Source organism: Callithrix jacchus, chromosome 1, assembly GCF_049354715.1.
Source record: "Callithrix jacchus isolate 240 chromosome 1, calJac240_pri, whole genome shotgun sequence".
Classification (NCBI taxonomy): Eukaryota; Metazoa; Chordata; class Mammalia; order Primates; family Cebidae; genus Callithrix; species Callithrix jacchus.
In genome coordinates, this window is record NC_133502.1 from 212,146,244 (window position 1) to 212,200,732 (window position 54,489).

The following is a 54,489-nucleotide window of genomic DNA, read 5'->3' on the forward strand; positions in this document are numbered from 1 at the left end:
AACTTCAGAGGCTGCTCCTTGGAGGCCCTGACAAGACGCAGGAGGGAAGGGAGATTTCCCATGGTCCTGCCTTCATTGGGTGGCTTTTATTTATTTATTTTTCTTTTTGAGACAGTCTTGCACTGCCGCCCGGGCTGGAGTGCAATGGTGTGATCTCAGCTCGCTGCAACCTCTGCCTCCTGCGTTCATGTGATTCTGCTGCCTCAGCCTCCCGAGTAGCTGGGATTACCGGTGCACACTACCACACCCAGCTGATTTTTTGTATTTTTAGTAGAGATGGGGTTTCACTATGTTGGCCAGATTGGTCTCGAACTCCTTCCCTCATGATCCATCCACCTTGGCTTCCCAAAGTACTGGGTTTACAGACATGAGCCACCACACCTGGCCACGGGTATCTCTTATTTTCAGTGCAGGGGACTGGTGAGGAACATGGTGGTGAGCAGCCTGCGAGGATGCGGGGCTTTCATCATGCACAGTACCTGCTGTTTGGTTTGGCCAGCGTGGCCCGTGAGCCCGTAGGGCTGGGCAGAGGCTGCCCCCAACAGGCTCATGGGTGGAGGGAACCATCTCACCCCCGCCCCTTCTCTCTTCTATTCGCAGCATCAGTGGGACGGGAGGGTGGTCTGCCCGGGGATGTGAGCTCCTGTCCAGAAACTGGATGCATGTCACATGCCAGTGCAGCCACACAGCCAGCTTCACGGTGCTCATGGACATCTCCAGGCATGAGGTGGGCATCCTCCTGTGGCCGTTGTGCCCACCAGGCCTACCCCCGAGTCTGCCCCCTCCTCAAACGAAATCTTCCACTGCAAGTGTTTTGAACAAAGCACATCAACCAGTTAAAAACCATTCTGGGACTGGCCAGAGTCCATGAGGATTTCCATAACAAAGCCCCATGACAGGGGTTTTCAGAGCCCTGCTTATGCTTTATACCCTGGGATGACAGACCCAAAGCTCTCAGAGGAGCTCCCCAATCTGCCCCTCGCTTCAGAGCGGGTATGCTGGAAGGTGCCGCTGTCCAGTCACTTTAATTGCAAGGGAGGTGACAGCTGCCGGGCACAGTGGGTGTGCTCCCTCGGGGCCACACGCAGGGCCACAGGACAAAAGGCTGGGCGGCTAATGTTTAGCCTCTGGCATTTTAAGCGGCCTGGGAATGTGAGCCGGCTATTGTGGGCCTGCAGATGAATTGGGGAGTGGCCTGGGTGCTGTCCTGGCCTCCCATTACCCAGACAGGAAGGAGGTGGGAGCCAGCCTGGGCACGGCCTGTGGGGGACTCGGTGTCTAGGAAGCAGAACCAGAGGCCTAGGTGGCCTCCCCTTGCCCCTCCCCAGGGCCATGCTGTGGCTCAGGCGCCCAGACCACCATCCTTCCCGAGGGCTTTCTGATGTGAAGTGGCCCTGGTTTCTGTCACATTCTTGGAAGGGTGAGTCAGTCCTGAGGCAGGGCTGGAGGGGGGCTGTGGCTTTCTGTGCACTGTGCATGAGAAGCTGCCCTGCCTGTGCCCCCGTCTCACAGGCAGAAGGCACTCCCCAGCAGGACCCAGCCTGGAGAGGGGGTCAGTGGTTAGTGGACTTGGTTCATATAAGGGTGGGGTTGGAGTTCTCATGGCCAGGATGCCAGGTGAGATGCAGACCAAGAAAGCTGAAATTGAGGCAGAAGAAAGGAGGCTGGAGTGGGAGTCTGAGGCTCCCGTGGCCCGGGTGCCCCAAAGCCAAAGTCTCTGAACAGTCCCCAAGCCAGTGGAGGGAGCCTGGGGTGTTACTGCAGAGCCCAGGGACACCCAGGGCCCAGAGCGTTGAAGGAGCCACAGGAATGGCAGTTCCAGGCCCAGGCCCATGAGCACTCGGCCTCCCCGGCCCAGCCTGATCTTGGCTTCCTGGCTCAGTCCCATATGGTAAACAACCCCTTCCAGAAGATACCAGAGAACCAGAGCTTGTGAATGCAGAAATGCCCCAGGGGCCTGGGGCCTGGACAGGTGTCCTTGTTTGTAAAAGCACAGAAAACACAGCAACGTGAGCACATGCTGCCGGGCTGCACACTTCAAAGCGCCCAAGAGGGCACGTTTTATGCCTTGTGTATTTTAGCACAATTTTTCTTTTCTTTTTTTTTTCTTGAGATGGAGTTTTACTCTTGTCGCTAAGGCTGGAGTGCAGTGGCACAACCTCAGGTCACTGCAACCTCCATCTCCTGGATTCAAGTGATTCTCCTGCCTCAGCCTCCAAAGTAGCTGGGATTACAGGCTCCCACCACCATACCCGGCTAATTGTTGTAGTTTTGAAGAGATGAGTTTCACCATGTTGGCCAGGCAGGTCCCAAACTCCTGACCTCAGGTGATCCACTTGCCTAGGCCTCTGAAAGTGCTGGGATTACAGGTGTGAGCCACCATGCCCAGCCTTTTTTTATAAAGACACGTTCAATGCCCGTAAGAAATGCATAATAAGGTTGGGTGTGGTGGCTCGAAGCTGTAATCCCAGCACTTTGGGAGGCTGAGGCAGGCAGATCACTTGAGCTCACAAGTTTAAGACCAGCCTGGGAATCATAGTAAAACCCTGGCTCAACCAAAAATACAGAATCTAGCTGGGCATGGTGATGCGTGCCTATAGTCCCAGCTACTTGGCAGGCTAAGGTAGGAGGATGGCTTGAGCCCAGGAGGCAGAGGCTGCAAAGAGCTGAGATCATGCCTCTGCACTCCAGCCTGGGCAACAGAGCAAGACCCTGTCTAAAAAAAATAAAAATAAAAATAAAAAAGTATAGTAAGAGATCTGGAAATTTGAAATTTGAAAAGTTCATATGTCTCAGCTGTGATAGAGACATGTGGAGCGGGCATAGGACATCTGTGTGCTGGTGGTAATGATAGAACACATCATAGTAAGGGTGAAGCAGGAACAACAGGATGGGTGAGGAGGGTACAGATGCCCGTTGCCATGGCAATTGAAGCATCAAGCCTGCCAGTCCACATAACTGAAACCTGAAGCTCCACCCATGCTCAGCGAGTTGTTTAGCTTTTCTTCATTTTATGTGAGGGAGTTTTGCTCTTTTTTTTTTTTAATTTTTTATTGGATTATAGGTTTTGGGGTACATGAGCAGAGCATGCAAGACAGTTGCGTAGGTACACACATGGCAGTGTGCTTTGCTTTTCTTCTCCCCTTCACCCACATTTGGCATTTCTCCCCAGGCTATCCCTCCCCACCTCCCCCTCCCACTGGCCCTCCCCTTTTCCCCCCAATAGACCCCACTGTTTAGTACTCCCCTTTCTGTGTCCATGTGTTCTCATTTTTCATCATCCACCTATGAGTGAGAATATGCGGTGTTTCATTTTCTGTTCTTGTGTCAGTTTGCTGAGGATGATGTTTTCGGAGTTTTGCTCTTGTTGCCCAGGCTGGAGCGCAGTGGAGTGATCTCAACTCACTGCAACTTCCCCCTCCCAGGTTCAAGCCATTCTCCTGCCTCAGCCTCCCTAGTAGCTGGGATTACAGGCATGCACCACCATGCCTGGTTAATTTCTGTATTTTTAATAGAGACGTGGTTTCACCATGTTGGCCAGGATGACCTCAAACTCCTGACCTCAGGTGATCCACCTGCCCTCTCAAAGTGCTGGGATTACATGTGTGAGCCACCATGCCTGGCTGGGGCCCTTTTCTGAAATTATGTATGGGGAGAGCTGACCCACATTGGATCTTTAGCTGCTGAATTCACAGTGACTTTGGGTGCATTTAACCCTTTACCTCAGTCACCATTCACACTGTCAGTAGTTGTACAATGAATGAGCACCTACTGTGTGCCTGGGGCTGGGAACATAGCGGGGAATGGAACGAGCAGTCTGGGTCCCCACCTTCCTGGAGCTGGTGATCCCACAGCTAGGCATCCCTGAGGGGTGTTCCCCAGCTTGGGTGACAGCAGAGGCTGCCCTGGAAAGTGGCTGAGATGGCTGAGATGGAAAGCTGGAGAGAGGTCCTCCAGGCAGCAGGCTAGGGAGGTGCAGAGACCAGAGCACACCCAGGGGGTGGCAGCATCCAGTGAGGAGAGCTGAGAACCCTGGCTGGCACAGTCCGGCTGCTGGTGTGGAGCCCAGTGAGGCACCGGTGGCCATGGCTGGGAAATCTATTCTGTGTCCCTGTACTGAGGGTTCTAGTCCTGACAGCCCTGTGACTTCACCCTGCCAATGAGCTCAAGATAGGACCTTGGGCTCACACCTGTGATCCCAGCACTTTGGGAGTCCAAGGTGGGTGGATCACAAGGTCAGGAGATCAAGATCATCCTGTCTCTACTAAAATACAAAAAAATTAGCCTGGCATGTTGGCATGTACCTGTAGTCCCAGCTACTGAGGAGGCTGAAGCAGGGGAATTGCTTGAACCCGGGCAGCAGAGGTTGCAGTGAGCTGAGACCACGCCACTGCACTTCAGCTTGGTGACAGAGCAAGACTGTCTCACAAAAAAAAAGATAGGACCTTGTTCATGACATAGAGCTTAGAAGGTAAAGTGGGGTTGGAGTCAGCCCGCGTGTGGAGCTTACAAGAGGCATAAAGGTTGAGAATGATGAGAAGGGAGATGACAGATAAATACCAGCCGGAGTGAGCCTGGGGCTCTATACTATGAGCAGACTAACTCGGCTTGAGGAGGAACGGTGATATTTAGAGACAGTGCTGCTATAAAAAGGTCCATTCACTGGGAAAATATAAACTTACCATTATTTTTTTTTTTTTTTTGAGACGGAGTTTCGCTCTTGTTACCCAGGCTGGAGTGCAATGGCGCGATCTCGGCTCACTGCAACCTCCACCTCCTGGGTTCAGGCAATTCTTATGCCTCAGCCTCCTGAGTAGCTGGGATTACAGGCACGGGCCACCACGCCCAGCTAATTTTGTATTTTTAGTAGAGATGGGGTTTTGCCATGTCAGTCGGGGTTGTCTCAATCTCCCAACCTAAGGTGATCCCCGCCTTGGCCTCCCAAAGTGCTGGAATTACGGGTGTGAGCCACCTCGCCTGGCCAAAAAATAGCATCTCGTGCTGTCTGCTTGAGGAGATGGAAGTTAACTGAAAGGTGCTCCCACCAAGGCCATTCTCCCTCCAACAGGGTGTCTCACTCAGTGGAGACAATGAGCAGATAGCACCTAAATCCCACTGACAAATTAGGTGATAACAAATATTTGCTTTGAGCTTGTCACACTACACTCTTCTAAACATGGTTTGAAAGGAAAGGCAGTGAGAAAGCCTTGGAATTTTATCATTTATAACAAGAAAGGGAGAGAATATTTTTTTCTTTCAAAAATATCTCTGTGGGTGGCAGTTATTCATTCATTCATTCATTTATTTATTTAAGTTTCACTTGTCACCCAGGCTGGAGTGCAATGTTCACTGCCACCTCCCCCTCCCAGGCTCAAGCAATTCTCTTGCCTCAGCCTCCTGAGTAGCTGGAATTATAGGCATCTGCCATGCCTGGCTAATTTACATTTCTAGCAGAGAAGGGGTTTAACCATGTTGGCCACCAGGCCGGTCATAAACTTTTGATCTCAGATTATTCACCTGCCTCAGCTTCCCAAAGTGCTGGGATTACAGGCCTGAGCCACTGTGCCCCGTCAGATTTTTAAACTATTCTGTGTCAATGGTGCAGATGAACTACCCTTGTGCCCAGGAGAAAGCAGAAGGGCATTCGAACCTCAGGCCACCAAAGCCGACCCCTGAAACGTGAGCCATAGTGAGAAATAAGCACAGAGGCAAAGCCCCTTGCCCAGTGTGACAGGAAGTGGTGGAGCTGGAACCTGACCTAGAAGTGTGTGGTGTATAACAAGTGTGGACCGACTCTGTAGCCTGAAACTCCAATGTTATTGAAGGGAAAGAGAAGCACACAAAGCTCTCCAGTGCCCGGTCTCAGCAGCTCTCCCGTCATTTCCTCCTCCCTGCCCAGGGGCTGAAAGGGCACCTGCTCAGAGGCTGCACAGGTTTGTCGGAGGCCTGAACGGTGTCCTGTGTAGCAGCACGAGGTTTCCCTAGCAACCCTACCAGCCAAATGCACACATTCCAGAGAATGCCACAGCCTTCTCCAAGGAAAGCCTCTTCCCTGCAACCAATCACAGGGGCATCTGCCTTCACTGCCCTCCTACTCCCCACACCTAGCAAGTGGCTGGTTTATGCTCAGGCTTCATTGAAAGGATGAACAAAACCTTTGTCAGTCCTATGAAGAGCTTCCAATCCCCACTGGGCATCCGCAGCACCGGGCTGCACCTCCATAGAGCAGGTGTGTTCTTCAGAGTAGGAAAGATCCTGCATGTTAGGGCCTGGGCCCATTTTGTGCCTCTATCCCTAACGAAGCTCAGCGTGCTGCACTTAGTAGGTGCTCAGAACTGAAATGAACCAGGGTTTCTTTTTTATCCCAGATGGAGTTTTGCTCACATTGCTCAGGCTGGAGTTTAATGGCACAATCTTGGCTCACTGCAATTCTCCTGCCTCAGCCTCCCAGTACCTGGGATGACAGGCACCTGCCACCACCACATCCAGATTTTTTTTTAGACAGAGTCTGGCTCTGTTGCCAGGCTGGAGTACAGTGGCATGATCTTGGTTCACTGCAACCTCCAACTCGCTGGTTAGACTGATTCTCCTGCCTCAGCCTCCTGAGTAGCTGGGATTACAGGCACACACCACACCCAGCTAATTTTTGTATTAATAGAGACAGGGTTTCACCATGTGGGCCAGGATGGTCTCAAACTCTTGACCTCAGGTGATCCACCTTTCTAGGCCTCCCAAGGTGCTGGGATTATAGGCGTGAGCCACCATGCCAGCCTTAAACCAAGGTTTCTAAGATACTCTTAGCCTCCTCAGATCTGGCCCGGCCCACCTTTCCACCTTTCCTTTTCTGCGCAACTGCCCACAGCTAGCCCAGCCTACGCAACAGCCAGTCTGGCTCCCTCACAATGCAGAGCTGGCACTGGCCACAGGAGCGAGGCCCAGTCCCATCCGGGGCCCCCCTGCCACAGACAAATGCTACAGACACAGCTGGTAGCACATGGCACTGTTTACTGTGGTGTTCGGTGGAAAACATCTGTAGACCAGCTTACTGCAGTGGTGACCGCTGCCACACATGCTCAGAAATTTTTATTATATAAAACGGGGGAGGGCGGGAGTTCCACCCGCTCCTTTGTGACAGCAACTGGGACCTGAATTCAGAGCTTTGTAGACATATGCAGTTTTCATATTGCTTCATGATTTGAGAGTTTGTTTCCTTTTTTAAAAAAAATGCCTTCTTGCCGTAAGGCTCAATGCAGCATACAGAAAACGGTTAGGAATACAGGTAAATTCGGCAACCAGTGTAGACCCGTGAGGACAAGCTACTCTCTTCTAAAGAAAGGCAGTGAGAAAGCCTCAGGATTTTATTAAAAGAAAACCTTTTTTTCTGCTTTCAAGAATATCTGTGCAGGTGGCAGATTTTTAACCATGCTGAATCAACTGTGCAGGTAAACTACCCTCGGGCCTGAAGAAAGATGGGATGCGGGTAAGAGGCACGTTCACAGCAGTCCCAAGGTCAAGGGAGGTGTGCGGCAGGGTCTGGGAAGAAGAGGCTGCAGTGTCCGCATGTCCATCTGAGGCTGCAGGAGAGGAGGCTTATTTGGAGGTTTGGCCTCATCTCCATCTGCTTTGCCATCCACCTCGTCTGAGCATTCGTTGGGGCAAACGGCAGGTCCCCACGCCTGGGGGCAGAGGCAGAGGCAGAGTCAGTGGGGCCTGGCCAGGGAGGCCACAGCACAGCACACAAATCCCACAGCAAATTCGAGAGGGAAATCAGGCGCCTGGCTGCTCCTGATTTCCCTCTCGAATTTGGATTTGGGAGCCACAGCTCAGCTAAACAGGTCCGCTCTCAAAACAATCTTCCCACAGAATATTTAGTGGTCAGACATCTTCATACACAACAGCAGCACACAGAGTTCAGGCGAACAGAAACAGTTACAACAGGAAACGCAGAAAAGTGTAAAATGCCACCTTTTGATCCAACTCGTAAAACAGGTGACACCACAGTGGGTACACAGGTGAACCACAGCCGGTGCACAGACAGGGACCTACTACCACACGGCAGAAAATTCACATCCAAAACTGACTACTGGTGCTTAAAAAAAGGCCCCATGAAGGCTAGGCATGGTGGTGCATGCTTGTAATCCCAGCACTTTGGGAGGCCGAGGCTGTGAGATCATGAGGTCAGGAGTTTGAGAGCACCCTGGCCAACAGAGTGAACTGCCATCTCTACTAAAAATACGAAAATTAGTCAGGCATGGGGACACGCACCTATAATCCCAGCTACTCCGGAGGCTGAGGCAGGAGAATCGCCTGAACCCAAGAGGCAGAGGTTGTGGTGACACAAGATCGTGCCACTGCACGCCAGCCTGCGCAAAACAGCAAGACTCTGACTCAAATGTGTTTTTAACCTACAGTTATTCTTGCTACATGATATGACATATCAGAGCTGTTTTTATGTGTTCATTATTCTTCAATTATTGGTGAGGTGAAAATTTCCAAGTACGTATCCCACACTCTAGGCTGCTTCTCGGAACCATCACGCCGGAGCCCAGAAGGCTGGAGCGTCAGGACGCGGCTGATGCTGGAGTCTGCACTGGGTGAGGCCTTCTGAACTCCCCCATGCCTGGGCCTGCACTTGCCTGTTTGCTTCTGTGTTTCATGTACTCAGCCATGCACCGTTCTGCAAGTTTGCTGTTGGACTATTGTTTCCACTCACCTCTGAGCCTGTGTCTCCATTAGTGAGATGAGGCTGGAAGCACCCAGGACCTTCCCAAGAGGCGCCACCCTGCCAGGCTCCCGCCCCAGAGCCCTCGCATGTAGCTGGCTCAGCTGGGGACTGCCCGCCCTTACCCGCCACTTCCACAGCTGCTCGATGACTTCATCCCAGTTCTTGTTGGCCGAGTCGATGCGCGCCTCCAGGTCAATCTCCAGCTTCTTCCTGGCTGCCACTGCCATGGAGTGCCTCTTCCTCTCATCCTCCAGCTCTGCCTCCATCTCCCGCACCTGGAGGAAGAAACACCGACAGCTTGGGAAGCTGGACCCACTCAGAGACCCTGCTCTGGCTCTGAACCCAGGTGCCTCTGCAGGATCTGCGGGGCCTCCGGAAGCCAGTGGGCATTACTGACTCAAAAAACTCTAAGAAGGTGAGTCGCTGACCCGAGGGACAGGGGACCGGACAGGAGGGACAGGGGAGGGGAGGTGTGGTCCAGGGCCCTAACACAATCCAGGTGGAAGGAGGAAATGGAAGCCTGGGTGAAGCCAGGGCAACCCTGGCCACCGTGGGGTAGCAGGAGCCCACGCACACCTGTCTGACCAGCTGCTGCTGCTTCTCCTCACTCTGCTCGTCCCGGCCCTGCAGGTCCCGCTCGAACTGGATCTTCATGGCCTGCAGGTTGACCTCCAGCTGCAGATTGGCGTTTTCAGTGTCCTGCAGCTCATCCTCCAGCTCCTCCAGCTGGGTCTTCAACTCCTCCACCTGCTGCTCCAGAAGCCGCCTGGACTTCAGCTCATGGATCTGAGCCCCAGAGAGCCCAAGTCAGGAGCAAAGAGACTGGCAGGGACCTGGGTCTGCTAGACCCGGAACGTGTGTATGCGTTGACCCTCTGTGATGACCCCGCTCGGGCCCCTCCCAAGGCCCAGCTGCCAGGCCCGGTACTCACACTCTTGCCCTTGGAGCTCATGTCCATCTCCAAGCGGAACTGCTTGTTGAGCCGCTCCGGCTCTACTTTCTGCTCCATGGCTTCCTTCAGGGCCCGGGCCAGTGACAGCGCCTTGGTCTCCTTCTCTCGGGCCTCGGCCTCGGCCCGGTCACGCTCCTCTGCATACTTGGCAGAGATGGTCTTCTCCTCTGCCAGGAGCTGGGAAAGAGAGGGGCACCATGAGGCTCAGCTCCACAGGCTCCGAGCTACAGCCCCCAGCAGGGCAGAGCAGCTGGGCCCAAGCTAATTTTTGTATCCTTAGTAGAGATGGGGTTTCACCATGTTGGCCAGGCTGCTCTTGAACTCTTGACCTGGTGATCCGCCCACCTCGGCTTCCCAAAGTTCTGGGCTTATAGGCATATAATCCCATGCCCAGTCAAGAGTGCATTCTTTGGAGTATACAGGCCCCACAGTCTGCAGAAACTCAACCCCACTACCAGAGCACAACAACCAGAGACAACACAAGAACGACAGTGTGTGTGTGCATTCGATGCAGCTTTCTCCCCAAAACGCAGTGGGCTGGACCTGGCCGCCAGTTCCATGCTCGATGTCTATCCCGCCCCGGTGTTCACATCTCCCTCAGCTTCCCGCAGATCTTTTAGAATAAGGAAGCAATATGGATGCACAAATAAATGGTTTAAATGACAGGAAAACCAGTTCATTATAGAAAATCTGAAAAAAAACGTGAAAACCCAGAAAGGAAAAGTTCCTCCTCAACCCACTGCATGAAGACACCCTCTTCCGCTGGCCTTCTCCCCAAGCCCCTCAACAAGCCAGAGACTAGGGGTCCTCTAAGTGCTGGCCCCGCACGACCCCTCCCGGGCAAGGTCTCGGGGGAGCCCAAGGTTTCTCTGATGAGGCCCTCGCCTTGGGCTGAGTGCCGGAAGGAGAGAAAATGCAAAGGATGGGGTGGATGGCTACACACCTGGTCAAACTTCTGCTTCCCCAGGTCCACAAGCAGCTCATCCCGCTCCTGCTGGGCCTGGCGCTTGGCACGCTCCGTGGCTGCCAGTTCCTGCCACAGAGATCCAGAATGTGACCTGAAGGCAGCCACAGCCCCACAAGACCATCCTTCCCAGCCCTGGGCACCCTCCTCTCAAGCCCTTCCCCAGCCCCACCTCCCCAGAAAGCTCTTCCTCCAGGATTCCTCTAGCTCACAGGGCTGGTGCCCCCCTAAAGTCACAGCTTAAAACCATTGTATGTTTATAAAACTCAACTACATTTAAGTGCTAGGAATCAAGCCAGGTGCCAGGGTGTGTTGATGACTAACAAGTGTCCTGGCCTAAGCAGGGCAGACCACTTGGACAGAGCTGCTCACTGCTGCCCCGGCCCCGTTCTGGGTAGCCAGAGCCCAGAGTCAGCTCTGGAGCCTGCAGGCAGGAGACGGCTACACCCTGGACACAGTCACACCCGGCAAGTCACACTGCAGGGCACCCTCTAGACCCAGGAAACACTTCAGGACTGGCTCAGGTGCGACATGGACAGGGCAGCCATGGGGATGCTGAGACCCTCCCTCCCCAGAACACGGTCACGGCAGGAGGTGGTGGCGGCCACGAAGCCTCATCTGATGTGAGGCATTTCACTCACACAATCTCATCATACCAGGGAGGCCCACTATGTAATGGAACCCTGGAGGGAATCCTTTTGTAATGTGAGAGCTGTCCCCAGCCAATTCCTGGAGCTGAGTCGGACCCTAGCCCTGCCCTCTGCTGAAAGCCCTGTGCTGCCACCTGCTGGCTGCAGGGCAGCAGTGCCACTCTCCACTGCCACGCCACCCACCTCGTGCAAGTGGATCATCTCGGCCTCCACCCCCTTCAGGTTCCTCTCATTCTCTATGGCCTGGGCCAGGATCTCCTCTCGAGGCGCGGGTGTCATCCAGCTCACGCATGCAGTGTTTAACCTGGGCCTGGGGCAGGCACAGAGGCTTGGCACCCCACCGAGGGCCTTGGCCCTCAGCCCTCCACCCCCACCCTCGAGCGTCATCTCACACACAGGGATGGCTGTGCTCTGCTTGATATTTAACCACCCATGGTGACAGGGAGAAAAAGCAACTGAGGACAAAAATCTGCATCCCACTTCATAACTCACACTTTGACAGTGTTGGTCACTGTGGACGCAAGCCCAGGCTGAGCTTCATTCTCCACTTCTGTCCCCTCTGTGGGCCGGAGACCAGTGCCCACGGTGCCACCCCTAATGCGCACCCGCCGCTTTAAACCAGTGCCCAGCCTGGCAGGTGTCCCCACCACAGGCAGGAAACACCTTTCCTTTTGTTACCCACCTCCTATTTGTTTTAATGCTAAAGATTTTTGTCAAATACTCTTTTTTTCCATTTGCAGATAACTCCAAAAACAGATTCCCCAAGCCAAAGTGCACGACTGGGTGTTTGCAGCCAGTTTACAGCAGCAGAACATGCCAACAGCAGAGTATCTGTGCCCCACAACCTTGCCCACAGTTAGCTTTTACAGATTTTTTTTTGCCCAGGCACAGCAGCTCACGCCTGTAATCCCAGCACTATGGGAGGCTGAGGCTGTCAGATCACGAGGTCAGGAGTTTGAGACCACCCTGGCCAACACAGTGAACCGCCATCTCTACTAAAAATACGAAAATTAGCCAGGCATGGGAACACGCACCTATAATCCCAGCTACTCGGGAAGCTGAGGCAGGAGAATCGCCTGAACCCAAGAGGCAGAGGTTCTGGTGACACAAGATTGTGCCACTGCATTCCAGCCTGGGCAAAAGAGCAAGACACTGACTCAAATGTATTTTAAACCTATGGTTTTTCTTGCTACATGATATGACATATCAGAGCTGCTTTTAATGTGTTCATTATTCTTCAATTATTGGTGAGGTGAAAATTTCCAAGTATGTATCCCACACTCTAGGCTGCTTCTCGGAACCATCACGCCAGAGGCCAGAAGGCTGGAGCGTCAGGACGTGGCTGATGCTGGAGTCTGCACTGGGTGAGGCCTTCTGAACTCCCCCATGCCTGGGCCTGCACTTGCCTGTTTGCTTCTGTGTTTCATGTACTCAGCCATGCACCGTTCTGCAAGTTTGCTGTTGGACTATTGTTTCCACTCACTTCTGAGCCTGTGTCTCCATTAGTAAGATGGGGCTGGAGGCACCCAGGATCTTCCCAAGAGGCGGCACCCTGCCAGGTTCCCGCCCCAGAGCCCTCACATGTAGCTGGCTCAGCTGGGCACCACCCACCCTTACCCGCCACTTCCGCAGCGGCTTGATGGCTTCATCGGTTCTTGTTGGCCGAGTCGATGCGCGCCTCCAGGTCAATCTCCAGCTTCTTCCAGGCGGCCACTGCCATGGAGTGCCTCTTCCTCTCATCCTCCAGCTCTGCCTCCATCTCCCACACCTGGAGGAAGGAACACTGACAGCTTGGGAAGCTGGACCCACTCAGAGACCCTGCTCTGGCTCTGAACCCAGGTGCCTCTGCAGGATCTGCGGGGCCTCCGGAAGCCAGTGGGCATTACTGACTCGAAGAACTCTAAGAAGGTGAGTCACTGACCCGAAGGACAGGGGACCGGACAGGAGGGACATGGGAGGGGAGGTGTGGTCCAGGGCCCTAACACAATCCAGGTGGAAGGAGGAAATGGAAGCCTGGGTGAAGCCAGGGCAACCCTGGCCACCGTGGGGTAGCAGGAGCCCACACACACCTGTCTGACCAGCTGCTGCTGCTTCTCCTCACTCTGCTCATCCCGGCCCTGCAGGTCCCGCTCGAACTGGATCTTCATGGCCTGCAGGTTGACCTCCAGCTGCAGATTGGCGTTTTCAGTGTCCTGCAGCTCATCCTCCAGCTCCTCCAGCTGGGTCTTCAACTCCTCCACCTGCTGCTCCAGAAGCCGCCTGGACTTCAGCTCATGGACCTGAGCCCCAGAAAGCCCAAGTCAGGAGCAAAGAGACTGGCAGGGACCTGGGTCTGCTAGACCCGGAACGTGTGTATGCGTTGACCCTCTGTGATGACCCCGCTCGGGCCCCTCCCAAGGCCTGGCTGCCAGGCCCGGCACTCACGCTCTTGCCCTTGGAGCTCATGAGGTCCATCTCCACGCGGAACTGCTTGAGCCGCTCCGGCTCCACTTTCTGCTCCATGGCTTCCTTCAGGGCCCGGGCCAGCGACAGCACCTTGGTCTCCTTCTCTCGGGCCTCGGCCTCGGCCCGGTCACGCTCCTCTGCATACTTGGCAGAGATGGTCTTCTCCTCTGCCAGGAGCTGGGAAAGAGAGGGGCACCATGAGGCTCAGCCCCACAGGCTCCGAGCTACAGCCCCCAGCAGGGCAGAGCAGCTGGGCCCAAGCTAATTTTTGTATTCTTAGTAGAGATGGGGTTTCACCATGTTGGCCAGGCTGCTCTCGAACTCTTGACCTGGTGATCCGCCCACCTCGGCTTCCCAAAGTTCTGGGCTTATAGGCATATAATCCCATGCCCAGTCAAGAGTGCATTCTTTGGAGTATACAGGCCCCACAGTCTCTGCAGAAACTCAACCCCACTACCACAGCGCAACCAGAGACGACACAAGAACGACAGTGTGTGTGCGTTTGATGCAGTTTTCTCCCCAAAACGCAGCGGGCTGGACCCGGCCGCCGCAGTTCCATGCTCAATGTCTATGCCGCCCCAGTGTTCACATCTCCCTCAGCTTCCCGCAGATCTTTTGGAATGAGGAAGCAATATGGATGCACAAATAAATGGCTTAAATGACAGGAAAACCAGTTCATTATAGAAAATCTGAAAAAAACATGAAAACCCAGAAAGGAAAAGTTCCTCCTCAACCCACTGCATGAAGACACCCTCTTCCGCTGGCCTTCTCCCCAAGTGCTGGTCCTCTAAGTGCTGGCCCCGCACGACCCCTCCCGGGCAAGGTCTCGAGGGAGGCCAGGGTTTCTCTGATGAGGCCCTCGCCTTGGGCTGAGTGCCGGAAGGAGAGAAAATGCAAAGGATGGGGTGGATGGCTACACACCTGGTCAAACTTCTTCTGGTTCTTCTGTAGGTGGCACACTATCTGGCGCTGGTGGTCCAGGTCCACGAGCAGGTCGTCCCGCTCCTGCTGGGCCTGGTGCTTGGCACGCTCCGTGGCTGCCAGTTCCTGCCACAGAGATCCAGAATGTGACCTGAAGGCAGCCACAGCCCCACAAGACCATCCTTCCCAGCCCTGGGCACCCTCCTCTCAAGCCCTTCCCCAGCCCCACCTCCCCAGAAAGCTCTTCCTCCAGGATTCCTCTAGCTCACAGGGCTGGTGCCCCCCTAAAGTCATAGTTGAAAAGCATTGTATGTTCATAAAACTGAACTACATTTAAGTGCTAGGAATCAAGCCAGGTGCCAGGGTGTGTTGATGACTAACAAGTGTCCTGGCCTAAGCAGGGCAGACCACGTGGACAGAGCCGCTCACTGCTGCCCTGCTGCTCAGGGTAGCCAGAGTCTGGAGTCAGCTCCGGAGCCTGCAGGCAGGAGACGACTACACCCTGGACGCAGTCACACCCGGCAAGTCACACTGCAGGGCACCCTCTAGACCCAGGAAACACTTCAGGACTGGCTCAGGTGCGACATGGACAGGGCAGCTATGGGGATGCTGAGACCCTCCATCGGTCACGGCAGGTGGTGGCAGCCACGGAGCCTCATCTGATGTGAGGCATTTCACTCACACAATCTCATCATACCAGGGAGGCCCACTATGTAATGGAACCCTGGAGGGAATCCTTTTGTAACAGGAGAGCTGAGTCAGACCCTAGCCCTCTGCTGAAAGCCCTGTGCTGCGACCTGCTAGCTGCAGGGCAGCAGTGCCACTCTCCACTGCCATCCCACCCACCTCGTGCAAGTGGATCATTTCAGCCTCCACACTCTTCAGGTTCCTCTCATTCTCTTTGGCCTGGGCCAGGATCTCCTCGCGAGAGGCACGGGTGTCGTCCAGCTCACGCATGCAGTGTTTAACCTGGGCCTGGGGCAGGGACAGAGGCTTGGCACCCCACCCAGGTCCTTGGCCCTCGGCCCTCCACCCCCACCCTCGAGCGTCATCTCGCACACAGGGATGGCTGTACTCTGCTCGATATTTAACCAACCATGGTGACAGGGAGAAAAAGCAACTGAGGACAAAAATCTGTGTCCCACTTCATAACTCACACTTTGACAGTGTTGGTCACTGTGGACGCAAGCCCAGGCTGAGCTTCATTCTCCACTTCTGTCCCCTCTGTGGGCCGGAGACCAGTGCCCACGGTGCCACCCCTAATGCGCACCCGCCGCTTTAAACCAGTGCCCAGCCTGGCAGGTGTCCCCACCACAGGCAGGAAACACCTTTCCTTTTGTTACCCACCTCCCATTTGTTTTAATGCTAAAGATTTTTGTCAAATACTCTTTTTTTCCATTTGCAGATAACTCCAAAAACAGATTCCCCAAGCCAAAGTGCACGACTGGGTGTTTGCAGCCAGTCCACAGCAGCAGAACATGCCAACAGCAGGGTATCTGTGCCCCACAACGTTGCCCACAGTTAGCTTTTACAGATTTTTTTTTGCCCAGGCACAGCAGCTCACGCCTGTAATCCCAGCACTATGGGAGGCTGAGGCTGTCAGATCACGAGGTCAGGAGTTTGAGACCACCCTGGCCAACACAGTGAACCGCCATCTCTACTAAAAATACGAAAATTAGCCAGGTATGGGAACACACACCTATAATCCCAGCTACTCGGGAGGCTGAGGCAGGAGAATCGCCTGAACCCAAGAGGCAGAGGTTCTGGTGACACAAGATTGTGCCACTGCACTCCAGCCTGGGCAAAAGAGCAAGACACTGACTCAAATGTATTTTAAACCTAGGGTTATTCTTGCTACATGATATGACATATCAGAGCTGTTTTTAATGTGTTCATTATTCTTCAATTATTGGTGAGGTGAAAATTTCCAAGTATGTATCCCACACTCTAGGCTGCTTCTCGGAACCATCACACCGGAGCCCAGAAGGCTGGAGCGTCAGGACGCGGCTGATGCTGGAGTCTGCACTGGGTGAGACCTTCTGAACTCCCCCATGCCTAGGCCTGCACTTGCCTGTTTGCTTCTGTGTTTCATGTACTCAGCCATGCACCGTTCTGCAAGTTTGCTGTTGGACTATTGTTTCCACTCACCTCTGAGCCTGTCTCCATTAGTGAGATGGGGCTGGAAGCACCCAGAACCTCCCCAGTGCCCTCGCATGTAGCTGGCACAGCTGGGGACTGCCCGCCCTTACCCGCCACTTCCGCATCTGCTCGACGGCTTCATCCTGGTTCTTGTTGGCCGAGTCGATGCGCGCCTCCAGGTCAATCTCCAGCTTCTTCCAGGCGGCCACTGCCATGGAGTGACTCTTCCTCTCATCCTCCAGCTCTGCCTTTATGTCCCACACCTGGAGGAAGGAACACTGACAGCTTGGGAAGCTGGACCCACTCAGAGACCCTGCTCTGGCTCTGAACCCAGGTGTCTCTGCAGGATCTGCGGGGCCTCCGGAAGCCAGTGGGCATTACTGACTCGAAGAACTCTAAGAAGGTGAGTCGCTGACCCAATGGTCAGGGGACTGGACAGGAGGGACAGGGGACGGGAGGCGAGGTCCAGGGCCCTAACACAATCCAGGTAGAAGGAGGAAATGGAAGCCTGGGTGAAGCCAGGGCAACCCTGGCCACCGTGGGGTAGCAGGAGCCCACACACACCTGTGTGACCAGCTGCTGCACCTTCTCCTCACTCTGCTCGTCCCGGCCCTGCAGGTCCTGCTCGAACTGGATCTTCATGGCCTGCAGGTTGACCTCCAGCTGCAGATTGGCATTTTCAGTGTCCTGCAGCTCATCCTCCATCTCCTCCAGGGCGATCTTCATCTCCTCCACCTGCTGCTCCAGAGCCCACTTGGACTTCAGCTCATAAACCTGAGCCCCAGAGAGCCCAAGTCAGGAGCAAAGGGACTGGCAGGGACCTGGGTCTGCTAGACCCGAAAGGTGTGTATGCATTGACCCTCTGTGATGACCCCGCTCGGGCCCCTTCCAAGACCTGGCTGCCAGGCCCAGCACTCACGCTCTTGCCCTTGGAGCTCAGGAAGTGCTCTATTTCAATGCGGATCTGCTTGTTGAGCTGCTCCAGCTCCGTCTTCTTCTCCATGGCTTCCTCCAGGGCCCGGGCCAGCGACAGCACCTTGGTCTCCTTCTCTCGGGCCTCGGCCTCGGCCCGGTCACGCTCCTCTGCATACTTGGCAGAGATGGTCTTCTGCTCTGCCAGGAGCTGGGAAAGAGAGGGGCATCATGAGGCTCAGCCCCACAGGCTCCGAGCTACAGCCCCCAGCAGGGCAGAGCAGCTGGGCCCAAGCTAATTTTTGTATTCTTAGTAGAGATGGGTTTCACCATGTTGGCCAGGCTGCTCTCGAACTCTTGACCTGGTGATCCGCCCACCTTGGCTTCCCAAAGTTCTGAGCTTATAGGCATATAAGAATGCCCAGTCAAGAGTGCATTCTTTAGGGTATACAGGCCCCACAGTCTCTGCAGAAACCCAACCCCACTACCACAGCGCAACAACCAGAGACAATACAAGAACGACAGTGTGTGTGTGCGTTTGATGCAGCTTTCTCCCCAAAACGCAGCGGGCTGGACCCGGCCGCCACAGTTCCATGCTCGATGTCTATCCCGCCCTGGTGTTCACATCTCCCTCACCTTCCCTCAGATCTTTTGGAATAAGGAAGCAATATGGATGCACAAATAAATGGTTTAGATGATGGGAAAACCAATTCATTATAGAAAATCTGAAAAAACGTGAAAACCCAGAAAGGAAAAGTTCCTCCTCAACCCACTGCATGAAGAGACCCTCTTCCGCTGGCCTTCTCCCCAAGCCCCTCAACAAGCCAGAGACTAGGGGTCCTGTAAGTGCTGGCCCCGCATGACCCCTCTCGGGCAAGGTCTTGAGGGAGCCCAGGGTTTCTCTGATGAGGTCCTCGCCTTGGGCTGAGTGCCAGAAGGAGAGAAAATGCAAAAGATGGGGTGGATGGCTACACACCTGGTCAAACTTCTTCTGCTTCTCCTCCAGGTGGCACACCATGTGACGCTGGTTGTCCAGGTCCACAAGCAGGTCGTCCAGCTCCTGCTGCAGACATGTCTTGGTATTCTCCAGCTTGTCCTTGTGCCCCTGGCTCAGGCCCTTCAGGTCCTTCCGGAGCTGCCTCTTCACCTCCTCTGAGGTTTCCAGGCACCCCACACTGTCCTCAATCTTCGTCATGTCGGCCACCTGGGCAGGAGCAAGGAATAAGCAGATGCCTGAGATGGCACCTGCTCAGGTGACACACCTGTCCCTGGGACAGCTGGGAGCCTGCCTGCCACACTGTGAAAGGGGCACCAGGGATCCGCCCAGTTATGAAACTGCCTCCCCCAGTCACTTCCCTCTCCATGGGGGCAAGACAAATGGAGTTTCTGCAGAAAGGCATCCATCTAGTGTGTGAAGCTGCGGGGAGGCTGACTCCTAGGCCCGCTGAGGGGATTCCAAGCCCTCATCCACACCAAGCCTCTCGCTCTGGGGGACCACCCCCAGAGAGCAAGGCCAGTGCCCTGTGGGGGTGTACACGGGGTCCCCATAACTCAGCCCTTGCATCTGCAGATAAACCTGCAACCACATGCGCTCGAAGGCAACTCCTACCCTGACTTTGGAATGAACTCCCAGCCCATCTGGAGGTGGATCAGGCCTTCTGGCCTGCCACGTGGAGGCCTAAAATAGGATCTACGACAGGGACCCTGACATTAGTCTATGGACCCCTTGACATTCTATAGAGAGGACTAGGGACTCCTTCTCATGACAATGTTTTAACAGGCATGAAATAAACATAAGGAATCACCCAGGCAACCAGTATAGAGAAATGCAGTTGCCATCACTCAGGAAGCCACGTGACCCCAGGTAGCACATCAGATAGCAAACTCAGTGCAGGCCTGGCAATCACGAGGCCAAGGAGCTGAGCCATGACCCTAACAGGGTAACTGGCCATTTCTCCAGGTGACAAGGGCACAGGGACTGCCAGCACCATGGCTTGTGGCTATGTTCATAATGGAAGCAGTGCTACATTGTAGCTAGACTGGTGAACATAAAGTATAAAATAGCAGTGAAAATAGTGGTGTCCCCCATCTAGGTCCACAGACCCCTGGATTCCTCTCTTATGGCCTCAGGCTAAGAGCACTGATGTGGGACAGCAGGGGGGAGGGGGGCTTCCCTGGAAAAGAGCAATAGGCTGGCTCAGCAGCAGTCTGTCCTGCAGTGCCCAGGCCAGCAGCTCTCCAGCCTGTAGCATCTGGCCAGTTCCCTGGGCCTCCAAACCTGGGCATGGAGGGTGGCAATCTGCTTCTCAAGGTTGTGCGTGGCCTCCTTCTCCTTCTCCAGCTGTTCCCAGAAGGAATTCTTCTCATCCTCCACCTGCTTGAGGTTGGTGCTCAGGCCCAGCTTCTGCCGGTTCTCCTCCTGCAGCAGCTCCTAATCCCAGGATGAGATAAATGCGGGTGCTCAGGAGAGTAGTTTCTGAACCCCAGGGACCCCACACCCTGGAGAAGAGGGAGGAGCCGGTTCTGCTGATTCACGGGATGACCACATAAGGACCTGGTGGGAGTTGGGAGAACACAGAGACCGCGCCCCCAGGGTGAAAAGGAGCATGGGCAATCTGATGGGCTCTAGAGCTAATAGGCAGAGGGGCCTTCCAGGAGGAGTCCACCTTCCGGGAACCTGGTTTTTCATGGGATATTGAGCAAGTCCATGTTGGCTGCTAAATACAAAATTATTTTTCAGGAAGAAAATGTTGCTACTGAGAAATAGGCTCACTACTAACTTGTCAGTGATGTCACCTTTGGACTGACATCATCAATCAGGCCTCAGTTGGTCATAAGCTCCAGTGACTGGTAGCTGGAGTCTATGACAGCTGAGGCCTGATTCACAATGGCAGTCAAAAATGATACTCACTTGACATTCTAGAAGCCCCAGAAAAAGATATTTCTCTTCAAGACAAAGAAATGCATCTTACTATCTCAGGTGACGTCTCCTCCTCCGGGTCTTGAACGGGAGCTAGGAGGACACAGAGAGACAGTCAGTGCACTGGTGCTGTGGGACGTGGACTGAAGCTGCAGTGTATGGAGCTGGGCTGCTGACAAGCATGGACTGAGCTGCTGCTGGACCACTCTCCTTGGTGTTGAAGGAAGGCAAAGGAAAGGGGCAGAAAGAAACCAAAGAGCCTTGGGCTTTCTAGCTACAGCAACCTCATCACTGTGAAATAGTCTGAGAACCGGTTAATACAGAAAGACACTGCAAGGCTCAGCGAGAGCATCTCATCAGACCTGCTGCCCACGTGAAGGTCTAGGTGAATCCCAACATTTTATGAAACGTTACAGGATTATTTAACTTCTGTGGATCTGCATATCCTGATACTACAATTATCTATCCTGTTGTATTTTTAAAATTATAGTAAAGCACACATATTTATTATTTTAGTTATTAACTGTGCATTTTAATGATATATTCAGTGAGTAACATTCATGATGCTGTGTCAATAATGAGAAAAATCTAAATTCATAATCTAGCTTCCACCTTCCGCAATGAAAGAAAAACAGCAGTGTAATGTCAAATAGAGGAAAAATACATAATGATTGCAGAAATTAAAGGAATAAAAAACAGGAAATCAGAGAAAATCAACAAAACCAAAAACCAGTTATTTGAAAAGATCAAAAACATTGATGAACTTCTACCTTGTCTAACCACAATGGAAAAGAAGGAAGTCACGATGTACCAATAATATCAGTTGAAGACGAGTGGAATCAAAAATAATAATAAAGGAATATTGTGAACACATCTGTGCTCACACTTGGATACATTATATGAAATGAGCTAATTTTCTGGATCTGTTTCAGAAGGTTAAAAGTCTTCTCAAGATAAATGAATCATCTAAATAGGCCTATATTTATTTTAGAAATTGAATCAATAATTAGTATCTTCTCAAAAAACAAAACAAAACACTACCTTCAGATGAATTCACCGGTAAATTCTACCAAAATTCTCACAAAGAAAGGTAGTCTTACCATACAAGTAACCATAATTTTAGCATTGCCTTAGTTACATTGTAAAAATTATGTTTCCAAACAAGACACAAGAAGGTTTATACCTGCTGTGTTCATAATTGCCCAAACTGAAAGCAAACGTCTAAATATTCGAGATGTCCTTTACTATCAAAAGTGAACCAAGCCTGGGCAACATGGTGAAATCCTGTCTCTAACATTAAAAAAAAAATAGCTTAATATTTGTATTTTGCATTACAGCCAACTGCTTGGGAGGCTGAGGTAGAAGGATCAGCTGAACATGGGGAGGTCAAGATTGCAATGAGCTGTGATTGCACCAACGCACTCCAGGGTGACAAAATGAGACTTTCTCACAAAAATAAAGTAACAAAAAGAACCAAACTCTAAGTTGTCAACGTAACTTTCCTTGTGTAGTTGCATCACCCGTTGATTAAATGCATTTCAATGGGCACAAATGAAATAAATGAAGAACCTGACACAGCATTTACTGAGTTTCTCTCATATGGGACACTGGATGAGTAAACTGAAATTATTTGCTTCAATCAACTTCATGATATAATTTCCACACTACCTTCATTTTCACTGCGGCAAATTTTCTTGCGCCTCCTCTTTGCTACCCAGCTCCTGGCGCGGCCAGCCAAACCTGCAAGGCAGAAATGCATCATAATAAAGACAGTGCTTGACACCTTGCTGGCAGAGGACCACAGAGAAATTAGTAAAAACGTTCTCAGTTTAAACTTTTGATCCTAGTTTTCACCGAGTGCTTTTCAATGCTACCTGAATTAGATCTGGGTTCTAGGGAGATTTGTTTGTGCAGGCAGATACCTTTATTCAGATGAGACAATATAGAAAAGCAGAAGTTCCAAGTTACCAAAAAAATAGGCTGGGTTCAAATCCTACTTAGAATCTGCACATACCTGGAAGAGGGATATGAACCCATCTGTGCCTCTCTTCCCTATTCTCAGATGTGGAAACATTATTAGATCTAGGCTATAGACCTACTAATCTCTATAGTGTCTAAAAGGATGAAATGCAGATAAAGACTTAAAAAGACTCATGTTTTTGTAAATGCCCTAAAATGTTCAATCAATGTCGGGAAGAATAATCCAGACACTTGGTAGTGGTTGACTACAGAGAGGGAGCTTGCATGTCTGCGCAGGATTAGGATGGAAAGTGACTTCACAGTTTCCATGGCCACATGATTTCCAGCTCATGACAGAGATCTGTGATTTCCCTGATCCCCAAAGGACAGGCAGGGAAGGGGCTACAACCCCTATTTTCAAATTCAGTGAATTCAAATTCAGACATTTTGAGTGACTTGCCCAGTCACCACAGTGAGGAGAGATAGGTCTGAGGTAATCATGTGGTTGGTTCCCCGGGGAGAGAGATCCCGGAACACCTGAGTCCTCTAGATCATGCCCTGGACCCTGGACCGAGAGCTCTTTTCACAAGCTCTGTGAAATCCTGCTGCCCCAGTGTTTCTGTGGGATGGTTGAGGCTATGGAGATGTGGCAGGTGGCTTATCGCATTTACTGACCTACTCTATTATCCCTATGTTGTCACTTTTAGTAGTTTTATGACCCATAAGGCAAATATTTTAAGTCTCTCCGTTATGATGCACAGTCTGAGATTTTACCTGAATCCACTCTTTCCACCCATCAGGTGATTCTCATCTGGGCTGGAGCTGGCCTGCCGTAAAAGAGGACACACGGCATACCACGGAGCGGCTGTGTGCCCCACTCCTGCGCACACTCTTGCCTTGTTTCTGCTTTCCCAGCTCTGACAATCCTAATTCTAGCTTCCAAACCAATCCTGTACGTCCCTCTCTGTTCTCAGACTTGCCTCAACTGTTGGATATTTTAATCACTGTTGTGACCATGACTGAACGGTGACATTTCATATGCCATAGTATATGTTTATCTTTTTACATATTTCTTAATAGCATTTAACTTATTGTTTCAGACTTTTAGGAACATTTCCGGGGTAGGTGTGCTGGCCCATGGCTGTAATCCTGACAGTTTTGGAGGTTAAGGCAGAAGAACTGCTTGAGGTCAGACGTTTGAGACCAACCTGGGCAACACAGTGAGACCTCGTCTCTACAAAAAAATCTACAAATTACCAGATGTGGCGGTGAGCCCTTGTATCCCTAGCTACATGGAAGGCTGTGGTGGGAAGATCGTTTGAGCCTAGAAGATTGAGGCTGCAGTGAGCTATAATCACGCCACTGCCTGGGTGACAAAGCAAGACCCTGTCTTTTCACAATAAAAAGCATTACTGTGTCACAAGTAACCCCATTTTATTTCTCATTATCTAATATTGCTGTTTTCATCCTGAGGCTTAATTGCTTTAGTAAGCTAAGAAAAAAAAGTTGTGTTTTGTTTTTTTTTTTATAAAGGCTACTATTTAAAGCAGGTCATATGCCCGCCTTTTTGTAAATTCTAGTTTTATATGCCATAAATCTAGAATTTACACTCTTGATGTACTGAGTCTTCTTCTTAGAACCAGCCTCCTCATATGTAACACAGTATAATTCCCATTTTACACCTGACTCGAAATATTGAGAGGATAGAATAAAATGAAAGAGCAGTCTGTATACCACGTAATGCACAATGAATCACAAAGTGAAGTTTTCTCTAACTCAAAGGCGAAAAGTGCAGTTAGCGTCCTCTGCAGATCCCATAGCAAAATGAAATCTTGAGAAAATATGCACTTTGGCTGCCCAGTGAAGTTAGAAGGAAACTGTCACAGGTCATCATCAAGACTTCCCCAACATTGGCTTTTATTTTTAAATAATGAAATACACATGATTTTGCCTGCTTTCTTTCATGTATATTACTGCATGTTCTCTTTGCTTTTCTGCGTACCCTATCTTGGGAATCACTCCATAGCAATAAAAAGACATCTTACTCTTTTTTACAGCTCCATACTTCTCCTTTATGTAGAAGTACCAGCTTATTTTTTTTTTCTTAGAAAGAAACATTTAATAAGGACTGATAAACAGAAGCCATATCTGTGTCTTGAGTGGTGGCAAGACAAGATGGTGGATCCCTGTGCCATTACCCCTCACAGTGGAGTGTGTATACCATAGGGAAGGGATGGTTCAGAAGGAAGGTGTGGGACAATTGAAGGTCTTTTTACATTAAAATCTTTTTACCTATAGGCAGGGTTTAGAGTAAGTACCTGCTCTACACAGTGGCTCACAATGCCCCACCCCACAGCCCCACCCAGGTGCTCACAATGCCCTGCCCCACAGCCCCACCCAGTTGCTCACAATGCCGATCCCTGCTTCTTCCCCTCTGTGTGACTGCATTATTCATCCTGGGCTGCCTGAGCTTTCCAGTCCTGAGAAAAGTGTGTGTGTGGAGGGGAGGGTGGGTGTTATTAAAAGTCACCCTGAGCACTGAACTCAGTAAACCCTGGTTACTAATGTCAGTTCCATTAGCATCTCTGGTTTTCTGAGTCTGGTAGCTTCCATTTGCTCAACGAACGTAGTGATACGCAAATGTTTGACTGATTTTGTACCTAAATGCTCCTCTCCTGTCTTACAAGTGTTAGTTTTTGTCTTCAATTTGACCATAGCAAAAACATGAAATGTTTCCTCTCCCCTCCCCTTTTCCATCCTGTAGGAAGGGGAGCCATGAAAACAAACTCTTTTCCACAGGCAGGGTCTGGCCTTCTAACTCCAAGTCTTTACCTTCCAAATTCAAGTCTAAAGTCATTTCATCTCTTTTGGAACCTGTAACCATGAGCTAGCTCTACCTGTCTTTCAGAACAAGGAGGTAAACTAAGCCCGTGAAGTTACTGGAGTAGGGCTGAAGAGACGTTCATGTCAAAGTGGGAATGTTGAAGTAATCAGAGCTCCACGGCTACACTTTTGGGTAAAACCACAACAAAAACAGCTTTTTTACAGCTCGGGCAGTAACATTTCATACCTTTTGCAGTCATTTTAAGCATGTCCCTCAATTTTTCCTTTGGTTTTCAAATTACAATTGGAAGACAAAGCTGCTTCTGTCAAGGTGACTTCAAATCATCTATTAAGAACACCATATAATCTCTTCCATGGCAAACTCTATTTCAAATTCAACAAGTCTCCAAATATTTGAGTCTGAATTATCCCAATTATTAGCTTCTCTATCAAATAGGAGAAAAGAAATCATTGGGCCTTTAACTGGCTCCTTCACTGAGATGCCATAGTAGCTGGACAGCCAAGGCTAGAGAATGGGATGGAGACTCCAAAACTGGAGTATCTGAATTTTCACCAGGGAAAGGGAGAGACTAGACCAAAAAGGCCTCAAGCAAGAAGGCTCAACAACAAAGACAAGAGGCAGGACTAGCCTTTGTCCCCCATGCCCAGCCCCGGGAAAGCTGGCTATAGGCAGGAGGGAGCTGGAAGCTGAGGATGTCTCTGGGGTGACGGGATGGGAAGGAGGTGGGGACGTGGTGGCCAGAGATGTGCCAGAGAGCAAATGGCACCCATGGCTTCTTTACCTTTGCGCCTCTTTGATTTTCCGGGCCGCGCATCCTGGACCTCCACCACTCCAGGATGTAACACGGCAGGCTCTGGAGTGGTAGATGCCACAGACTGGCCACGAGGCTCACAGCAGGCACAACTGGGGCCAGCGCTGGGGCATAGACAATTCCCCATTGGTGATCCACAAGGGGACTGTAACAACAAAGCAACACAAAATAAAATAAAATAAAAAAACAAACAAAAAAAACGAAGAAAACAAAACAAAGCAACACGCAAAAAAAAAAAAAAAAGCAACAGACAAAATAAAATAAAACAAAGGAAAAAACAAAGCAACAGAGCAAGCGCCAAGGGAACAAACACTTCCGTGAGAGCAGTCGGAGCTCCTCCTCCTCCCACTACCAGCTTCCGACTGAAGGCTGCTGGTCCTGGCTGATGCCTGTCCCCCACAAAGCCTCCTATGTCACCTGATTGCCAGGAAACAACAAAGTCAGGCCAGTGACTCACAATGCCACTTCTCACAACCCCATCCAATGGCTCACAATGCCCATTCCTGCTGCTGGCCACCTGTGGCCACCCTGCCCCTCTTGGTGACTGCATTATTCATCCTGAGCTGCCTGAGATAATCCATTTTTCACTATAGGCCTCAAAAAATTCAGCAATGTCCCTTCATAGATTCTATATAGAGAGTGTGTCTAACCTGTGAATAAAAACAAAGGTTTCATTCTGCGTGAGAAATCCACAAACACAAAGCATTTTCACAGAATCCTTTGGGGCCCACCTCTCACCTTCAGCGTCCCCTTCTTAGTTATCTGGGCTTCTGTGTTGTATGATCTGTCAGGTTCTAGGCCTTGTAAGGGTGAGTTCCATGTCTCCACTCACTTACATGTGCCCAGGAAGGTTGGCTCTTGGGAGGCTCTTCATGGTGACTGAGGCCATGGATCCTTCACACTGTTCCTTGAATCCACTTGACACGAAATACTCATCCTGAAATGATGCTTTGAAAGCAATGCTTCCAGTCAATTGTGGGTCCACTGTATTATGGATCCCGAGTACCCAATACACGGCATATAAGAAATGAATGAAAAATGAGTGCATGGACTCAAGTGTGCCCACAAGGTGAGAGAAAAGGATCCTGCTTACTAGGTGTGCTATGAAGGCATCTGGGACCATTGGCTTTGCTATTTCATAGCAGGCCTGGGGCTTTGAAGGCTGGTATTTCCTCATTCTAAACCTCAGAGTCCAATGAATTACCACCAAGTGGACAAAGGTCCGCGGGCCAGAGCTCTTGGTGTGAACAACATACCTTTTCTGGGTGTGATTCATGGACGGGGACTATACAAAACTAAAAACCATGTTTATGTGCTGACTACCTGCAAGGCGTGGTGAGAAAACACTCTGTATACATGATCTTATTCAATGCTTGTTACAAATCCCTGAAGTGGATTTTTACAAAACTAAAAACCATGTTTATGTGCTGACTACCTGCAAGGCGTGGTGAGAAAACACTCTGTATACACGATCTTATTCAATGCTTGTTACAAATCCCTGAAGTGGATTTTTAGACAAACTTTCTATTCTAGAGCTTTTTGGAACAAGAGGCTAGTGTAGTGAGCTTCCACCTACTCAGCAGCAGATTCAGGTATTTATCTGACGGTCGATCGAGTTACATGTATACTCCTACATGCTTCTCCTCTTCCTCTCGTGATTTTATAAAAAATCCCATACATCATAGAATTTCCTCCCTGACCGTCTTGGTGGATGTCTGTAAAAGATACGATTCTTTTTTTTTTTTTTGCCAATCAGTTTGAACTTATGAGGTTGCTCAGGTTAACCTTGAACTGATGACCTCCCCTTCGAGAGCGCCATGACCTCCGGCGGGAGCCACTTTGGACCCCAAAAGATACGATTCTTGTTTGTTCTTTCAACACGAGGTCTCCGTCACCCAGGCTGGAGTTCAGTGGCATGATCTTGGTTCACTGTGGCCTCTCCTGCCTCAACTTCCTGAGTAGCTGCAACTACAGACTCACACCATGCCCAGCTCATCTTTTTATTGTATTTTAGTAGAGACAGGGTCTTGCTATGTTGCCTGGGCTGGTCTACAATTCCTGGATTCAAAGGATCTTCCCGCCTTGACCTCCCACACTACTGAGATTATAGGTGTGAACCGCCATGCCTGGAGACAAGAACTCATTAAAAAATATAATCCCAATACCATCATCAACCAACCATCTCACACCATTGCTCTTTATCACTGTCAACTCTCCTTCTAGCTCCAAATTTTCAGTCGTTTCATGTATTTATTGTTTGAATCAGGATCCAAATAAAGTCTCTCTTTGGGATTGTGTGATTCACCTCTTGGGGTTTTTTTTGATCCTGACAGCTTCCCACTTTCATCTCTGTGCTGTCCCTTGCAGTCCATTTATTGAATAAATCAGGCCATTTCCCCACACTTTGAATTATGCTAAGTGTATTCTCATTATGCTGTTTCTCATACTGTGAATTTTGCTAATTGTATCTTGTGATGTTGGTTAACTTGCTCTTCACTTTGTTCTAGTTTTGATAAATTAGTAGTTTAATCTCAAGACTTGGTGAGATTCAGGCTGGACTTGATTCAGGGCAAAAAGGCTGTGCTAGTTTCTTCTGGGAGGAGGTGTGTACTCTCTGGAGATTTTTTTTTTTTTTAATTGGTGGTGTTAATGGCCATTGATCAGTTACGGATTGAACAATGAAGGCATTGTTGTATCATTCCTTCTTTGTTTATGAGCTGCCACACTTTGAAGAGATACTGCTACCCTAAGAAAAGCCGTGCATGAAGAAAGAGACACTGCTACCCCAAGCAGAGCCTTGCATTAAGAAAAAAATGAAGTAAATATAAAAAAGAGATGCTGCTTCTTATGAACTGTTACTCACTTGTACAACTTATATAGAAAACACCAGTTCATGGCTTCATTTCTTCTGTTGACCATTTTTCAAAATCATGGGCTATTTCATTTATATCCTTCAATGGTCACCACTTCTATTAATTAATTTACTTAAGGAGGGTCTAGCTTTGTTGCCCAGGTTGGTATGCAGACAAGCAGTCATGCCACTATAGCCTCAAATTTCTCAGCTCAGGTGACCCTCCCATCTCAGCTTCCTGAGTAGCTGAGACCAAAGGCACAGGCCCTCAAACCTGAGTAATTTAAAAAATCTTTTGTTGAGACAAAGTCCCCCTGTGTTGCACAGGCTGGTCTTGAACTCCTGGATGAAATGATCCTTGTAACTCAGCCTCCTAGAGTGTTGAAATTACAGGCATGAGGAGCTGTGCCAGCCCACTTTTATTTTTTCAAAAGGATCATTATGAATGCAGATATTCAAACGTATTTGATATATCTCAATTCACTGCAACTATTATCCTTACTAATGTACAAAATGTCCTATCTTTGGTTAGAAGGAGGCCCTTCAGATGGGCCCTTTACACATGTTGAAATCATCCTAATAATCTTTATAGATTCTTTGCTATCCAGAGTGATAATATGTTCCAGGCTCCTTACACATTTCTGGCCTAGACCTGGAATCAGCATTTTGTCCAGGAAGCCTTGTTTCCTTTCATTGGGCAATGGTATTTTGAGACTACAGTCTTGGTGCTAGGGGTAAATAGTATAATTTTAGAACTTAAAAAACTGCCTGGCTCGTGTCTGTAATCCTAGCACTTTGGGAGGCCGAGATGGGTGGATCACCTGAGGTCACGACTTTCAGACCAGCCTAAACAACATAATGAAACCCCATCTGTACTAAAAATACAAAAAATTAGCCAGGCATCATAGCGGGAGCCTGGAATCCCAGCTACTTGGGAGGCTGAGGCAGGAAAATCACTTGAACCTGAGAGGTGGAGGTTGTGGTGAGCTGAGATTGCGTCATTGCACTCCAGCCTAGGTAAAAACAGCAAAACTGTCTCAAAAAAAAAAAAATTAAATTAAAAATAATTTAAAAATTAACAGCTTTATAGAGGTGTAATTTATAAACTAAAATCTACCCATTTTAAGTGTACAATGATTGTGCGTGTGTGAGAGAGAGAGAGAGAGAGAAAGAGAGACAGGGTTATCACTCTGATACCAAGGCTGGAATGCAGTGGTGCCATCATGGCTCACGGCAGCCTCAACCTCTTGGGATCAGGTGATGCTCCTGCCTCAGCTTCCTGAGTACCTGAGACTACAGGCTTGTACCACTACACCTGTTAAAGCATTGAAATTATTCACAGAGATGTTTCCCAGGCTGTTCTTGAGCTCCTGGGTCCAAGTAATCTTCTTGCTGTGGCCTCCCAAAGTGTTGGGATTACAGGTGTGAGCCACTGCGGTTAGTCCAATTCAATGATTTTTAGTATATTTAGTATATTTACAGAATTATGTAACAATCACCAAAATCTAGCTTAAGGACATTTCATCATCCCAGAAAGAAACTCGTGCTTATCAGAGTCACTTTTCGGTCTCATTCCCAGCCCTAGTCAACCAGTAAGCTGCTTTCCATCCCTGTATTAGGCTGTTCTGGACCTTTCATATAAACGAAATCATGCGACGTGTGTTCTTTTGCATCTGGCTTCTTTCCCGAAGCCTTGCATTGCTGAGGTTGATCACTGTGGTAGCATGCCTCAGAACTCATTTTTGATTGCTGAATAGTATTCCTTTGTACTCCCCACATTTGAATTCCTTCGTCAGTTGATGGGCATTTGGCTTGTCTCCACTTTTTGGTTCTTGTGAGTGGTGTTGTGAACATTCACCCACAAGTCTTTGCGTGAACATACATTTTCATTGTTCCTGGTTAGATACCTAGAAGTAAAGTTACTGACTTTAAGGAAATTTGACTTTATTTTATTTTATTATTATTTTTGTCCTGAGCCCCTTGCAGTTCTGCTAGAGAAGGCAATTTTATTTTTAACATTTTGAGAAACTGTCATACTATCTTCCAAAAAAGTGGCTGTACCATCTTACATTCCCACTGGCAGTATATGAGGGCTCTGGTCTCCACGTCCTCTCCAGCACTTGGTGTCACGCGTCTGCTTGGTTGTAGTTATTCTAGTGGGTGGAAAGAGACATCGCATTTTGGATTAATTTGCATTTTCCTAGAGACTGACGATGTTGAATGCTTTATACTATGCTCATTGGACATTAAAATATTATCTTTGGAGAAATGTTTCTTCATGTTCTTTTCCCATTTTTAACTTGGATTGTCTTTTAATACTGAGTTGTAAGAGTTCTTCTGGATATATTGGTTATTAATTAGACATATGATTTATAAATCTTTTCTCCCATTCTGCGGCTGTCTTCCCCTTTCTTGATTGTATCTTTTGCTGTGCCAAAGGTTTAAATTCAGCTGATGCTCAATTTTTTATTTTCTTGCTTTTTCCCTTTCCTCCTTTTCCAGGTCTCACTAGGTGGCCCTGACTGATCTTCAACTGTGCTGTTGATGTTGTTTCTAAGACATCAGTGCCTTACACAAGATCACAAGAATTTACTCTTACGTTTTCTAAGAGTTTCATTGTTTTCAGTTTTACATTTAGATCTGTGATCCCTTTTCAGTTAATTTTTGTATATGGTGTTAGGCAGGGACCCAAATTAATTTATTTGTACATGAATATCCAGTTGCCTCACCACCATTTGTTGAGAAGTCTATTCATGGTTGGAAACAGTGGTGGGAGGCCAAGGCTGGAGTATTGCTTGAGTCCAGGAGTTTAAGGCTACCATCTGCCTAATTCTCCCCAGAATTTCTCCAACATCTGCCTAATTCTTCCCCCACACCCAGCCTGGGGTAACCACCATTCTACTCTCTGCTTCTATGAGTTCAACATTTTTTTTTCCTTTTTCTTTTCCTTTCTTTCTTTCCATTTGCTTTAATGAATCAGTTCCCAAGCAAGTTCAACTTTTTAAGGATCCACACATGAATAACATCATGCAGGGTTTGTCTTTCGGTGCTCTGCTTATTTCACTTACCATCATGTCGTCCAGTTTTATCCATGTCATCGCAAATGCAACAATTTTTAGGCAGATGTTGGAGAAATTATGGGGAGAATTAGGCAGATGGTAGCCTTAAACTCCTGGACTCAAGCAATACTCCAGCCTTGGCCTCCCAAAGTGCTGGGATGACAGTCATGAACCAGTTTCCAACCACAAATAGACTTTTCAACAAACGGTGGTGAGGCAACTGGATATTCATGTACAAATAAATTAATTTGGGTCTCTGCCTAACACCATACACAAAAATTAACTGAAAAGGGATCACAGACCTAAATGTAAAACTGAAAACAATGAAACTCTTAGAAAACGTAAGAGTAAATTCTTGCGATCTTGTGTCAGGCACTGATGTCTTAGAAACAACATCAAAAGCACAGTTGAAGATCAGTCAGGGCCACCTAGTGAGACCTGGAAAAGGAGGAAAGGGAAAAAGCAAGAAAATAAAAAATTGAGCATCAGCTGAATTTAAACCTTTGGCACAGCAAAAGATACAATCAAGAAAGGGGAAGACAGCCGCAGAATGGGAGAAAAGATTTATAAATCTTATGTCTAATAACCGATATATCCAGAAGAACTCTTACAACTCAATATTAAAAGACATCCAACTTAAAAATGGGAAAAGAACATGAAGAAACATTTCTCCAAAGATAATATTTTAATGTCCAATAAGCACATTATAAAGCGTTCAACATCGTCAGTCACTAGGAAAATGCAAATTAATCCAAAACACAATGTCTCTTTCCACCCACTAGAATAACTACAACCAAGCAGACGCGTAACACCAAGTGCTGGAGAGGACGTGGAGACCAGAGCCCTCATACACTGCCAGTGGGAATGTAAGATGGTACAGCCACTTTTTTGGAAGATAGTATGACAGTTTCTCAAAATGTTAAAAATAAAATTGCCTTCTCTAGCAGAACTGCAAGGGGCTCAGGACAAAAATAATAATAAAATAAAATAAAGTCAAATTTCCTTAAAGTCAGTAACTTTACTTCTAGGTATCTAACCAGGAACAATGAAAATGTATGTTCACGCAAAGACTTGTGGGTGAATGTTCACAACACCACTCACAAGAACCAAAAAGTGGAGACAAGCCAAATGCCCATCAACTGACGAAGGAATTCAAATGTGGGGAGTACAAAGGAATACTATTCAGCAATCAAAAATGAGTTCTGAGGCATGCTACCACAGTGATCAACCTCAGCAACGCAAGGCTTCGGGAAAGAAGCCAGATGCAAAAGAACACATGTCGCATGATTTCGTTTATATGAAAGGTCCAGAACAGCCTAATACAGGGATGAAAAGCAGCTTACTGGTTGACTAGGGCTGGGAATGAGACCGAAAAGTGACTCTGATAAGCACGAGTTTCTTTCTGGGATGATGAAATGTCCTTAAGCTAGATTTTGGTGATTGTTACATAATTGTGTAAATATACTAAATATACTAAAAATCATTGAATTGGACTAACTGCAGTGGCTCACACCTATAATCCCAACACTTTGGGAGGCCACAGCAAGAAGATCACTTCAGCCCAGGAGTTCAAGAACAGCCTGGGAAACATAAAGAGACTCCTTCTCCACAAATAATTTAAATACTGAAAGTGAAAGGATGGAAAATATATTCCCCACAAATAGTAACCAAGAGAGAGCTTGGGTTGTTATACTAATATCAGACAAAATAAACTTTATGTCAAAAAAATTGCAAAAGATAAGGATATTAAATTAATAGAAGGGCCAATTCACCAAGAAAACATGATAATCATAAACATATGTCATAAACTTCCCAGCCCTAAAATGCATCAAGGAAATTGGCAAAATTTAAAAAAGAAACACAGTTCTACAAAGAGTTGGAGACCTTAATATTCCACTTTTTTTTTTTTGAGACAGTCTCACTCTGTTGCCCAGGCTGGAGTGTAATGGTGTGATCTTGGCTCACTGCAACCTCTGCCTCCCAGGTTCAAGTGATTCTCCTGCCTCAGCCTCCCAAGTAGCTGGGATTACAGGTGCCTGCCACCATGCCTGGCTGTTTTTTTTATTTTTACTAGAGATAGGGTTTCGCCTTGTTGGCCAGGCTGGTCTCGACCTCCCGACCTCAGGTGATCTGCCCACCTTGGCCTCCCAAAGTGCTAGGATTACAGGCATGAGCCAACACACCCAGCCCTCTTATGCCACTTTTAACAATGAGTAGAAAACTAGACTGACGATCATTAAGAAAATAAATGAAACAACACCATCAACCGATTGGACCTAGCAGACATACACAGGACACTGCACCCAATAGCAGAAGAACACACATTTTTCTCAAGTGCACATGGAACATTCTCAAAAATGGACAATATATTAGCCCAGAAGAGAAGGATTAATCAACTTTAAAGACAGAAAGTATACAAAGCATCATATCTAGTCACATTAAATTAACAGGAGAACTTTTAAAAAAATCACAAATGTTTCCATTGTTTGAAAAATTAGATTAGATGTGGTAACTCACACCTGTACTCCCAGCACTTTGGGAAGCCAAGGTGGGTGGATCACCTGAGGTCGAGAGTCCGGGACCAGTCTGGCCAACCTGGTGAAACCCTGTTTGTAATAAAAATATAAAAATTAGCTGGGCATGCTGGCGGGCACCTGTAATCACAGCTACTTGGGAGGCTAAAGCATGAAAGTCACTTGAACCTGGAAGTCAGAGGGAGGCTGCAGTGAGCAGAGATTGCACCACTGCCATCCAGCCTGGGTGACAGAGTGAGACCCTGTCTCAATAGAAAAAAAGAAAAGAAAAACTAAACAACATACTCTTAACTAGCCAATGTATCAAAAAAGAAATCACAAGGGAAGTCAGAAATTATCTTGAGATAAAAGAAATAAAAAACATAACATACCAAAAACTTACAGATTCGAGCAAACGCAATGCTAAGAAGGTAATTACACACATACCGTTTTAGCCCATTCAGGCTGCTGTAACTAAATGTCATAAACTGGGTGAGTTATAAATAGACATTATTAGAGTTCTGGAGGCTGGGAATTTCACATCAACTCACCAAAAAAATTTGGTGTCTGGTGAGGGTTCATCGATAGATGTCTTGTTGTTGCCTCGGCTGGGAGCAGTGGCTCACGCCTGTATTCCCAGCACCTTGGGAGGCTGAGGTGGGTGAATCACCTGAGATCAGGAGTTGGAGACCAGCCTGACCAATATGGTGAAAACCTGTCTCTACTAAAAATAGAAAAATTAGCTGGGCATGGTGGCAGGCACCTGTAGTCCCAACTACTCGGGAGGCTGAGACGGGAGAACTGCTTGAACTCAGAAGGCAGAGGTTGCAGTGAGCAAAGATCGTGCCACTGCACTCCAGCCTGGACAAGAGTGAGCCTTCATGTCAAAATTAAAATAAATAGAAATTTAGCTGTCTTGTGGTCTCATATGGAGAATGAAACAAGGAAACTACTGAAGTCTCTAAAGGGCACTAACATCACTAATCAAGGAAATGCAAATGAAAACCGCAGTGAGATACAACCTTACTCCTGCAAGAACTGCCACCATTAAAAAGCTGAAAACCAACTCAGCTTGAATGTGAAGAGGGAACACTTTTACACGACTGGTGGGAATGTAAATTAGCACAACCAGTATGGAAAACAGCATGAGAGTCCTTAAAGAAGTAAAAGCAGAACTACCATTTCATCCAGCAATCCCACTACTGGGTATCTACCCAAAGGAAAAGAAGTAGTCACATGAAAAAAGACACAAAGACACGTGCAAATGCATGTTTACAGCACAATCTGCAACTGCAAAGATATGGAACCAACCTAAGTGCCCATTGACTGCTGAGTGCATACAGGAACTGTGGTGCACACACACCATGGGCTACTCCTCAGACATCAAAAGGGATGAAATCATGACTTTTGCGGCAACTTGGAGGGAGCTGGAGGCCATTCTTCTAAGTGAAGTAACTCAAAAATGGAAAACCAAAAGATCGTATGTTCTGTCACTTTACTTGATGCCACTAAATTGTGTGTTATCTTTTACATAAATAAGGAGAAAAAACAAGTCTCAATGGAGGCATACCAATGTTTCATGGGCACACAGATATGGTATACTCAGAGAAACAACACAAAGCAATATATTGATGTTTTTAATCAGCTAGCTAGCTTGTAATTTATGTTAGAACATCCATTTAATTTGTTCTCTTTTAGCTGCTGCAATGCTTTCTTAAAAGCATTAGATTTGCTCTACTATCATATGCTGGGACATGAACCCAGGTAAAGATAGAAGGCTGAGGCCTCATTCAGCATGGGCCTATATTACTTTTCTGGGTGTTAAGATCATAAAAACACCATCAAAATGATAAGTTAAAGTGCACTGACTGAATTTTTTAAATAATGAGACACAAAAAAGTTACATTTCCGCTGAAACAAATGTTTTATAATTGCTGTAATCTTTCTGAGAGACACAGTCATGCTATGTTGCCCAGGCTGAAGTGAGAGAGTGGCGACTCACCGGCACCATGTTTCACACTACAGCCTTGAATTCCTGGGCTCAAGGAATCTTCCTGCCTCAACTTCTGGAGTATTTGGGACTACGGTTGTGCACCACTGCACCTGGCTTTTGGGATTTTCCCATATTTGAAAAACAGCCAAACCCTAGACAAATCTCTTAGTAAGTCAAGTATTACTATTTTTTTTTTCTTACCAATTCTATCACTGATACACCTTTTACTTTTATATCCCTATGTCCTATTTGTCTGTAGTATTCTATGTGTCTCAATCTAGTTAATGATCTTATATCACTCTTATATGTCCTTCCAAAATTTGGGGGAGGGGGAGAATTTTTTTTAACTATTTTATAACTCTTATATAGTTTAAGTAACATTTGTTTACTGAACTATTATTATTTTTTTTTTGAGATGGGGTCTCACTCTGTACCCCAGGCTGGAGTGCAATGGCACAATCTCGGCTCATTGCAACCTCCGCCTCCTGGGTTAAAGCTATCCTCCAGCCTCAGCTCTTGAATAGCTGGGATTACAGGTGTGTGCCACCACGCCCGGCTCATATTTGAATTTTTAGTAGAAATGGGGTTTCACCATGTTGACCAGGCTGGTCTCAAACTCCTAACTTCAGGTGATTTGCCTACCTCGGCCTCCCAAAGTGCTGGGATTATAGGTGTGAGTCACTGTGCCCAGCCTACTGAATTTTTGATACTGGAACTTATTTGTGCATGAGAGCCCTCTTTTGATAAATGTCTTTGTTATTTCTATCACTTCACTAACATTTACCCCAATTGAGATAGATGATCAACTGATGAACCACCCGACTAGTACTGTGTGCACAATATTGTTAATCAAAGTAAATGTAGGTACTCTTTTACCAAATTAAGGTGTAAAGCTACAGAAAAAGAAAAAAAGAAAACAAAACTTACCCTGACCCTTTCCATCCATTAGTGACATAAACACAGAAAGATCACCAAATGGACCAAATGAAGGAGCCAGACAATCAGACCAAAATGATATAAACACATTTTTCAGAAACACACCAAAGGCACCCAGGTTGAGAAACCTGGGTATTCACGTGCAGAGGACTGAAGTGAGACCCTTACGTTGCACAAGAACACAAACATCAACACAAAACCAACTCAGCACCTAAGTTTAATCCTGAAACTTAACAAGCTCTCAGGAAAATACATAGGGTGAGTGTCTATTTTGGGAAAACTTGAATCTGTGTACACCAGCTGCAGAAAGGAAAAATTAGGAAGAATATACCCATAAATAATACAACATTTTCGCCATCTAGCTCGCTTTACTTCCCAACGGGAAACAAACATCCCTGCTAACAAAAGCAAATTTAAACAGGTTAGACAAAGGACAACTTTAAAATTTATAAACAAGGAGAAAACGGTGAACCCAAAGAAAAGGCACCCTACAGATTGGGATAAAATTATAGAAAATCATGTATCCAAAAAGAACTGTTTTCTAACATATGCAAGAAACTAAAGGCACTGAGTGAGCATAATGATAAAATAACGAAAACCTCTATTTACCCAAACAACCTGCCACTGGCATAAAGACAGAAAGGCTACCCAACGGACAGAATGAGGGAGTCCCACATGCCACCCAAGTGAATGTACACTGAACACATTTTTAAACACAACACAAATAGACACAATGGGAAAAGAATAAATGATTTTGAGCAAACTGGATAACCACATGAAAAACACTGAAATAGGACAAAAATCGATGTAAATTACATGAAAGGCCTAAACTCAATCTTGAAACCATTTCCTTCCCTCAGGAAACAACAGGTAAGCACATAGTTTAGAGGACTAATCTATGCACACAAGTTGCAAAACGTGAAATATAAAAAGAAAAAGAGAATTAGAAGGAAAAAAACATAGACAATGCCATGGATTGGCGATCTTTTTCACTGTTTTTAACTGCAAACGGAAGGCACCACTAATATGTAAACAGGTGGAACTACGGAAAACATCAGATCTCATGCTGTGAAAAGAAAACAATGAACAGAAGAGAAGGTGCCTCACAGACTGAAAGAAAACTATGGAAAATCCTGTCTTTCAAAGGGGTCGTTATAAAATCTGTGAAAGACACTAACACTACCATGTGGGGGGAAACAAAAACAAACACCCAAGCTAAGTCTGGGCAAAGGACCTGAACAGACGTGTCTGCGAAGCAGATGGGAAACTGACTCACAGGTAAAAGAAAAGTCTCTCAAAAGCGCTAATCCTCACAAGAATGTCAAGGAAACCTGCACTGAGATGCCGCTTCCATCCACATCGAATGAATGTTACCTAAAACAGAAATAAAACTTTTAAAAGGAAACAACAGTACAGACTTTCAGAAGGGGAAACTCTTCTCATACACTCATTCTCATATTGGTGGGAATGTCAGTGTCTACACACACTATGAAAAACAGCTGGAAGTGCCTCCAACGAAGTAAATGCCCATTTCATCCAGCCATTATTCCATTCCTACGTGGAAGAGATACCTGCCTTACCCTCCGTACTGCAGTACTCACGATAGCCAAGATAGGAAATACACCTACCTGTTCTTCCATTGTGAAGGGATGAAGAAACTGCAATATACATCCAGAGCAGAATATTCTTTAATCGTAGAAATGGGTGAAATCTCGTCACTTGCGGCCACGTGGAAAAACCTGAGGAACATTATGTTAAATGAAATAAGCCAGGCAGAGAAAGGCATATACTGCATGATCTCATGCACGTGGAATCTGAAACAACTTGACCTCACAGAAGCACAAAGTTCAATAGTGGTTACCAGAGGCTGTGGGGAAGGGGCGCCTAGGCAGGGATTGGTCCTGGGTACAAAGTTACACTTAGAAAACAGATCAGTCTTGCCCTTCTCTTCTATAGCAGGGTGAACCAGGTTAATATTGTAGTGAATTTTCCAAAGAGCTGGAAAGGATTATGAGTATCATCTCCACAGACAAATAATACCTAGAGGACTTCACAGATGCTAAATATTGTGATTCGATCAATATGCTAGGTGCACCCATATCAAAATGGCCCCTGTATCTTATAGTTATATACATATGCTCTAGCGTAATCGCTTTATAAAAAAAAAAAAGAATACCAATGACACTAAAATTTACATGGAACCATGAAACACCCTGAATTTCAAAGCAACCCTGAAAACACAAAGTACATGGAATGCATCACTGTCCTCCATTTGAAATTATATTGAGAAGCCAGTTATCTAAACACTAGATGACTGGCACTAATCAAGAAACCCAACAGACAGAATGAGGGAGCTCGATCACAAACCCAAATTCCTAGGTGGTGTACACATTTTGTAAAAGAACACCGACAGACACAATGAAGAGCAGGGAATCTGTTTAGTAAATGGATTTGAAAACTGGATATCCCTACGTAAGTAGAATAGGACCCCAACTGTGTAAAAAGACCAAGGATTAACTCAAAATGAATTAGAGACTGATCAACAAAAGTCAAAAGCATCAAACTCTTCCAATGAGAAGACACATGGTGTGGGTATGTTTAGGTCAATGTGGATCTGTGCTCACAGTGTGCCAAAACAAAATAAAAAATACAGGGGGAAAATCTCATAGATGATGGGATAGTTTGGTCATGATTCTGTTTTTCCTCATCAGTCACCTACATCAAAGGACAACAAGAAAACAGACACACGTGGGACTACATCATACGTTAGAGTTTGTGCCCATCCGCCAGGCGTGGCGGCTCAAGCCTGTAATCCCAACACTTTGGGAGGCTGAGGCGGGTGGATCACAAGCTCAAGAGATCGAGACCATCCTGGTCAACATGGTGAAACCCCGTCTCTACTGAAAATACAAAAAATTAGCTGGGCATGGTGGCGCGTGCCTGTAATCCCAGCTACTCGGGAGGCTGAGGCAGGAGAATTGCCTGAACCCAGGAGGCGGAGGTTGCAGTGAGCCAAGATTGCACCATAGCACTCCAGCCTGGGTAACAAGAGCGAAACTCCTCTCAAAAAAAAAAAAAAAAATTATCCTGAAGTTTACAAGAAAGGTTTCGGCAAACCTACATATGATGAAAGGTTGTCTTCAAAATGTCTAAGCAACAAACGCTACTTACTAGCAAAAACACAAAAGAGAAACTAATAACTAAGCAAACTGGGACCAAATAACCTAAACAGACATTTCTGCAAAGAAGACGTAACGTTGAAAACAAGTTTTAAAAACTTAGATAATATCGCAAATCACGAGAAAGATGTAAATCAAAGCAACACACATGATCTCACTATAATTCATACGGGTGTTATCAAAGCAATCAAATACATTAAAAGAGATGCAAATGCTGCTGTCAATTTCCACAGAGGAGCTCATTTGGTCAGAATGTTAATTAGCATTCATACTACAGACACCAGTGGGAGCTTCCTCCAAAAGTTTAACCTACAACTACCACTTCATCTAACAAGTCTACTACTAAGTATACTTTCAGGACGAAAGAAATCAGTCCATACAAGAGGCATCTGCCATCCTATGTGGACTGCAGCACTATTCACAATTGCCAAGACAAAGAATAGACTTACCTGCGCATCCACACATGAAGGGATACCTGGTGTATGTGCACAAATAGAATCGTCTTCAGCTAGAAAACCGGAATGAAATGTCATCATTTGGAGCCACACTGTTGAACTTGGAGGACATCGTGTATGACCTAAGACAGGCAGAAAAAGAACAACTAATGTAGAATCCAAAATAAAAGGCTTTATTGCATAGGTCTACAAAGCACAATAGTAGTTACTAAAGGTTGGAGGGAAGAAGGGGCACGGGCAGAGGTCAGAAATAGGCACAAAGTTACCCTTAGATGAGAGGAATGAATCGCTCCTCACTGGTCCACAGCCAAGTGACCAGAGGTTAACACAACATCACACCCTTTTCACAAAATGTGGGAGATTCCAAATGTTTCTACCACAAACAAATTCACAACTATTTCTGATAAGAGAGGCTCTAAATATCCTGATTTGATCATTCCTCTGTGTCTGCATTAATCAAAATGCCCCACTCTAACTTCCCCCATTGTATACCTTTACTATATGACCAACCTTTTAAAAACTATGTAAATATGCAATGCTAAAATTCATGTGGCCCATAAAACACACTGAATTTCCAAAGCAATCCTGAGAAATCCAAACTACCTCGGTTGTGTCACACTTCTTGATATTAAATTTCATTGAAAAGCTAGGGACCCCATTCCACACAGAGCAGTGGAACAGATTACAGGACCCAGACTGAAACCCTCACCTCTAACACCATCTGATCTTCAACAAAATTCACAAAAATCAGCTTTGGAGAAAGGACTCCCTCCTTTCAATAGATGGCGCTGGCATAAATGACTAGCCAGCTGCAGAAGAAAAACAGTGGGCCCCGCGTCTCACGGTGTACAGACACAAACTCAAGATGAATGAAAGATGTAAATGCAAGACCTCAAACTATGAAAAGCCTGCAAGAGAACCTAGAAACACCCTTCCTGACAGAGGATTTGGCACAGTGTGGATGTGTCTCAGTCTCCAAAGGCAAGTGTAACTAAAACAATTATTGCCCAGTGGCACCAAATACACAAAGAGCTGCTGCACAGAAGAAATGACCAACAGAGTGAACAGACGGCCCGCACAATGGGAGAAAATGTTCCCACGTGTGCATCTGATGAAGGCTAATATCCCGGATCCACCTTAAAGATGTTAAGCAAATAAACCAGGAAAACAAAAACTCAATGAAGAAAGGGCAAGGGGCATGAAAACACGCACCTCAAAAGAAGGCTTACTGCAACCAACAGACATGACAACACTTCTCTGCCTCAGTCAGCATCAGAAAGAGGCAAAGCAAAAGGCCCACGAGATAGTATTTCACACTGGCCAGAATGACGATTAGGACACAGTCCCCAAGAACGAATGCAGGCGAGGCAGAGGACAGGGACGCTGCTCTGCTGCTGGTGCAAATGCAAACCAGTTCAGACACCATGGAAAGCAACGTGGGGATTTCTCAAATGACTTTCTCCACATCACTAATACTCACAAAAATGTCCATGGAAACCATGCTAAGATTCCGTCTCCTTCCACTCGCTATGAATACTACCAAAAACAAAACACAAATTTTGGAAGGCGCCAGCCAGTGTAGACTTACAGAAAGGTAACCTCTTCAACACTATTGGTGGAGACCTGAACTAGTATACACACACTGAGAAACAGCAAGAGGTTCCTGAAAAACTTCACAGTACAACTACCATGTCAGCTGGCAGCCCCACCACTGGTTCCACATTTAAAGCAGTTGAAATCCCTGGGCTGAAGAGAGCTATCTGCCTTCCATGGGTACTGAAGCACTTGTAACTGTGGCCAAAGTACAGAACCAACCTACCCGTCCACCCGCAGCTGCAGGGATGAAGAAACTGCTGTTCACATACACCATGGAGTATGTTCCAGCCATTAAGCTCTGGGAATCCTGCCATCTGCAGCCACATGAAGAAACCTGGAGAACATCAGGTCCAACGAATGAGCCTGGTAGAGAAAGTCCCATTCCACACGATCCCAGGCATGCAGACTGAAAACATCTTCACCTCCTAGAAGCAGAAAGTTCAATAGGGGTTACTAGAGGTTGCTGGGAAAATGGAGAGGGTCTGGGAAGGAATCGGTAATGGGTAAAAACTTTCCTCAGATGACAGCAATCAATGCTGGTCTTCTATTCCACAGCAGGGTGACTGGCCTTAACACAAATGTATATGTCTCAAAGTAGCTAGAAGAAAATATTCTGAATGTTGCTACCACACAAAAATATCATAACTATACCAGGTGAAGAGATGCTAAATAACCCAATTTGATCATTACTCAGAATACACATGTATCAAAATCTTCCCTGTACCCTCTCATTATATACATTTATATATGGGAAATGGTGTTTTAAGATATATAAAGAAAACAATGCCAAAATTTATATGGAAATGTGAAACACCCTGAATTTCCACAGTTACCCTGAGAAACACAAACCATGTGGCATGTATCACATTCCCTGAGTTCTAATTAAATGAAAATCCCTAGTTAACCAACCCATATGCTACTGGTAAACACAGAGAAACACAGACCAGTGAGCAAAATGAGGGCGTTTAATAATAAATGGAAATTTATATAGAGTGAATACGTTTTTCAAAACACTATCAAACTGACACAATGGGGAAGGTTTTCAAAACTAGGTATCCATATGCAAAAGAATAATACAGGACTCTCATGGTATGAAATACACAATAATCAACTGAAAAGGATTAAAGATTATACACAAAACTTGCAACCATAAAGCTCCTATAAAGACAACCTCGGTGTGCGGATATTTATTGCAACTTGGATATATGCTTACGATTTGCAAAAACAAAAATACAAGGAAAAGAAAATCGTGGACAATGAACTGCTTTGGTAGTGATTGAGTTTTTTCTTCATTAGTAACCAACAGCACAGCTAACCAAGAAATCATACACATGTGGGGCCACGTCACACTGAGGAGTTTGTGTCTAACAAACAATGAACAAAATGAAAAAGCATACTAAAAACCGTAAGAAACGTTTGGGCAAACATTCAGTTGGATAAGGCGTTATTTTTGAAAAGGTACAAGCCGGTAACACTACCGGCTGGCAAAAAAAAAAATATATATATATATATATATCAGAAAAATAACCAAACCAAATAACCTGAAGAGATATTTGTGCAGACAAGAAACTGATGCAACATTTGCAAAAATGTGGTTACCGTTATTATACGTGAGAAAAATGAAGATCAAAGCCACACTCAGATCTTATCTCACTCCAACCAGAATGAACATTACAGACAGATTAAAATATTTAAAAAGACAACTTCTAGTATGAATTTCCACAAAGGGAACTGTTTGTGGAAACGTATATTAGTATTAATGCTATAAAAAACAGTTGGGGGTCCTGCAAAGAATAGAAAGGAAAAATAGCATACCAGCTAGCATTCCCACTACTGGGTATACACTCAACCAACCTGTCCATCCACAGATAAAGGGATCAAGACACTCTCATATGCATACACTAGGGAATATTCTTCGGCCACCAAAACGATGAAACAGTGTCATATGGAGCAACCCAGATGAACCTGGAAAACATTATGTTAAACATAATGAGCTGGGCCAAGAAAGGCAAACACTGAATCTTAAGATGTCTGTCTTAAAGAGGTAGAAAGCGCAGTATTGGCTACCAGGGTCTGTCTGGGAGATAGAGGGGGAGTAGGGATTGGTAGCAAAGTTATCTTAACCTTAAAGGAATCAAACTGAGTGTTCTCCTCAGCCTGGTGACCGGAGTTAACAATATTGTATTTTTCAAAAGAACAAGAAAGGAGAATTGTATGTGTTCTCTCCACACAAAAATAATACCTTATGAGGGAACAGAGATCCTAAGTACCCTGATTTGATCATTACCCAATCTATATGTGTGAAAATGTACCCCTAATTATGCACCTTTATGTTGCAAAAAAAAGTTAACAGACATAAATACACATTGCTAAAAATCACAGGGAACCACAAAAGCAATTCATATCTAAAGGAATCCTGAGAAATTCAATCAAAGTGAGGACCCACAATCCTGGATATTAAATCACACTGCCAAGCCGCAGTTGTGCAGCACATATATGGTACCTGGATAAAATCAATACCTAGAATTAGCCGGGCACGGTGGCTCAAGCCTGTAATCCCCACACTTTGGGAGGCTGAGGCAGGTGGATCACGAGGTCAAGAGATCGAGACCATCCTGGTCAGCATGGTGAAACCCCATCTTTACTAAAAATACAAAAAATTAGCTGGGCATGATAATGTGCCTGTAATCCCAGCTACTCAGGAGGCTGAGGCAGGAGAATTGCCTGAACCCAGGAGGCGGAGGTTGTGGTGAGCGGAGATCACACCATTGCACTCCAGCCTGGGTAACAAGAGTGAAACCCTGTCTCTCAAAAAAAAACAAACAAACCTAGAATTGTGGATAAAAATGGGGAGGACAAAACAAGATCAACGCAAATATGGACACAGTCAACTCCCTTTAATAAAGACCACCGCAGTGTGGAAGGCAGAGTCTGCTCAATGAATACCTTTGAGAAAAATGCTCTCTGAATGCAGAAGAGAGAAACAGGACCCTGACTTTACATGATATATGAAAATCAACGCCCCCCCCCCGCAAAAAACAAACCAAAAAAACCCCAAAGACCAGAACAAAAGACCATATAGCACAAAATGTTTTAACTAAAACACAGGTTGAGCATATATTCTGGGTCACGTGACTCTGCTCACCTTTGCAAAGAGAGGAAAGAAACAAACACCCTGGTAGGAAAACCTCCTTGACAATTAAATGATTTGTCACTGAGAAGTATTTTCTTATATGGGTGACCAGAATTACATGCACAAAGCGCAAAAATAAACATGGACTACATCAACCTGAAAAGTTTCTGCACAGCAAAGAAACTACCTTCCAAATTAAAAAAGCGTCCTATAGATTAGGCAAAAATTTCAGGTAATCATGTAATTCATGAGTTGTCATCTAAGGTGTACACAAAAAACACTACAAAGTAGCAAAAGAATCTAATATTTCGCAAAGGACCTGAACAGACAATTCTGCGACAGAAAATCGAACAACAGGTAAAAGGTCCTCAAAATTAACTATCCAACAGTTAATTAACTGTGTGTGGTTTAACTGAAACCCACACATAATCTCACACTTACTGAATATTCCTAGAAAGTTTTTTAAAAACAGGAGAGGCCAGGCTCGGTGGCTTACGCCAGTAATCCCAGAACTTTTGGGAGTCCGAGGCAGCAGATCACCTGAGGTCAAGAGTTTGAGACCAGCCTGATCAATATGGAGAAACCCCGTCTTTACTACTGATACAAAAATCAGCCTGGCGTGGCGGCGGGCCCCTGTAGTCCCAGCTACTCAGGAGGCTGAGACAGGAAAATTGCTTGAACCCGGGAGCGCAGGTTGCAGGGAGGCCAGATGGCACCACTGCACTCCCGCCGGGGCAGAACGAGATTGTCTCCAAAGGAAAAAGTAAAAAAAAAAAGGGAACACGGGTATGGTTTTGGAGAGAAGGGAACTCATACACTGTAAATGAGAATCAGAATAGACACCTCGGAAAACAGCGAACTACCTGGAGACTCCTCAAAGAATTCACACTACAAATGTCACCTGTTCTATTGGTTCTAGCGAGGTCTCTCTCTAAAGGTCCCGAAACATCATATAACCCTGGACCTCAGCTCAGAGGGCCGGGGGCTCGGAGGGTCCCAGGTCCCGCGCTTCACCGCGGCCTCTGGGCCAGGTGCTCCTACAGGCTGGACGCGGGTCGCACACCGTTCCCGGCCAGGGTGCGCACGCTGCGGCGGCCAGGACCCCACAACCACCGCCACGCAGACTACTGGGGCCCAGATGCCCACAAGGAGTCAGGGCCCAAAAGCGAGCGGTGGGGAAGGAGCAGGGAGGCCCGGAGGGTTCCGGGGGGGTCCATGCCCCGCCACTTACCGCGGAAGCGTCCCTCCTGCTCCTCCATCACATGGAAGCCACCACGGCTTCTCCGAAGCTCGCCGCTTCTGGACGCCGCCACTTCTGTTCGCTGGGACGCGGCCTCCGCTTTTGCCGGCTGGGACCGCGCGGTCGCTTCTGCTCGCTGGGACGTCGACTGCGCTTCTGCCCACTAGGACGACGCCCCAGACTCTGGCCGCCGCTTTCGCTCGCTCCGACCACATCGCCGCCGCTTCAGTTCGCTTCAACGACGCCGCGGCTTCTGCCCGGGCCCCGCGGAAAGCGCCGTCTCGGCTTCCGTAGAGGCGCGCACGCCGGCAGCGTCCCTAGCGACTGGCTGAAGCACCACCCCTTCTTAAAGGGGCCGCGGCTCGGACTGCACAGAAGCAGCTTCGCGTTGCGGCACCGGCTGAGCCTCTGCCCAGCCCCAGCGGTGGACGAAAGGCCCCCCAGTCTCTCCTCCCGGCTCTAGGGCCCTAGAGATCACAGGAGTGGAGCCCTATGACCCCAGCCCCGAGATCGGCTCCCTTTGCCTGGGGAGCTTCCAGGACCTGCCCCTGCCCTCCTCTGGACCTCAGCTTCACGATCCGCAAAGGAAGCGGCCTGGCCTGAGCTGTGGGGTCCCCCGAGCGCGGCGCCTCAGGATGCAGGGCGGGCTCCCTGGTCCCTCTGCAGAGGGGGCCCTTAGAACCACGGAAAGCTGGGGGCTGCAGGGACAGTCCAGCAGGGAGGCCTCCCCGGCTTCCCTGTCCGCATCCGTCCTGTGGGAGCCCGGGGGCCTCACCGGGGCTGCCTGGGTCACCCGGCTCCCCAGGAGGCAGGCAGGGGCCCTGGGGTCCAGCGCCGCAGCACCTCAACTCCATCCGAGGTCAGCGCCCGGAGGGGCCCTGCGGACTGGACCCAGCCCGCCCCTTCCCAGGGAGAGGGACCCGCATCGCATCTGTCTCTGTGACACCCGTGGGAGGGCCGTGCTGGCCTCCCGGGGATCTGGGGCGAGGCGGGGGAATCCCAGCCACCTGGCCATCATGCTGAAACCTCGTCTCTACTAAAAATACAAAAATTAACCGGGCGTGGTGGCGCCCGCCTGTAATCCCAGCTACTGGAGGGGCTGAGGCAGGAGAACCGCTTGAACCCGAGGAGGAGGTTGCAGATCTGGGGTCACTGCAGTCTCCGCCTCCCAGGCTCACGCCATTCTCCTGCCTCAGCTTCCCGAGTAGCTGGGATTACAGGCACCCGGCACCGTGCGTGGCTAATGTTTGTATTTTTAGTAAAGACAGGGTTTCACCATGTTGCCCAGGCTGGTCTCAAACTCCTGACCTTGTGATCTGCCATCTTGGCCTCCCAAAGTGCTGACTGAGATTACAGGTGTGAGCCACCTTGTCCGGCCGGGTCAGGAGTTCAAGACCAGCCTGACCAACATGCTGAAACCACATCTCTACTAAAAATACAAAAATTAGCCGGACATGATGGCACATGCCTGTAATCCCAGCTACTTGGGAGGCTGAAGCATGAGAATCACTGAACCCAGGAGGCAGAGGTTGCAGTGAGCCGAGATCAAGCCACTGTACTCCAGCCTGGGCGACAGAGCGAGACGGTCTCAAAACAAAAGCAAAAACAATAATATTCAAAATGGTGAAGACAGAAAGTAGAATGAGGTGGGGTTGCAGTGAGCCATGATCCTTCCACTGCACTCCAGCCTGGGTGACAGAAGGAGACTCTGTCTCAAAAAAAGAAAAAGAAAAAGAAATGGAGACGGATGGCGGTGACGGTTGGGTGACATTGTGAATATATTTAATATGTTTAATGTGACTCAACCCTGTACCTAAAAACAGTCAGGATGGTAGATTTTACGTTAAGTCTAAATTACCACAATATTTTAAAAATTGAAAGAAAATCAGAAGCAAAGATTTTACCAAAGCAATATGTGGATGGCAGGTGCATGAAAAAGGTATTTGACATCATTAGCCAATAGGGAAGTGAACATTAAAACCACAATATTACTACGGACCTATCAGAATATTACCACAGACTTATCAATGGCTAAATAAAACATCGCAGTAGTGCCAAATGCTGGAGAAACTGGATCATTTATACATTGCCGATGAGAATATATTTTATATTATAAAGTATATTGAGTGCTGTTCTCGAATATACTTTAGTAGTTTCTTATAAACTCAACATGTACTTAACATACAATCCAGCTTGGGCATTTATTCCAGAGAAATGTAAACTTACGTTCACATTTAAAAAACAAAAACAGGCCAGGTGTGGTGGCTCACGCCTCTAATCCCAGCACTTTGGGAGGCTGAGGCGGGTGGATCACAAGATCAGGAGTTCGAGACCAGCCTGACCAACATGGTGAAACCCTGCTCAACTAAAAATACGAAGATTAGCTGAGTATGGTGGTGCCCACCTGTAATCCCAGCTACTCGGGAGGCTGGGACAGGGAATTGCTAGAACCTGGGAGCGGAGGTTGCAGTGAGCCGAGATTGTGCCACTGCACTCCAACCTGGGTGACAGGGCAAGACTTAATCTCAAACAAATAAACAAACAAAAAACCTGTGTTCATAGCAGCTTTGTTCACAATAGCCAAAAACTGCAACCAATCCCAACGATCAGTGGGCTAATTAGCAGCAATTCAGATGAACCTCAAGGGTATTATGCTGACTAAGAAAAGTCAGTCGCAAAAGATTCCATACCTACATTCCATATATAATCATATACTGATGATTCTGCATATATCAAAAGAAATCATGTAAAAAGATCCCATGTATATATTCTAGACATAGATTCCATATAATCATATACTAATGATTCCCTATATATATGTACACACACACACACACACACACACACACACACACACAACCGTAATTTAATTTTATTTTGAGATGGAGTTTCACTCTTGTTGCCCAGGCAGGAGTGCAGTGGTGTGACCCAGGCTCGCCGAAACCTCTGCCTCCTTCGTTCAAGCCATTCTCCTGCCCTCAGCCTCCCAAGTAGCTGGGATTACAGGCACATGTCACCATGCCCAGCTAATTTTTGAATTTTTAGTAGAGACAGGGTTTCTCCATGTTTGTCATGCTGGTCTTGAAAGCTCGCCCTTAGGTAACTCACCTGCCTTGGCCTCACAAAGTGTTGGGATTACAGGTGCAAGCCACCACGCCCTACCAATTGGTTTATTTTTTTGAGAGGGAGTCTCACTCTGTGGCCCAGGCTGGAGTACAGTGGCAAGATCTCAGCTTACTGCAGCGCCCACCTCTTGGGCTCCAGCTATTCTCCTGCCTCAGCCTCCCCGGTAGCTGGGACTACAGGAGTGCACCAGCAGGCCTGGCTAATTTTTTTTTCTTTTCTTTTAAGTACAGATGGAGTTTCACCATCTTGGCCATGTTGGTCTCGATCTCTTGACCTTAGGCGATCTGCCCACCTCGGCCTACCAAAGTGCTGGTATTATAGGTGTGAGCCACCATGCCCAGCCATATATAACTTTCATCAAATAAAATTACACAGGTGGAAACATTTTGTGTGTGTTTGTTTGTGTGTGTGTGTGTGTGTGTGTGTGTGTGTTTAGAGACAGGGTCTCACTCTGTCACCCAGGCTGGGGTGCAGTGTTGCAATCATGGCTCAAGTGACCCTGCCTCGTTAGCCCCCCAGTAGCTGGAATCACAGGCGCACACCACCAGACCTTTTTTGTTTCTGTTTTAGATGGGGTTTCACCATGTTGTCCAGGCTGGTCTCGAACTCCTGACTTCAAGTGATCTGCCCACTTAGGCCTCCCACAGTGCTGGGATTACAAGTATGAGCCGCCACACCTGGCCTGAAATTGTTTTTAAAAAATGTGCTGGGCAAGTGGCTCACACCTATAATCCCACCACCTTGTGAGGCTGAGGTGGGAGGATCACTTGAGGTCAGAAGTTTAAGACCAGCCTGGCCAACATGGTGAAAACCCATCTCTACTAAAAATACAAAAAAAAATTAGTCGGGTGTGGTGGTTTCTGCCTACAGTGCCAGCTACTCGGGAGGCTGAGGCAGGAGAATTGCTTGAACCCAAGATGTGGAGGTTGCAGTGAGCCGAGATTGAGCAACTATGCTCCAGCCTGGGTGACAGAGCAAGACTCCCTCTCAAAAAATAAATGAATAATAAATAAATAAATAAAAAGTAGTGTGACTAATGATAATAACAATCATTTCTTCCATTCTGTTAACATTCCAAGTACTGTGCTAAGTTCTTTACATCAAGTTTCACATTTTTATCTTCCCCATGACCCTATAAGCTGGGTATTACTACGTCCACTTATAGATGAGGAAGATTAGGGGCCTGGAGACATTAAGTAAATCACCCGAGGTCACACAGTCAGGAAGGGCAGATCTCAGAGTTGCCTGGCTGCAAAGCCGGCGTCCCTTCCCCACTGCACCTTAACTGCTGTCTTAGAGCTGGGTTTGAGGATGCCTCCCTGGTCTGGAGTTCTTATGCTCCTGATAAGCTGAACTGTTTATTTTCCACCTATTTATTTATTTTTCCTTTGAGATGGAGTCTTGCCCTGTTGCCCAAGCTGGAGTGCAATGGTGTGATCTCCGCTCACTGCAACTTTTGCCTCCTGGGTTCCAGCGATTCTGCTGTTTCAGCCTCCCGAGTAACTGGAATTACAGGCACGTGCCACCACACCCAGCTCATTTTTGGTATGTTTAGTAGAGACAGGGTTTCATCATGTTGGCCAGGCTGGTCTTGAACTCCTGACCTTGTGATCCACCCACCTCAGCCTCCCAAAGTGCTGGGATTACAAATGTGAGCCATTGTGCCCAGCTACACTGACACTCCTATCCTTTGTCCATCTGTTTCTGATGGCAACAGAAACCTTCCCCTCCCAAAAACAATCACTGGGAGTCCACCTTGTGCAGAGGTAGGACAAGCTTCCATGCAGGTATGAGTGCTGCTGCACCCCCAACACCCGTGCATCCTCCTCCCTATCTGCCTTCAGGTTGCAGCCAGAGGAGTTTAGAGTGTGTCTTGCCCACACTTGACCCTGTATCTGCCTTGTGGGGTGACCTCCCTGAATGACCAGGAGCCTCCTTGACTCCCAACCAACTCGGAATGCAGGACGTTCCCAGCCAACTGTCCCTGTGACAGTTGGACTTAGAATCAGATTCATCTTCAACCGACCAAACCAGGCTGCTGGGCAGTTAAGACTCATTAAGTGAAAAAGTGGCCTGTGGGGCTGGTGCTTGGACAGCTCGGGGAGTGAATCCAACAAGCTGCCAGGGTCTCAGTGCCTATTGACCAGAACAGCTGCCCGAGCAGCCTGGACTCAGGCCTAACTGAGAAGGATCAGAGGCTGACCCAGCTCTGAGTGGGCGGCTTCCTGCTCCTACCCTTTCTCACCAAGACTCAGGCCCTGCTGTATAAACCATGACTCCAAATCTCCTGATGGCTTCAAGTCCACAGCACCTTCAGTGGAGAAGCTGGCAGGGGGTGACGACTGAGGCTCCACCTGCTGTTGGCCAGAGGCTGATTTAGATGCTCCTGCGGATGGGCAGGAGGTTTCCTTGTATCCAGATCACTTTTCTGGCATATCCTGTACTTAAATCTATCATGATCTCTTGTTGTATCCATGAGCCATGAGCATGAGAAAAATACATTCAAAGTAGAGACCACTGTTGATATGCTCCTGGCAGGAGACCATGGGCCAGTGCTCATGTTTCCCAGGTTACACTTGTGTTCACCAGCTGCCTAAGGGAGACTGAGTCAAAGTTGGGCTTAGAAGGAGGGGTCCTTTTGTGTGGTGGGCACTTACAATACACAACAGGCTGATTGCACTGGGGATGTTACTCTAACGAGAGGAGGAAACTCAAGAAGGCAGCTGAGCTCAGTGACCGAGGGCAAGGGGCAGGTGCCTGATGGCCTGGGCTCAGATGGCAGCTAGAAGCTGTGTAACTCTGGGAAAGAGACTGAACCCCTCTGTGCTCAGTTCCCTGCTGTGTGATGTGGAGATGTACATGGGGCCTGCCTGTTAGCATTATGTTATGAAGCTTACTCTAAGCAGATCCACATTAAGCCTGAAGAAGAATGACTTCATAAGTGCCACAAAAGTGTTCAAACATAGACTATCTAAAAGAATGAGGCAGACAGGTAGCAGTGGCTGCCTCCAGAGAGGAAGCTTGGATGGGTACAAATCATGGGGGGTGGAAGGTCAGTTTCTAGCCTTTATATGGGCAAGATGCCTTAAGACACGCCATCTCTTGTGACGCTCACATGAGCCCTGTGGGGTGCGCGGGGCCAGGCTGTATCCCGCATTTTACAGTTGAGGGCACTGAAATGTAGAGGGGCCAAGTGACTTTCCCAGAGCCACAAAACTGAGGAGGGCTGGGCCTGAGGCAGGAAGGTAGTCGGTTTCCTGGAGATGGATCCTGCCAGGGAGGAGGAGGGGTGTTTGCTTCCCTAAGGAGTGATGTGGCGTGGAAGGGGACAGGGATTCTTTACTCTACAGGGTTGTTGTAACTCTAGCCTCCTGGTGTGACCAGAGGATAAGAGCAGGCAGGCATCCTCAGGTGTCCCCAATGCCCAGAGAAAGGGCAGCTTACCCCACAGTCAGCAACCGATGTGACTACAGCCACAACTGCAGGGGTCTCCCTCCCAGCCTCCCTGGTGGTGTCTTTTTGGGAATGGGTCTCGCCAGGTGCTAGTAAGAAATTACAGCTTTAACCTCCAGGGAGAAGTTGGAAGCAAGCCCCTATCACCCTCTCAGGGTCTTGTCTCCATTTTGGGTGTGTTTGGAGTGTCTGGCTCAAAAGGGCTGTGTGAGTAGCACCGAAGTGTGATCTCCAAATCCCGCTTCCCACTTCAAGGAACCAGCCCACTTGGGTTAATGGCCAGCTTCAGGCATGAGGCAGGGGAAAGATGTGCCCAGAACAGATTGTGAACAGAGAGCAGAAAGTCATCCAGGTGTGCTGGGTTCTCTCAGGAGCATCCTTAGGGCCACCAGAAGAGGCACGGTGGGTCATTGTCATCATCCATAAAGTAGACCCACGGTGGGCTCAGAGGTATCCCATACAGTAACATAACTTTGAGCTCACCCTGATAATAACTCTTCACCTTGGGAAGATGGCAGGCATCCAATCACCATTATTAAGCTGCTAAACGAAAGGGAAGAAAACGTCTATGCTACTTTTTACTGAAATAAGAATCACACTCCCAGGTGAGCACCAGACATGTAAGAAAACACCCTTTAGAACATGAATGAATTTTAAAATAATAACATGAGCAAAAAAGCCAGACACCAAGAAATACATATTGACGTATTCT

At 47.6% G+C, this 54,489-nt stretch overlaps 1 protein-coding gene across 50 annotated transcripts; it reads right to left on the reverse strand.

The window, feature by feature from the left end:
• Positions 1 to 6,985: 6,985 nt before the first annotated feature.
• LOC103791316 (myosin-9) lies at positions 6,986 to 47,481 on the reverse strand. 50 transcript variants are annotated; one of them, XM_078342441.1, is made up of 29 exons: positions 47,190 to 47,481; positions 44,680 to 44,790; positions 43,049 to 43,250; positions 41,224 to 41,351; positions 39,224 to 39,334; positions 38,872 to 38,969; positions 34,673 to 34,759; positions 26,982 to 27,191; positions 26,214 to 26,388; positions 22,297 to 22,368; positions 20,681 to 20,721; positions 19,987 to 20,139; positions 18,685 to 18,912; positions 17,716 to 17,919; positions 17,361 to 17,570; positions 16,907 to 17,059; positions 15,504 to 15,632; positions 14,658 to 14,783; positions 13,716 to 13,913; positions 13,361 to 13,570; positions 12,909 to 13,059; positions 12,326 to 12,423; positions 11,475 to 11,601; positions 10,621 to 10,710; positions 9,657 to 10,290; positions 9,302 to 9,511; positions 8,848 to 9,000; positions 8,266 to 8,363; positions 6,986 to 7,574 (listed from the first exon to the last, which is right to left on the reverse strand). In XM_078342441.1, exons 9-21 carry the CDS (start codon positions 26,368 to 26,370, stop codon positions 12,937 to 12,939), a joined length of 2,004 nt encoding a protein of 667 aa, XP_078198567.1. In that variant the 5' UTR covers positions 26,371 to 26,388; positions 26,982 to 27,191; positions 34,673 to 34,759; positions 38,872 to 38,969; positions 39,224 to 39,334; positions 41,224 to 41,351; positions 43,049 to 43,250; positions 44,680 to 44,790; positions 47,190 to 47,481; the 3' UTR covers positions 6,986 to 7,574; positions 8,266 to 8,363; positions 8,848 to 9,000; positions 9,302 to 9,511; positions 9,657 to 10,290; positions 10,621 to 10,710; positions 11,475 to 11,601; positions 12,326 to 12,423; positions 12,909 to 12,936. The 50 variants fall into 50 exon arrangements, with proteins under 50 accessions (XP_078198567.1, XP_078198542.1, XP_078198560.1 ...); XM_078342416.1 differs by having other exon boundaries at positions 6,986 to 7,676; XM_078342434.1 differs by lacking the exon at positions 38,872 to 38,969 and having other exon boundaries at positions 6,986 to 7,676; positions 43,049 to 43,159.
• Between the last annotated feature and the right edge of the window lie 7,008 nt (positions 47,482 to 54,489).

Coding starts and splice junctions, on each gene's coding strand:
- LOC103791316 (XM_078342346.1), bottom strand. Junction 17,571..17,715: donor TGAGCTCCAAGGGCAAGAGC/GTGAGTGCTGGG, acceptor TCTGGGGCTCAG/GTTTATGAGCTGAAGTCCAA. Junction 17,060..17,360: donor TGCAGCAGCTGGTCACACAG/GTGTGTGTGGGC, acceptor TCCTTCCTCCAG/GTGTGGGACATAAAGGCAGA.